The 72,089-nt window shown below is 38.0% G+C and overlaps 5 protein-coding genes across 5 annotated transcripts in view; 1 reads left to right on the top strand and 4 right to left on the bottom strand.

Moving 5' to 3' along the window:
• Positions 1-12,654: 12,654 nt before the first annotated feature.
• On the bottom strand, positions 12,655-15,222 carry myca (MYC proto-oncogene, bHLH transcription factor a). The gene is made up of 3 exons (XM_079260155.1): positions 15,028-15,222; positions 14,034-14,706; positions 12,655-13,664 (listed from the first exon to the last, which is right to left on the bottom strand). The coding sequence occupies exons 2-3, from the start codon at positions 14,671-14,673 to the stop codon at positions 13,036-13,038; spliced, it is 1,269 nt and encodes a 422-aa protein (XP_079116281.1). The 5' UTR covers positions 14,674-14,706; positions 15,028-15,222; the 3' UTR covers positions 12,655-13,035.
• Positions 15,223-26,181: 10,959 nt separating this feature from the next.
• On the top strand, positions 26,182-38,752 carry ankha (ANKH inorganic pyrophosphate transport regulator a; the record flags this gene model as incomplete). The annotated part of the gene is made up of 12 exons (XM_079259550.1): positions 26,182-26,309; positions 27,292-27,508; positions 27,746-27,864; positions 28,097-28,180; positions 28,315-28,485; positions 28,623-28,757; positions 29,408-29,500; positions 29,583-29,675; positions 34,816-34,945; positions 35,075-35,198; positions 35,342-35,441; positions 38,627-38,752. The coding sequence occupies exons 1-12, from the start codon at positions 26,214-26,216 to the stop codon at positions 38,750-38,752; spliced, it is 1,488 nt and encodes a 495-aa protein (XP_079115676.1). The 5' UTR covers positions 26,182-26,213.
• A 1,037-nt stretch (positions 38,753-39,789) lies between these two features.
• On the bottom strand, positions 39,790-50,714 carry LOC306770863 (uncharacterized protein). Its single transcript, XM_079259870.1, has 11 exons — positions 50,669-50,714; positions 49,542-49,815; positions 48,362-48,937; positions 47,113-47,310; positions 46,523-46,858; positions 45,984-46,030; positions 45,721-45,827; positions 45,492-45,635; positions 43,024-43,140; positions 41,885-42,154; positions 39,790-41,398 (listed from the first exon to the last, which is right to left on the bottom strand). Exons 2-11 carry the CDS (start codon positions 49,685-49,687, stop codon positions 41,189-41,191), a joined length of 2,151 nt encoding a protein of 716 aa, XP_079115996.1. The 5' UTR covers positions 49,688-49,815; positions 50,669-50,714; the 3' UTR covers positions 39,790-41,188.
• A 959-nt stretch (positions 50,715-51,673) lies between these two features.
• otulina (OTU deubiquitinase with linear linkage specificity a) lies at positions 51,674-53,353 on the bottom strand (the record flags this gene model as incomplete). The annotated part of the gene is made up of 3 exons (XM_079259915.1): positions 51,674-52,134; positions 52,954-53,075; positions 53,240-53,353. 3 exons carry the CDS (start codon positions 53,351-53,353, stop codon positions 51,702-51,704), a joined length of 669 nt encoding a protein of 222 aa, XP_079116041.1. The 3' UTR covers positions 51,674-51,701.
• Positions 53,354-70,625: 17,272 nt separating this feature from the next.
• Positions 70,626-72,089, bottom strand: part of pou6f2 (POU class 6 homeobox 2) — a gene marked incomplete at its 3' end in the record, with an annotated part of 71,173 nt that continues 69,709 nt past the window's right edge. Inside the window, exon 10 of the mRNA XM_079259430.1 lies at positions 70,626-71,133. Within this exon, the coding sequence (XP_079115556.1) occupies positions 70,626-71,133 (508 nt within the window). The remainder of the gene's footprint in view (positions 71,134-72,089) is intronic.

Here is a 72,089-nt window from a genome sequence, read left to right as displayed (position 1 = left end):
AAATACATTTATTCTACATTTATAATAATAATAAAAAAATAAAAAAAATAATAATAATAATAATCAGGGCTGTTAAAATTAAGTCAATGCAGAGATTATTCAGTGGCTTAATAGGTTATTTTTAATGCACAAACAATAACCCAAATTTGGCAATATCTCGACTAGAGAAGCTGAGTTTTGGCAAATGGGTTCTTTGTCACAACTGTGAAGATAATCTACCAAAACACCTTCATCCTCCTTTATTTCTGAATATACTGACAAATCTGCAGCCTTACATTTAGTAGAGAATGGCCCAAGCTAGACAAGTTGTGGTTTTCCCTTTTTCCTTTTTATAAGTGCTCCAAGCCTCGAGATTTGTGCACAAAAATGGGCACACGCAGAGGGGTTGAGGGGGGAGGCACAGATGGCAGTTGAGTTTGATATACATATTACCATCCTGTCATTTAAAACGGGCCGACTAAAGCGATTGGATGGTGTTTTTTCAGTTTTGTTTCACAGATGACTATTTTTTGTATTTTTGTGTCAGAGCATTGACTGTGATTAATAGAATGCAGTTGGAGTGTGAAGGGGACTTTAAGGAATATAGTAAAAAATGCTCGTGGAAAAAATCTCCCACCCTGCATTGATTCTTAGACAACACATTTAAAATTTGAGCGTGAATGAAAGCCCCTTAATTTGCTGTCAGATTATTCATCTTGTTTGGCATCACTGCAATGTATGTGGGCTTCACCTTTCTCTGGTTCGAGCAAACAAAAGGTGTCTCTCCATCTCTGACGCCTCCTCCAGTCTGTCAGCTCAACAATGGAATTTAGAAACTGGCTTTTTAAACATGTGGGCATGTTTCCTTTCAAACACGAGTCCTCGCTCTAACACAGTGGCAGGACACATAAACAGAGAATGTAGGTCAGTTAAACAGTTTGTGTCTGTTCTCTCCTTCCACGCCTGAACTAAACTGAGAGCAAATCAAACACATTGTTTGCCGTCGGTGACTCATCTCACCCGGATAAGCTGGAAAATGGAACAAGGTTCAACTTTACGCGCTTTGATGTTGCCCTCCTGCAGTTTTTGCGGGAATGTTTGGCGCATCCACCCAACAGTTATTGCCAACGCCTACCTGTCCGCTAGCGTGGCAACACCGTTGTCTGGCTGTTTAAGAGCAGCAGAGGTCCTGTTTCCCACAGACCTCCTGCGTGTGTTTAAAGCTGCATATCATTAAGTGGCATAAACCCTGTCAAGCTACTTGTAGTATGTGAAGAAAGAAGTGAGACAAAGTGTCAGGAAATTATATTAATTTAGTGAATTACAGGCAGTAAACACACAGGATCCTGCGTTTTTACATTTCATATAACACTACAGCTGGACAGTTCCAGGGTATTGAGCTTATGTGTGTGATATGTGTGTGAGTATATGGGACAAATGCCATCCAGTGTGGAAAACTGATTTTCTAACTACGAATGGTCTTGTAAAGGAAGCTGGGAGGGATTCCTGGTGGAGTTATACACGTTAAAGATATGGATATTGTTGACTTGCTCAAACTTTAAATTTACCATTGCAAACGTTTCTGCGAATGGAGAGTAAACATCAGTGATGGGAAGTAAATAGAAGTACAGGCAGGGGTAGGAAAAGCGTAAAACAAAGAACGATTGTTGATGAATAACAATAGCGATAAGAAGGTGAATATGATATATAAAAGGTGCACCTTCTTCCATTTCTAGCCTTTTAATGTCAGGACAAGTAAAAATGGGTGGGTGGGGTCTTTATTAGGTCTTAAAACTAATTCAGTTAAATAAATACTACTTCACATGAAATATTGCACACTATGCCATAGTTGAGTGAAGAAAAGTTTATCTTAAATCAAGTGGCAGGGTTTAGAAAACTAAGTGGCCTGCAGAAGCATTTTCAGCAGCAATAATGGTCATTTTATATGTGATGTTATCACCTTCTCACGTCGAACTTTGGCCTACTCTTCTTTACAACATTGCTTCAGATCATTGAGGCTTACAGACATGTTCTCTAAGTCCTGCTACAGCATTTGAATTAGGTTAAGGTCTGGACTTTGAGTCATTGCAACACTTTCGTTCTTTTTTTCTTTTCTTTTTCAGTTATTCTGTTGTAGATTTGCAGTGATGTTTGGGATCACTGTCCTGCTGCAAGACCCCTTTTCAGTCAAGCTTTAACCATCAAATGGCCTTGCATTTGACTCCACATTGCTTCTGTATACAGAGGAGTTCACAGTCAACTCAGTGACTTTCAGGTGTTTGATTTGCAGCAAAACACGCCTACGCCTCATGGATATATATACAATACTTTTTTACAGTCAAGTGGTGCGGCAGGTCAGAGATGAGCAAAGATATGATGGCTGTGTGAACGGCAGGCAGTCCAGCAGGCAGGCAGGTCAACAATGCAATGGGTGAACAAACAATCTGGCGATGACTGGAGGACCAAACAGATTTAAATACTGTTGCTGGTTGCAGATGGGAAAAAGGTAACATTTACAGTCGCCAAGGGAACAGGCACACCCATAGCAGCAGGGGCAATGGGTCTCATTCAGTTCAGGGCTTTGAGGTTTTATTATTATTATTATTTCATTATTTTATTACTGTCATTGTTTTCATGACAGAGAGGAGCAGAAAGTCTGGTTCTATATCTCATTTGTGAGAGTAAAAAATTTGATTATATTTTGTAAGGGGTGTTTTAAGTTATTTTTAAACAGGTCCCCCCAAAAAATTCAGATTTTCCAAGAAATTTAAAAAATACAAATTTTAACAATCATATATGTGTTTTTCATCTCAACAAAATAATACTATATTGTTTAAAACAAAACAAACAAAAAAACATTTTAGGACTTATTTTAGGGTGCACTGACCCTTTAAGTCAATGTCACTGGATCAGATCAGTAATATTTTGGTATACAGATAAAAACTCTCTCCCACATCAACCAGCTCTGGTGGAGAAGTCCATGTTTATTAACTAATGAATACAAGATTTCAGACAGTGCATCGTGAATCTGAATACAAAGTGTGGGGCAACAAATAACAATTTAAATAAATAGAATTAGCAAAAGCATAACACGTAGAAAAAATGTGGACAAAAACAATGAGTCTAAATATTTGTTAAAAGTTATATAAAGTGACATAAGAATATAACTGAAAAGATGAAATCAGTAAAAATGTATCATTCTTCCTTGATTTAAAAAAAAAAAAAAGACCTAAAATGATTTACGAATGTCATTTCATCATATCCTACTACCAGTGTTTTCTTTAATTGCCTTTAATTGCTCGTCATGGGAACACCTTATATAACTATGTCAACATATAAACATCCTTAAAAAAACATGTGTTTACTTGGTCTGCAAAGCAAGTACACTACAACATTCCTCTCTTGTACCAAGACTTGGCTTCAGATCTGCCCTTCTCTTGGCCTCCTTTGTGGACTTCTGAACATCCAGCTCTAGCTCTAATCCACCCATCTGTCCTGCTTTGATGAAGATTTTGGGACAATGTAGTGTGTGACAAAACACCCTGTAGTCCACCATAATATACATTCACATCCTCTTTATGCAGATATAAAAGAGACTGACCAGCTACAGTGTTCAGCAGTCTGTTCTCCCATCTGCATGCAAGTTGACCAGCTTGTTTTCTATGTTGAATACACTGACAAAGCTCTGAAAGCTGCGTAGCAGAAAGCTGGGACGTGTGAGGTGAAATGGGCGATTTGGAAATGCATACAAGTTTTTTTATTTTGCTTTCCATAATTATTTTTCCTTTTATTAAAATTTATATGTGATAAACACAACCAACAACATCACTCACCAGAAGGACTAATAATGTTACTCTACATAACAACCGCATCACTTAAAGTACCCACATTTTTAATGTGTAGTGTACATAGACTACACACTAAATGAGAAATGTTGATTACTTTAAAATATTTTAAAATATATACTTTTATGATGTAGTTTATTACAGCGGAGTTCTTTGTCTCTTTGAATGCCACTGTCTTGCAGGTTTTAGTTGTTTTCCTGCTTAAGCAAACCTGATTTATATTAAATGGATCTCCTCAAACCTGCTACTGAGGTATAAATTTGAGACAGGTGATATGGAAACATCTAAAACCTGGAAGACAATGGCTCTCAAGGACCAGATATGAGGAAACATGTATTTGATATTGGTATTATTGGGGTGGTAAAACGCAGTCTTCCAGCTGAAGCTTCAAAGCTGTTTGAGGGAAAAACTGAATAACAACTGAGTGACGATTTGAATCAAAGGAAAAAGGAGAGATTATGTGAAAGCAGCTGCAGTGAGTGTTCAGTCAGACCAGTTAAAAGTATGTGACTGTCACATACAGATAAGGACAGATAACTTCATTCAGACCTCCTTGTTTCTGTGAACCAAACTCTCACAACCACCGACAATCCAACTGCATTATAAAAATCCAAGTGGGCACACAAAAAAGGCTGAAACTTGAAAACAAACAAAAAAAACATTCTTGTCTGAGATGAAAGACTTTGTTCTGGTTAATAATTTAGTTTAGCTAATAATTGATAACTTAGGCACATACTCTAATGGCTCTTAAATAATTACATGCAACAAAGACCATATTTGTGTCATGTTCTCCCAGCATGTTTTTGTCCAGTTGTAGCTTGTTTTCTTTTGATTACCTCATGCAGTTATGCCCCCAATCTAATATGTTACCTAATTCATTCCTTTTGGGGCAGAACACAAAGTAAAACTTTAGCACAGAAATACTGCGCATTTAAAGTTGCAAGTGAGCCAATAAAATGGTTCAAAATAACAAGCTGGAGCTTTGCAATTCTCTCATTCTTGAAAGAATCATCACAAACTTATTAGCAGATGCTGCCAGTGGATGGTACAGTGGAAGCGTTACTGGAGAGTCACTTAATCATTTTTGAGTGTAAAGTCTCAGAGCATTCTTTAAGAAATTAAGCTGTGGAAGTAATAAAAAAAAAAAATGTATGCAACATGCATTAAGTGGATGACACCAAGCACCGTGATTTAGAACTAAATTTAACCATTTGGTGTGCAACTTTAATAAATGACCTGCAATAAGTGCCTGAGGTAATGTCCTGCTTACACACATTGCGGTGAGATCTTGAACCTGCGTGAGTAGTGCATAAGGTTGAGTATTCTAACCAGTTTGGACTTTATTGTATGTTTATTGATCTTCTTTCCTTGGTCACTATGTACAGTTTCTCATCATTTTCATCATCATCATCCAAAAAAAAATAAAAATAAAAAATAAAAAATTTTTTTATATATATATATATATATATATATATATATATATATATATATATATATATATATATATATATATAAGCAAACTTGAACCTCTTGTTAAGCAAACTACACCAAATCTAACAATGGTTGTGCTAACAGAAGTCTTTCTGTGTGGAGTTTGAATGTTCTACCCATGTATGTGTGCGTTCTCTCTGGGTATTCCGGCCTCCTCCACACATAAGACACAGCACAAAGACATAGGCCTTCACTGTAAATTCTCATTAGCAATGAGTATAAGTGCTTGTTGTCTCTGTTGGCCCTGAGATGGACTGGTAACCTGTCTAGGGTGTATCCTGCCTCTCAATTTCCAGACGTGGCAATTCCTGGTCCAGAAAGTAAAAGTCCTGTCTGGCAGCTGTTCCGACCAGTCACCAAATGAGCTGAATTTAATGAGCAGAGTTTATTTGCCAGGTAAACAAGTCTGTTGGTGAAAACACCTGTTCTAAATGTACAAGTAGATCCAAAAACATGGCAGGACTTTTACTTTCTGGACCAGGAATTGCCACCTCTGTTAATTGCTAATTGCTGGGACAGGCTCCAGCTTCCCTGTGACCCTGAATTGGACTAAACTGTATAAAATAAGACTAGATTCTTAGACAGATGTCAGATAGTGTAGTTTAGCAGCCTCTGCTTAGCCTAAACGACAAGCTTTAATCTTAATCATACTTCATGTAAATCCATATCCTCTGTTTTTTTGCATGGGGTTTGCATGGGGTGGTATAGACTTCAGGTAGCTGCTCCTTAAAACGATCCATTCATTGTTGAGCTTTTTGCACCAGCAAAAAAAACAAAAGCAGAAATGACAACTTTCAGCTTCCCGCTTTACTGCATTAATCACACCCACACCCGATTTCTGATGAACCACGAAAGGAAAAGTTATGCAAAGCTGATGTTTTAAGAACAATCTGGAAGAAATTCCAAACCAGAACTATGAGGGGAAAAAAATCATGTCATTCTTTTCCTGCAGCTCTGATCGTAAGAACAGCTTCCTCTTTTCCTGTGGCATATAGCCATTAAATCAAAAGTTATCTTAGCGTAGTATCTTTCTCTTTAGACAAGAAACTAGCTAACAGTGTGCCACTTTATGAGATGAAACAAATTAGCTCAGCTTTTTTTTCATCTCTACCTATATGGAAAGAAATCCGTAAGCTTATCTGTCTTGCAACTGTCAACGAAATAATGCTAATGATACATGACAAATATTACAAGAGATAGTTCAGAGTTTTTCTTGCAGCAACTCTTGTTCCTAGCTATACGTCAGTCATAATAACAAACATCCCAAAGTCTTAATTTCCATTAATAACACCAGACAGAGTTAAGGACTTTTTCTATAAAATGAAGAAACACTCACTGGAGTATAATTTATTAGTGTGGTAAGTGCTGCATCCATAGAACATGTCAGCCTTTCAGCGGCCTTTCCTGCACAATCTTCTAATATCTCACAGTAAAAACATTGTGCAGACATGAAGTTGGCAGTAAAAAAACAGGTTTATCTCAGCCTATCAAAACACACTGACAGCACAGAAACAGAATGCATAATGGTTATGAGACAGCACACTCCCAAAGAGGAACGTGATGTCATTTCATCAAAATTATAGTGTAAAATGGAAGAAAAGCAGAAACTGGCACACTACTAAAGTTTTCTGGGGATACTTTAATCTATTCCAGCTTCTAAGTTGGGAAAACACAGATTACATAAGAGCAGGCTGCATGTATTCCTGAGCCTCCGAGTGTGTGTGCAGCAGTTGAGGTGAGAAGTTGGTTAGTTGAACGTTTGACTGGGTTTATCACACAGGTCTCTAAGTTACACTCAGGTACACAGCTTTAGCTGAATAAATGCGGCAGTCAGGAGTAAAATGTCTCTGCGTATATAACAAGCTCACAGCTGATGTATTCGTAGCGACGCAGAAAATAAAAATTCCTGACAGTACTCGAGGAATAGAAAATGACTAGCTCTAATTACATTGCGACTCCATCCAAATGAAATTAATATCAAACAGCAAGTACATACTTTGTCAAGGGGTCCAACAATAATAAACTATCTCTTTCAGAACACTGTCAGCTGCTGTTTTTCTGTTTAACAGTCTTAAAAATGTATTTATGATCTTCAAACATAAAGAAAATCAAACAGGTTGTTGGACTTTAAGGTTTAGTGACTTGACCGATATCTTTAAGCAAAAATATTTTTTGTTTCTATGTTTTTTTTACACATGGATTTACTGGCTTTCTTGTTTATATGTTTTATTTATTCATATGGGTTTTTTAAAAAATAAATTTCAGTTTAAATCAAAATATGATTTGAAGTTTCACAGTTCAAATTTTTTTTCACAAATTTCACACATGGATTAAATGTATTAAGTTTGCGCCTGGCTGCACAGTGGTGCAGTGGTTAGCACTGTGGCCTCACAGCAAGAAGGTCGCTGGTTCGATCCTTGGCTGGTTTGGTCAGTGTGGAGTTTGCATGTTCTCCCCGTGTATGCGTGGGTTCTCTCCAGGTACTCCAGCTTCCTCCCACCATCCAAAGACATGCATGTTAGGTTAATTGGTCACTCTAAATTGCCCCTAGGAGTGAGTGTGAGCATGAGTGTGGTTGTTTGTCTCTCTGTGTGTGGCCCTGCAATGGACTGGCAAGCTGTCCAGGGTGTACCCTGCCTGTCGCCCAAAGCCAGCTGGGATAGGCTCCAGCTTCCCCGCGACCCTGAATTGGAATAAGCGGTTTGGAAAATGAATGAATGAATGAATGAAGTTTGCGCCTGTGTTAAATCAGAATTATGCAGATAATTCTTCTTTTGTCTAATGGTATCATTGATATCATTAGACAGAGGGGCCATTTGTTAAATCCAGAAGGTCGTTAACACTTTCAAGACCACCAAGAAGATGAAACTGAATCCGGTGCATAGTATAAAAGTTTCTTAATCCATTTTAGATCTGTAGCAGCTGTTTCTGAAACTTGGACAGCTGTAGCTATAGAAACAAAAGTTGCAGCTAATTAATTCTTTTATTCTAAAAAGGAAATGTTTCAGCATTCATTATGATGTGATTAGGTTTTACAAACATTTGAATGTAAATCCAAAGCTAGCTCTAGGAAGAATCTAGGCAGAAATGTGAAGAGGGCATCATGCGTTCATATCATGCTTCATCCTATTTTTTTTTTGTTTTGTTTTCTTAATGGGACTGTGTTGTTAGCAGAGAAATGGATCTTACTTTGTCAGGCTTCTGCCCAAATACCTGTCCAACTTGGATGTCCCACCTGAAACTAAAGCTCCTGCTGGTATACCTCTTAGGGCAGGGGTCGGCAGCTAGATTTGCCCTGGCCAAAATGTTTCTAACCCATTTGAACCAGACCAAAATTACCTCTTTGCAGCTAAAATCTGTTTTTTCCTCACTAAATTCTATTGCTTCATTGTGTTTATACATTTATTCACATATCACTATATATTAAATCATTATACTCAAGTGGAAACTAAAAAACAGATTTGTATTCTGGGTTTGTTATCTTTTTAATATTGCGTGGGCTCTAATGTCCTTTATTGCTCAGCAGAAGATGACAAAGTGGGTCAGGGAGATGTTAGAATTGATACCCTGATTGCGTGGAAAAAGCATTCAGCTCAAACAAAACCAGTTATTTCCCTCCTCTTTCTGTCTAGTATTATTTGTCCTGAAGTACAACATTTATTTGAGGATTTAGTAACCATACTGCTCTGGTCTGTTGCCTCCGGAAAACTGCACAAAACAGCTGTTCAACTTTCTGCCTCCAAACTGAGCTCGGGTAGCTGGAGAGAGGCGCACACGTCAGAATACATTAGGGGTCCACTTGAGTACTCCAGTGGAAACTAAAAAACAGATTTGTATTCTGGGTTTGTTATCTTTTTAATATTGTGTGGGCTCTAATGTCCTTTATTGTTCAGCAGAAGATGACAAAGTGGGTCAGGGAGATGTTAGAATTGACACCCTGATTGCGTGGGAAAAGCATTCAGCTCAAACAAAACCAGTTATTTCCCTCCTCTTTCTGTCTAGTATTATTTGTCCTGAAGTGCAACGTTTATTTGAGGATTTAATAACCGTGCTGCTCTGGTCTGTTGCCTCCTGAAAACTGCATGAAACAGCTTTTAAACTTTCTGCCTCCAAACCGAGCTCAGGTGACTGAGAGGAGGAGAAGCTGCAGCTAACTTCAAGGTAAAGTCCCCTCACTTTACCCAGCAGCGGTGAAGCAGCCGACACAGGACTCTGCTGGAACTACAAGAGCTGTGGGATTTTATTGCTAAAGCTCGTAAACATTCACAGCTAAACAAGCAGTTTGTCACAGCTAACGTCTTCTGACGTGTGCACCTCTCTCCAGCTCAACCATTCTTAAAGTGGCCACGCTGTTCTGATAATCAACATCATCATGGCTTCTTATTGACAAATAACTATTGCAATACCTCCTCAAAATAATCTGTAATCTGGTGGGCCAGATGTTATTGTCTGCAGAACCGAAGGTTGCCAGATGCTGACCACTGTAGTAGAAGTAGTAGGAAGCTTCTGCTTTTTCTGCAATTAGATTAGAATTGGATGTTGCCTTGTAGGGCAAGGTGTTTGTTTAAGGGAGCGTTCCCCCCTCTTACCTCTAGCACCTCTCTGTGTATATCTATTTAACTGTCACTTAGCCCAAACACAAGAAAGAAACTGTCTGTGACAGCTGAAACACTTAGTTAGGTTTACAAGACTAATTTAAGACAACCCACAACCTTCTGGGGTAATGTTGTAAGGACAGTTGGAACCATCATAGAGTTCATTTGGAGAGCACTGCATCAGTTTGTTTATAGGTGGAGAAAGAAAAGAAAACACTTCAAAAAGTAAAACATGGTGAACATATGATGTGAAGAACACAGGTTTTTCATAACAAAGGCCTGCAGCAAACATCTAAATAATGACTCAGGAGCATAAGACTGACTTTTAAACTGACCAGTCATAGCAAAGTGAAACCGATGTAGATCCCTTTAAAAAAGAACTAATACATTTCTGTTAAAAGGTACAAACTTAAAAGCAGCTTGAATACTGTTAAATTACCTGCAGATAGGTGTGAAATGCAAAACAGGAATCATTCACACGCTGTCACTGCAAACTTTGGATTTGCAGTTAATATTGTATCAATTATGTTATGAACTCAAAGTCAAGACCTGCCATTTATACTAATCATCAACCTTTTTCAGGTTAAAGGATGCTAAGATGTGAGGTGAAAATAAAACTGGGCTAACCACAGTGGGTGTGTCTCTGAGTAGCAGGTCCTGACTTTAGCCACAGAAATGTGGTTTAAAATGGCAGTTATATGGTACCGAAGCAGCGGAAATAAACAAAATAATGTAAACTTTTCCTTCATTTCTAAAACAGATTAGTACTTCCTTCCAAACTGTCATGGTCCTTTGGTTTGTACAAATACAAATTTGCTCGCTGCGTGTTTATCCGTAATACAAATTATACTTTTAGTACAACTGCATCAGAGCAAGTCCTCCAAACAGGGATTGGATGTTTTACTGGACAACACTTCAGCAGAATATATGCAGGTTATTTGAAAGCTTTGAACCAGCTGAAACCAGATGCAGCACGCTTTCCCTGATCACTATCCACTGCCTTGCCCACCATAATACAACAACCCATACAATAAATTCACATTAATCCCATCTTCTGTGGTCCAACTGCATCTTAGGGAGGCTGTTCTTCATCTTTCATGCATGCAGCTTTACAATTTATCCTTTAATATCTTTTATTTTTTTAATTCATAAAGACATTAAAGGCTAAATAAAAACATAAATAGAAGTATCTGTGTTTATAAGCTTTATGCAAACCATAATAGCCAAAGATTTCAGGACTCACAAACATTACCTGATGCTCTCACAGGCATCTTTTGTTACACCCCTGTTGATCATAACTGTAAAGGCGACTGCTACCCACAAACACTTGCAGCAGCAGGCATTCTCCATGGACAATTAGGGCTTATAAGTATACAAGCTGATATTCAATATACAACAGACAGAAAGCATGTGATCAGTGTGATCCCTTTAACAAACAATAGACCAGCAGCAGACGTGTTGTAAACATCCCCAGCTTCAAACTCTACTGTCTAACCAGGAGTTGGACAGACAATAGAGGAGCCAGACGCACATGAACACTTATCCTGAGGACAATAGTTTCTAACAGGTTGCGTTACATTTTCCTCTAATTAAATCTATCATTCCCATAATTATAATCACCCTTTCGTGTGAAGTTTTCATGAAACAGTCCAGAAGATCTTTTCAAAAGGAAAAAAAAAAGAAAAAAAAAAAGATTGAACTGTTTACATAAACAGGCTTATTTTTCTATTTAAGTAAAGGTTTGTGTTAAAAGGCGATAAATGCCGCACATGCAGAGCTCTTACCGGACTGCAAGCGATGCTGCCTCGTTCTGTTTACATCCCAGGAGTTTTGTTTTTGTCCTGATCGCTCGCGCGTCTCACAGACACAAATCTCGACCTCACTTCCATGTGCTCGCGACCAGGACCACGCGCTCAGGGGAGAGCTTTGGATATGGCGCATGACGTCACAGCGAGACTAGAGAGCCGCTTGAAAAATCGTCACAGAATGAGCTGTGATGCAGGTATGTTGAAATAATGAACTGTCTGTGGGATTTCCTAAGATAATGCTTATTATTTATGTTTTATGTTCATATCTTGAGATACATTTTTTTTTAAGAAACCTGACGTATCATCCAAATTGATCGAAGAAATGCACATTTTTGGCTAAAAACACACATTTTGACTATCATGTTGTCTGCAGGAGGAACTTTAATGAACGTGAGAACACATTTTAAGCAGATGGTTTAGTTTTCATGCACCTATAGTTAAATCCTGGCATGGTTTGCATCAGATTTCCCTGGACATCGTTTATCCACACAAGTAAACTACTGTCCAGGTTTATGATGTACTGACATGAGGCACCAAAAACAAAATACTCAGGAGGATAACTGTGATATGGTGTACCTACACGTGTGAAATGTGTCTATCTTTGCAGAAATGACCATTTATGTACATTACAGCATAGAAATGGTAAGACTTTATAACTTTACAGCTCAAGTTTATTAAAGGTTTCTTCATACATGATCTGCTTACCTTGTCTTCTTTACAAAACTTGTACTTGCATGCATACTAAAGAATTTCTCAACTTAAACCTTTGCATGCCTCATGTGAGCATCATTCCAGAAACTATTTATCCCTGAATATTTATTCAAATAATGTAGTTATGTGACTGTACGTCTCTTTGTGTGAATGTAGTTCATAGAGCTGTGTAGAAATGTTTGAGAAGTGTCTTTTCACGGTAAGAACAAGGACACACATTCAAGAAAACATTTTATATTTCAAAAGGAAACTAGGAACATAATGCAAAAAAAAAAAACAAAACAAATAAAAAAAAACTGGGGGTCTGAACATCCAGACATTTGAAAAATACATCTCTTTAGAAAATATTATGTACAAAACATAAAAACTTATTTTAGTTTGGGCCTCCAACAGGATAGCCACATTTTTAACATTTTATTAATAAAAATAAAATTTTAAATATCTAATTAACTTCAGCTGAGGCAGTTTTAACATTGAAATCAAACGAGATTCCAAAACAACTCAACCCATTTTGCATTTGCATGCAACAACTGTACAACAAGTCTTCAACTTGCATTGGAAAAAAAACAAAAAAAAAAACAAAACAGAAAAGTCTGATTCAAAATTTCAAGCACGAGTACTTTGCAGTTGTGCAAGCCTCTGCTTTAAAAGTTCACTTTTCCTTCTCAGCTGCTCTTTCATTGAGAGGAGTCTCTGCTCGTCCGACTGCATGCTGTAGATGCACTCTGTAGCTTTCTTCAGGATCACCACCTTGGCTGCCTTCTCGTTGTTGGCCACCTCTGGGATCTCATCCCGCAGGGCGAAGAAGCTCAGCTTGAGCTCATTCCTCCTTTGACGCTCCAAAACGTTATGAGTCCTTCTCTTGTCATAGTCCTCCGTGTCGGATGTCCGGGGGCTTGAACACTTACGGTTGCTGCTGATCTGTTTGAGGACCCTGCTGTGACTGCTGCTGCTTCCGCCGCCTCCTCCCCCCCCATTGCTGCTACTCTCCAGCTTCAGCCTCTTGACAGCCGGCTGCTCGTGCTTCATGGATGGATGGGCGGCATAATTATGCTGGTGGGTGGAGACGTGGCACCTCTTCAGCACAAGTGGGCTGGGATGTCTGGTCTCCAGTGGGCTGGGGTCACATCGCTTCACTGCCTGCCTCTTCTCCACCGTGACAACATCGATCTCCTCTTCCTCCTGGTCCTCTTCATCATCGTCGTCGTCGTCATCATCCTCTCCATCTTCATCTTCTACAAAAACAAATAAAGAACATTGTCAGAAGCAAAGTCCTTGCTTACATGTCACAGTAGCAAGAGTCCCTGCTGTCTACCTGCCCCTCTCCATCAATGAGCTGTTACTTAACATGCACAACGTGCCTACACCTTCAAGCTAATCACAGCAATCTTAACATGACACTGGTGGAAGCGGCTGTGTTTTGTTTTGTTTTTCCCTGCCTGACAATCTGACTGCAAATCACATTACATGAAGATTTTACACCATATTCTTCTCATCAGTGTAAAACAATCCATGCCCTTTACAACCCTTGTTCACTCAGCAAAGAGGGAAAGTCTTGTTTGCACAGAGGGGTGTGTCTGCAGACATATGCATGTTCAGCTTACCTGAGTCACTACAACTACTGCTGCTGCCGCTGTTGGGCGGCGTGTCGAGTCCCAAATCTTTACTGGGCAGCGTCCCTGTGCTGTGCTTGGGCGTCTCCGCAATGGGATATGGAAAAACCACAGATGGATCAATGCACTCTGACGCGGATGTGTTCAGGTCTTGCAGGTAGCTGGTGTTAAGCTTCCACGCGGCGGGGTCTGCAACGTCCGCCGCCGCTGTGTCCTTCCGCGCGGCATGCAGGGAGGCGAGCCGCTCGGACACTACTTTCTTCAGCTTGGCCGCCGCGGAGAAACCGCTCCACATACAGTCCTGGATGATGATAGACTTGAGGAAGGTTTGCGAGTAATCAGAGTCGCAGATGATGCTCTGGTTGACCACGTCGTCGCCCAGAAACTCGGTTACCATCTCCAGCTGATCCGCGGTGGAGGGGAAGAGACTGGACAGGGACGGCCGGCGGCTCGGGGAGAGGGGAGGGGTCGGTAGTAGTTCAAATTTCTTCCAGATGTCTTCGCTCGGTGCCGGAGGCTGAAGCTGTTGAGGGTAGAAATCCTCCTCCTCGTTGTCATAGTAGAAATAAGGCTGGAGAGAGTCGTAGTCGTAGTCGTAATTCTTACTCGTCAAACCTGAATTCAGCGGCATGTCGTCCTTGGTGACGCCCTCCTTATGGCGAAGCTGAATGAAGAGGGGAAAGAAGCTCATTAGAGGTTTCTAGAAGGTCTGGGAGTTTGAATCAGACAGCTGTTTGTCACGGATCCTGCAAACATTAAGTGTGAGCAAGATCACATGGTCGCTCCAAAACACCGACACTACGAGCACGCATTGCGTGCATGCACCGGTGCTGCTGCAGCAGGTGCTCTTACGAGCTGGGTACAGATAGTAAAAGAACTACAGGAGGGGGAAAACCCGCCTTTACTACTCAGCTCCTGACATTGCACTAATGCGTTTTTGACTAAATTACCGTGGGAAGCTGCAGAAACCCGCTCTCTCCCTTACCTTTGAAATTTTAGACTGTGGGTGAAAGAAGACGTAAACGCAGTGGCGGAATAAAGGGCAGCAAAGTTATTCCAGTGCGATAGCAACATTAAATCCTTCCACAGAGGCGTCGTATTGGCTTCCAGTCAGGCTCTGTGAAGCATGCATGCAGAGTTAAAAGGCTGCAGCAGCAATTCGTTGAAGACGACGCACAGTCTGTCATCAGCGGCGTGACACTCACAGCTGAGAGCCTAGTGGGCTGCAATAAAAACAGCCGCAGTACTCCGCACCGTGTATCCTTCCGCAAGATTTTTTTTTCCCGCGAAGCGGTCGCCGACGTTGATTAAGTAGCTCAACCCAAATATCTTTTTAAAATTTATTTGTATTATTTTTTAAACTCGTTTAAGACCTTAACATTTATAAAACTTCACGTTTAATCTCCTCTCTCGATATATTTGTCGGTTTTTTTTTTCATTAATATTACGCCAGGTCCATTTACAAAAGTGGGAGGGGTCATAGAGTATTGACGGCATGCAAAAAAAAAAAAAAAAAAAAAAAATGCAAGAAGTAAAGGACGTTATTTTACAACCCCGCCAAAAAGCACAAAGAACATTAAAGTGGCCCCTGTTATCTGTTAAAACAGTCTTCATTCCGCTCGTCAGGTTTGCAGCCTGAAGATGCATAAATCAATCACTTTTACATTAACCACATCGTTGCTGTTTGTGTGTGTTTTTGTTTTCTTCTAAATACCAAATGCATGGAAATAAAACTTACGTAAAATACGTCTGTTTTGTGCATCGATTTCGCAAATGCTTACAGGTGCAGAACCTTACCTCGGTCTGCCTGCAGCCCCTGACAGCTCTGAACCGGCTGAAACAGGTGATTTCAACAACATTAAATGACTGCGGTTTAGCGAGTTTCTGTAAATATACACATAGTTAAATGGTTGAAAACTTGCCTGCATCCAAATAATGAAACTCGCTCTGGAGTTGAACAGATTGGCACCAATTGACTACAGGAAGGAAGCAATTAAAGGAATCAGATGGGTACCGCGGTTGGATGGAAGATCCGCTGCTGCTGCTGCTGGAGAGTTGGGCGGGCTTACAGCGCTCTCTGCTGTTTGAAACACCGCAGGACTGAACAGCAGTCGGGTGGGTGGGTGTGTGGGTCACAGCTCAAGTGGGTGAGCGCTGCTCAAATGAGGCGTGAATTCAACTGAATAATATTATTTTTAGAGTAAACCAGGTAAAATATAGATGAATGAATAGCAGCAAAGAGCTAGTGGAGCCCTTTATCAAGGTTTTCATTAAGGATTTTGGATATAGCATCAAATAGTTAATTGAATTGCTCACACAACATCTTGACAGAGTCAACTGCTCAAATTGTTGTTTTTTTTTTATATTGAAGTGTTTTATTTTCTTTATAGTGTAAAGAAATCAAGTTTTACATCCTGCACGGTTTTAGTCTTTTCTCTATGTCCTCTCGTTTAAGAGGGAGAGCTATGGAAACCATAAATACAATATCCACAGCTTACTGAATAGGCATGTGGATAGGTGAGTTCGACAAATGCTAGAGATGCTTTGCAAACAGAGCAGTGAAAGAAGTTACAATACATTATATTGTTGTTTTTTTTCCCCTTTCTCTTTTTTAATTGCCAACCCTACAAACAATAAATGCCTCTTGGTTTAAATAGAATACACTTCTGTGTTTAATCCACTATATGGGGGACTATTGATATTTCGAACAATTGCTTGACTTAAAGGAATAAGTAATTGTGAAACTAAGAGTTTTAAAAGAGGAGACGCTGATATCGATGCTACAAATGAACTTCACAACTGTTGCTTACTCCATCATCCACACACGTTGCACATTAAACATCTTGGATCTATAGACCAATAGTATCCTTTGTAAAATGGTTGTTGAAACTTTATGATGCCACGGCTTACTAGCCATAGCATCATAAAGTCTCAAGCAACCCATTCTTTGCTATAATAAAAAATGAGTTATTTCTTAATCTTTCCTGTTAATTCAATTCCTCAAATATTTCAAAAACATATTTGATGCCGGATTTGACGAGAAATAGTAATAAGCTGCAAATGACTTGAGTAAAGGTAAGACCCTCTTGAGTCTGCCTGTGATTGCCTCAGCTTAGATAAATGATCATCAAACTTAACCAATCCCTCCAATGAAGGCAATAAATATAGGTCTGAGGGTGGTTTTAGCCACACATGGACAGAATATTTGACTTGCACACTTACGATGAGTGTATTACAGGAGATTTAAAAGTGGATGTGCTCATTGCAGACTTCACTTGTGTTCTTGAACTCTGCAACATGCTGTGAAATGTTTCCATCTAGAAAGAAGTGTTAAAGAGGAAAAGTGTTTTGTGCTCGTTGATGAAGTGAAATCCTGTCTAAAATAGATTACATTTACACACTAATGCAAGCTACTTAATGAAGCCCTATAGGGCCAAAGTCCTGTTTTCATTGTTCCCCTGCTCCAACACATCTGACTTGGTCATTGTGCAGACCTTCATAGGCTGTTGAATCCATCTGAGTATGGTGTGTTGGAGCGGGGACACACTGAAATCCTGCACTATGGCCCACGTAGGACCAAATTGAATAACCCTGCACTAATGCTTATGGATCATAAATACTTCAAAGCTGCAGCTTTGCATTTCCATTCTAACTCAATTCAACATCAATCTAATAAAAGAGTGTAATACCTAATATTCAAGCTTCTAATTTCATCAATCCTTTAGAATCCAACTAAAATGAGCAATGTGACAATAGAGACAGCACTAAACATTGGTTATTTAGAATATTAATGCTGGAGATAGCACTGACTGTTTCATTATTATAACCAAGTGCATTAGTGATCATAAAATATTAGAATTTCACTTGGGTTTTTTTTTTCAATGTTTTTTGGGTAGCATTGTGATAACTGTTTCACTCTACAAATTGTTTGCTTTTATCATTTAAATTCAAAACTACATCCTTTATCTTTTTATGCTCACTATTATAGATTGATTTGTGCTCTTGTTTTGCAAATGTTTCTATCTCTGCCTTAATTCAACTATTTGCATTTTCTCTTAGCCATTGAAGAAAATGTAGTGAAACACAAGTCACAATGCGCTGTATGATCTGTTTCTGTTTTATTCAGTCTTTTAATTTATAAAGAATCTCATCAATAAGAAGAGCAGTGGAAGAGAGCCAGGAGAAAGAGACCAGAGGAATGAAGGAGAGGGGAAGTAGCTGAGATGCATTTCACGAGTTTCTCTTGTTATCTGAAAGTGGAAAAGGAAATCCCTAAACTGAAATTACACCCTGTCTTTTTCTTCTATACTGGTTCCTTCTTCCTTTCTCTCACGCCTCTCCTTTCCTCACGTCGGGAGGCTGTGAGGAGGATATTGATCAGAACCACCAGATTCTGTGTTGTGGTCACGGTGCTTATCAGCTCCGGATGTTTCTTGTATTACTGTGTTTGAGAGCGCCTGGAGACACAGAGGGAAGCTTTGAGAGCAGCTGGCATCATTTGCTCTGATAGGTGGAGACTCAGGAGAGAATGGCTTGTGTCCCTCCACCCCCCTTTTCCTGCATTATGAGCATTGAGTGCAAAAGCTTCATTCTATGCTCCCTGAATTTTAAAACAAATCACCTCAATAACTTTATGTTACAAATTAATGTAATTTGTTGTATGGCTGTACAAAAATAGGATTATTTTATTACTTTTTTAAACAAATTTGGATGCTAAAGAAAAAAAGTATATTCATACATCTGCATGATAAAAGTGATAGGCCACCATTTATGTCAGGGGTGTCAAACTCCAGTCTTTGAGGGCTGATTTCCTGCAGGCTTTTATTGATGTCAATTTCAAGACATGAGAAAATAAAAACTATATTTGAGTTAGACAAAAAGAAATCATCACTTTCACAGAAAAATACTCATCATATTTATGAAGAAAGACAAAAATAAGAAAATTCACTGGAATTTCTGACCAGAGAGTTGAAAAAACTTGCACTGGCTTCATATATTCAGCAAAACGCATCCAAAGGATAAAAGAAAAATAGACGTGTTGAGTTCATGTCTCACTCATGTCTGAATATTTATCACAAAAAAAATCAATAAAGTGAGAATAAAAAAATTCTGAACATGGAATATAATATCTACTTTGAACTGTTCCAACAAACTGCAGCGTTTTTGCAGTGTATCAGAGATACTTTTGTACAGCATGTAACCGAGTATCATCACCAGCTGCAAGAGAGACATGAAAGCTGAAGAAAAGCCGATGGTTTGTGATCAGTGTTTGACAAGTATGTGCACACACTGCATTTAATGAACAGACAGGCTGAAACACAGTGATACAGAGGAAACCCAGCACATCAGCAAATGCATATTGATAAATTGAGGGTGTGCTCCTCCTCATACAGCCAGAACACGAGTCAGCATGATGCCTCAAGACGAACTAGAAAATCAATAGCTGCTCAGCTTCAGACAGTGAGCGGAGGCTGCCAGCCAGTCAACTATAAGAGAATGGCAGATCAATCAGACTGTGCTAGAGCTAATTGTGTCATTAATTATTTACGATAACCACGGACAGCTATTGACACAGCCTGGATCAGCTAACACACAGATTTCACTCTAACAGAGTGACAGTTTTGCTTTCGCTTCTTCAGGAATAACTTGCTTGTTCTTCACACTGTAAATATGACTCCATAAAGGAGTTGCAACAATAAAATGCTACTGAATTTTTTGCCACCTTTAGTACTAGTATTTAGAAACTTATTGTTTTTATTCCTTTAATTTTTTTTTTTTTTTTGGCCAAATCCTTTAAACATGCCTGCAGCATAACAGCATGCAGTAGCACAATTACCAGTATTGTAGAGTGACACTGTAAAGTACATCCCTATTCCTTTTTCTGCAGCATCACCTCCAGTGTTGGGTTGTATTTTACTAGTTACTTGTTAACAGTTACTAGTAATGCATTACTCTAATTCTGTTACTTTTGTCAGTAACTAATACTCAAATGTAATACTGTTCACATAAAGTAACTCGGTTACCATAACCCTGTGGTGCGTTTGACCATTACCAGCTAAATGATGCTTTTTTTTTTGTGAAGTTGTTCATAAATATTGTCAGTTGCTGGCTTTAGTGCTTGTTTCCTTAAGTGTAATTGGTTATTTCCGCTGCTCCTTTTGTGAAGCCTTCCTTTTGTGAAGACATGCTTAGCATTATGTGACACTGGCCTTGACTTTATTCATCCTTTTTAACTGTCTGGGATCTAAGGCTACACACACATTTATGTCAATGAAGATGTGCTTTATATAAATCATGCAGACTGAGGTCAAGTATCATCCCACTAAAACAACCACAGATCTTTTTTAGACCTTTATGGTAGCATTTATTTCTACAAAATCCCCACATTTACCCTACATCAGTAATACCTTCAGATAATTTAAATGGACCATGAACACTGATGCTGCCTTTATCATCATAGCTTTATATAACCACCTGGATGGTTTCAACTTCAGCTCACAGAGCCAGAAACCAGTTGTCTTGCTAAAAGCAGTCGGAGCATGAACTCATCTGACCTCAGAAAACACATCCACAGTCTGTCCAAAGAGTAGATATATGGATTCATCCTTGCATATTACAGGCTCAGGTTATATTTATGGCTGCAGAGGAAGGCTGTGTTTAGTGAAAGATGTTTTCCAAAGTACTCCCGAGACTGAAGGCTCTGAGGTTCCTGTGTCATTATGCACATGGTGGAGGACCCTGATGCAGGCTGACAGGTAGGAGTCAGGTTGATCTGACAATAAAGAGTTTAAACCTCATTGGCTAAAGCTTTACAAAGACTTAATGCAGGAATACTGGACAGGGTAGATGACAATCTAGCAAGGAATAAAATAAATACCCATGAATATTTATAATAAGCAGTATAATGACTAAATAAAGAGAAGGTGTGGTGATCAGCAAACAGAAAGCAGGTGTGAATCTAAAAAACACTATAGAAGAATAGAATAAAAGGACAAAAAAACTGAACAATAAAAAAAACCCAAAAAAACAAAACAGGAATAAATCAATGAAAAATTTCAATAACAAGAGGGAACATAACAACAAAAGTGTATTCCAGATTAGCCTGAGTTCAGTTAAAGAGGAGCAGATAAAAGTTTGTTTTTTTTTTGTCTCATTTTAAACACCTCTGCCTACTTTTTCCTCTGATGTTCTTGGTGGTCCTCTTCTTATTTTAACCACAAATTGCGGGACGTGATCGTGAATATCATCCATAATTACTCCTATAGTTTTGTTGACTGTGTTAATTTTGTCTCAATGAACCACAATCAATCTTGTGCATTTTCTTGAGAAGCAGCTATTTTTAGGATATTTTAAAGGGCTTTTCTTATTAATTTATGTAAGTTGTTCTGCAAAAATGTAGCGGTGTAAAATCATTAAGAAGGAAGTAAATCTGCCAGCTCAATAGCAGATGACCTGCTGCTGCCCTGCTTTAATTTGGGTAATGTAGGCACTTTTAAGAATATTGGAATGAAAAAGGACAGTAAATGTTTCAGCTCGACGGCTCCTACGGTTGGAGAAAAGTTAATTAAATTTATGAAATATCTTCATGCATGTTTTCGTTAACTAAGCCTTCAACAAATTCAGCCTCTTCAGTCAAACTACAGTCATTTTGATGCATGAAACACTGATAACAATCAACTGTGATTTGCAACTCCCTCTCTCTTATTCACTTGTTTTGTCAAGAGCACTCTTGTGCAATCTGAGCATGAAACCATATTATGCAAATTACACTTGAACATCATTCATGCAAATTACTGGATCAGTTAGCTCTTTGATCTGCAGGAATTTTAAAAGCTTCATAATGAGTTCTCATGTCGACTTGCAGCATATAGGAGGAAAATTAGTGGCTATAGTGATGCTCTGTAGAAGGATTGCTTACGAGTTCATTTGTTTTTATGTCTCTGTTTCCATATATAAGAAGTTGTGCAATGGTGGGCTTAAAAAACTAAGGATAGAGAAAGAGGAAAATGCCGTTTTTTATGTTTTTCTTCATTCATTCAACTGCTTTTGTTTATACTTTATGTCTGTGATATATTGGGGGAAGCTGTAGAAAAAAAATTTTTTTCCACTGCCTGAAATGGATTTTATCAAAGTTTTAAAAGCTATTTCTTTTTAAGTGTATGGACGAATGCAGACCTAAGGGCAGGTAGAAGCAGTTTTTTGGAAACTTTCAGTTTATTAAATAGTTTGTGTAAGTTCGTTCAGGGATCTTGAAGACTTTGCTGCAGCTTCTCTGGTCCCAGGTTTTCTAGTGGTGTCCTGTTTCTGCAGGTAGATGTTGATTTCAGGGTGTGAGATCAGCTGCTGTAACACTTTTATATAGTGCATAATGTATGCAGTGAGAAACATGCAGCATAATTTTATTAAAACTTAAGAGTATTCAGTCAAGACGATGTATTCCCTCACGTTCCATCTGTGTTCTGCTGTGGATAAATAGTTAATGTTTTTTTTTGTGTTTTTTTTCAGGCACTTTGGCTTTTTTAAAACTATAGTTTGAATTTTATTCTCAGAGTAATAGTTAAATCTCTTAGTCTAATGGTTGTTATTTCAAATTATCTTTCTTATTTGGAGTCACACTGGAAGTAAATTAATGGTATACACATGAATAGGCTATCACAAGCAACGCCATCAAGCTTAGTTTTTGAAACACCAAAAAGATTTCATTGAATGTGTAGAAGTTTGTGAAAATTTCATGTGTTTTAGATGGTTGAGATGCAACAGCTACCAAAGATGCAGAACACCATCTCTGAATATGCAACACACTGAACCTTGACGCTGATGGGTTACACTGGTTGGCACTCATGTCAGCCCAGAACAGGATACTGAGTCTACAATCCACACATTCATTCATTCATTTTCTGAACCGCTTAATCCAATTCAGGGTCGCAGGGAAGCTGGAGCCTATCCCAGCTGGCTTTGGCCGACAGGCAGGGTACACCCTGGACAGCTCGCCAGTACATCACAGGGCCACATACAGAGACAAACAACCACTCATGCTCACACTCATTCCTAGGGGCAATTTAGCGTAACCAATTAACCTAACATGCATGACGTTTGGATGGTGGGAGGAAGCCGGAGTACCCGGACAGAACCCACGCATACACAGGAAGAACATGCAACCTCCACACAGAAAGGCCACTGACCAATCCCCTCCCCAGCCAAGGATCAAACCAGTGACCTTCTTGCTGTGAGGCCACAGTGCTAACCACTGTTCCACCGTGCAGCCCACAAGTTCATAAAATAAGACAAAAGCTGATTAGAAAATTGTTATTTTGTCTGATAATTCTCAATCTCAGCTGCTACTTTCAGATTACAGGGATCATTTGTGTTTCACCGTGTTATACATGTGGAAATCCAGATTAGTTTAGATTTTCTTAATGTGATAAATAAAGATGCACTTTAGATTCTAAATCTGTCTTTGCAAAAAAGTTGTTGCAAAATTAACAAACAGGCGGCTAAAAGTAATCCCCAGTATGGATTTGTTTCACTTCAAGTACGTTAATAGGACAATAAATTATCAACTTTAGAAAATATCTACAACAGACATCTGTTGTACATGATCAAGTCTTTTTCTTGATACACAATCCTGCAACTTTTAGATACGTCTCTTCTACAACACATCAGAATTGCATGGCTGAATTCCCTCATGTTTATGTCATTTCGCTCTGCAGAGGCCTGGTAATGAGCTGATGTGATTCAGGTGTGTTGGACAAGGGTCGTACTTAAAGGTTGCAGGATAATAGATTTCAAGGGCCGGACTTAGAGACCCAGATGTACAATAAATTGAGGGAGAGATGTTGTAGATACCCTCTATGTCCACTAGAGGGCAAAGTATGTCAGCAGTTCTCAATATATATAAAAATGTACATTTACCTCTCACATGAGTGTTAATTAAAAAATCTCACTTTATAATCAACTTTAATTATTTTCCTTTTGGATTATGTTCAATTCTGAAAGTGCTTTTAAAACTTTTTCTCTTGGGACCCTCTTGTTTATAAATTGTTTTCTTGCAACATCCCGCCTACTATTAACACTCATGTTATGCAGCAGCAACTGCCCAAAGAATTAACTTTATAGAATCACAAAAAATGCCAAACCACAAGCTCTTAACAACATAGTCATAAACATAAAAACTGCTGAAGGCATGTGGATGTGTGATTGGACACATCCAATAGTAAAACAAACAAAAGAATGGCTTTTCACTCAGGAATTACGTTTTAAAAATAAATGAGTTAATGTTTTAGGGGGATTAATGATCTGGGAAAGTTGTGGGCATCGAAGCTGTGTAAAATAAATAACAGACTGGGAAAGGGAAAATGCAGAAGGTGCCAACACATGCATTATTACAGAAATTAAATAAAACCACGTTCCAACATGAACATTTACCAAATCCATTTTAAAATGCAAATTTACCCTCTGACTTGATTAGAATTCCTTATTGTTTACCTTTAAATGAAAACTACAAGACTCCTATGAACACCTGTTGCTAGCTGAAAGAAAAAGTCATGAGAAAATCCTGACATTATGGCAAAATTAAAGAAGCAACTCAATTGAAAGTAAGCGTTCCTCTGAAAACATCTGATTTGAGTTACAGCTGCTAAGGAAAGGCATGTGGACTTGTAAATATCTGTGTCAACTATTAAAACCACCACAGATCCTCCCTCAGGAACCCACTTTGTGTTTTCGGCTGAAGATTGCACATTAAAGCTTTACTTGCAGTTCTCACTGAGGTCAAAATGGGCAACAACAAGGGAAGCGAAGGAATTTAGGAATTTGAAAAAAACAAAACAAAACAACAACACCACCAAAAATAAATAAAAGAATTTGTCTTAACAGTAGGTTACTATAATTGAGTAAAACTAGTAAGTTAAGGCTTTTTAAAACACATTATATAAGTATATATGTGTATATGTAAATTCCTAGTCAAAGTATGCTGTGTAAATGTGTGTGTGTGTGTGTATCTATCTACCTATCTATCTATCTATCTATCTATCTATCTATTATTTAGCTGTATATATATATATATATATATATATATATATATATATATATATATATATATATATATATATATACACACACACACACACACACACACTAACAGCTAAATAATTCCCTAGCAGTATAACGTGAAGAAAATAAAATAATTTAAGTAGTAGTCGTATCTGTTCATGGAAATTAATATTTTCTTGGTTATTTTGTTGAAAAGCATTAACCCTCTTGTCCACTAGATGTCAGGATTGATCCACTCAATCTCTAAATCAGGACTCAGATTTTGCTCCATATACTGACAGAAGTACAGCTTATCTTTACATTTATCGGGTCAGAATTAAATTTCAGCTAAAAAAATAAATTCATGTTATGTTGTTTTGTACGTCGCTGACCCATTGTTTGGTTTCCTCAGACGACCCCTCGTGCCAGGGTCCAGTGACATTTAGTCTGTTTTTGTTGGTTTGAACATACAGAGGTAGAGGTAACATTCCAGAAATGCGTATGTTTATTCAGCATGGCGACCTCGCTAGTCACAACAGCAGTGTTTATGTGTCCCCGTCGCCTCCGCTGTAATTTAAACACATGCTTTCCTGTCCTGTACGTCGCGTGCTGCTATAATAGAAGCCAGGTTTAGACTGGGTGATGATGTCACGACCGGGATGCCAGGCACACGTGCGGGCAACAGCGGGTTCCAGCCTCTGGGAGGGTCGACAGCTTCAGCCCAGCTCATGCGCGGAGCTAGGCAACTAATCTAACCAGTCTTGGATGATCGCTTTAATTTATATCACTACCGGTGACACCCCCAGGAAGCCTCCTCATTTGAAACATCTTGCGTCCCCCCCGCCCCGCCCCGCCCCGCCCGCCCGCCCGCCCCCTTAACTAGACAATGATTCGCTCGGAAGATGCGCCGGTCTGACCTTCGGATCTTCTGAGCTGCACCGAGGCATTGTGACGCTCCGCCGCCGCCACAGGAGCGCTCCGGCTCTTGCCGCTGCCCGACTTAGACCGCCCCCCCCCCCCCCCTCAGATCTCGGAAACACAGGTGCTCTGACTGCCTTCTCGCCACTAATCTTTGGTTTTTCCTTCTAATCAATTAAGAACGAGGCAGATGCCCCGAGCTCTGTCATCCCGGCTCGTACTATGGTGGAGTTTCCATCTCTCAGTCCTTACTGGCCTCTCATCCGCTTTCTGGTGCCTTTGGCGATCACCAATGTTGCCATCGATCTCGGCGAACAGGTAAACGTCTCCGCTTTGCTTTGGTGTAAAAAAAAAAAAAAAAAAAAAAAAAAATAATCACCGTGAGAAGCTGGTTTGTCTTTGCTAGCAGCTGCTAACGGTTTTCAGTTGTCATTATTAAAGCGTGGAAGAAAAGTCTTGTTTTCCTGCAGCAGCCGAGCATCATTTTTAAAGCTCCTAAAAACACAGAAGCCGTCTCTTAGAACTGACACCGTCCATTCCACTCCCTGTTTTCTGTTTTCTTGCTCGCTAAGGCTAGCTTAGCCGGCAGGGTGCTTCCATTAGGGTTTTATATACATTATTTAGACGGAGAAGAGGCGTGTGGAGCCATCACACAGAGGAGGGCCCTTGTTTATTCTGCTTTCACAAACAACACCACCGTCATTGCTGTTAGAAAATGCAGTGAGTTCTGTTAACACTAAACTCCCAGCCTGTCATTTGTCAGTAAAATCTTAATCAGGGAACATCTGTGGATGGGGAAAAGCACGGATACATTCCTTTTTCCTGTTGTAGACATTTTAAAGGTTGGACATTTCCTGCCCTATCTTAGCCAGATGACTGATCTGATGTCTGATGTCAGCAGAGGGGCCCTGAGCAGATAGTGAGAGTATTTAAAACACACACACACACACACACTGAAGCTTGGAGTTGTCAGGATTAAGCTTATGTAATGGTTCTGTTAGCTGGTATAAATAGCACACAGTCCTGCAAAGAAGAAGGGCAGCTGTAGTACTGCTCTCGAAAGAAAAAAGTGAATGAAAGTAATTCTGTTTTAAGATGTTGTGGATGTTTCCTGTCTCCATCTCGTGATAGAAAATGTTTAGTTTTTAATCTTTATGTGAGTCATTCATCTTTCTGCAGCACAGTTTAAAGCGTGGTGGAGATGTGCTGCCATTAGGCCAAGTCATGTCTCTACCAAACTTGTGTTTTTGCTGTCTCACCTCTTCTTTCTTTCTTTCCCACCCTATAACATGTGATCCAGGCCCTCAACAGGGGCATAGCCACAGTCAAGGAGGATGCGGTTGAAATGCTGGCCAGCTACGGCCTGGCCTATTCTCTGATGAAATTCTTCACCGGTCCCATGAGTGACTTCAAGAATGTTGGCTTAGTGTTTGTCAACAGCAAGCGTGACCGGAGGAAGGCTGTGCTATGCATGGTGTCGGCCGGAGCCATTGCATTCATCCTACACATCTTGATAGGTGTGTGTTTAACCTTTGTTTGTGCGCACTTGATGACATGCTGCGCTTAAACCGCATCCTGTAAATATGATGTTGATTTGTGGTGAACCTGAAGTTCTTGTTGTGACAACTTTTTTCTCTGGGAAAAATGTTTAGAATTTTGGAGGTTCAAATAAGAAAAAAGAAAAGGAAGAGAGAAGTTACTTCTGTAATCCTTTCTCACCTGTTTGTTCTCCTCTTTCTGTTTTTTCTTTTTAGCTTACACAGATTTAGGATACTACATCATTAATAAGCTCCACCATGTGGATGAATCGGTGGGGCACAAGACGAGAAAGGCGTTCTTATATCTGGCTGCATTCCCTTTGCTGGATGCAATGGTGAGTGTACAGAAACAGCAGCAATAATCCACACGAGACGACACAGCTTTGATCGCACCTGACCTAGAAATGAGTGGTTTTTAATCCTCCGGCCATGCTAGTTTCAAGCCTAGTGCATCTCCTTTATATATCCTACCTTCCAGCAGTTGAGAAAACAGGCAAAATCCAGCTTTTGTTTTTGACTTCAGCCTGCATTTCTGATTAACCTCTCTGTCAATTGTTCTGTGTCAAGGCCTGGATTCATGCAGGGATACTTCTCAAGCACAAGTACAGCGTCATTGTAGGATCAGCCTCCATCTCTGATGTTGTTGCCCAGGTAATGAGGGGCTTTTTTATTTATTTATTTTTTTTTTAAATTTTGAGGGGTTATCATTCACTAACCCTAACCTTCATTGGAAGAATGTACTGCTGTTTCTGCTGTGTGCTTATTGTCACCGTTTTGTCTTGCAGATTGTGTTCGTGGCCATTCTCCTGCATAGTAAGCTAGAATGTGTGGAGCCTCTGCTCATCCCAATCCTCTCCTTGTATATGGGTGCCTTGGTGCGGTTCAGTATCGTCGGGCTGGGTTATTACTGTAACATTCATGACAACATCCCAGAATCCAGTGGGCTTGATGTGGGGGTAAATGCCTTTCTCTTGCATACCAAGACGACAAATAAGACATAGATGCAGGAGTTTTATTGTATTTTTTTAACTTATTTTATTAATAAAAAGTGTTTATCTTTTCTCTAATGGTATGAATTTATTGCTTCTCGCAGGGTGATGCCACAATTAAAAAGATGCTGAGTTTCTGGTGGCCTCTGGCCCTCATCCTGGCTACTCAGCGCATCAGTCGACCCATCGTCAACCTCTTTGTGTCCCGCGACCTGAAGGGGACCACTGACGCCACAGAGGTGGGTGTACCAGAAAAGTAATTCCACTTGTCAAATCTGTACTTCATCATGTGTGAAGGTTTTATTTTCACATCTAATCTGACTTTTATTATTCAAGATGCCATAAATTGCTTCCTACTGGATGTAAAAGATAATAAAGACTAAATTTTTTTTTTTTTTTTTTTTTACTACCATGTGAAGCCAGTTGACTAATTTTCCCTTCAAGTTAGTGCCGATGAAACGCCAGATGCTCACAAACTCCCTCTGGAGCTTTCTGGCTTTCAGAGACCCCTAACTACTAGAGACAATACAAAGCTGTTTACCAGAATGAACTGGAAATCATTGACAACACTGGCTGCCAGTGGTTTGGGTGATTCATCATGTACATGTGAAACTCAGGGCATGATTACACTGAGTGAAAACATTCCTACGTGTCTCTACTGTTCCTGATGCTGCCTATTGTTGGACGGGACACAATAACAAGCTCAAGGCTGTTATCCAGTGATACACTTTGAAAAACACGGGGGAAAGTAAGAGGGACACACGCTGCTTTCTTGGTGGCTATTGTTAGGCTACTGTTATTAATTTAGATGTGTGGTGTGGGTGGTATTTTCCAAGTTTAAGTGGCAGCGCGCTGATGACTTGTCGCTGTCGTGTCTTTGTCATTCCAGGCCGTGGCTGTGCTCACAGCCACATACCCGGTAGGTCACATGCCCTATGGGTGGTTAACTGAACTGAGAGCAGTGTACCCAGCCTTTGACAAGGTAAACCAGACACCACCCCACATTAAGAAGCTGTAACAGATGTTTTCTGTCAGTGTCACTAATGAGCTCGTCTTACCAATAGAACAACCCCAGTAACAAGCTGAATGCAGGAAGCCCTGTCACCAAGTTGCACATCAAAAAGTTTACATTCTGCTGTCTGGCGCTGTCACTTACGGTAAGCTGAGTCTCTTTTTGTTTTCAGGCAGCTGTTTTATTTGTTTTATTTGTTGAAACACCGCAGAACTGCTGGCTGATGTTGCGGGGATTCTGCGCTCTGTTTCAGTTATTTGATGCACCAATTGAAGGCTGGACAGACTGAAATGCTTAGGTCACATAAATTGACTTGGTATTTAAGAGTTTTGCTCACAGTTTTTAAGTTGTAACTTCTTTTAGAGAGATATCCAAAAGGTGCAGAAAGGTTAGGAGTAAATTATTGATAAATCAGCAGAGTATTAACAAGTTTGGAAAAAAAAAAAAGCTACGAAAGATTTCACTTCCACTTTCTTCATTGTGAAGAGTTGCATCTTATTACCCTACTAAAGAATGAATTTATTCACAAGTTTTGAATAATATTAGATTGACTCCAGATTTGCAGGCTCAAGGCCATTACATACCTACTCCCACTATTTTGTCTGAATAATTCGTGCAGAGATATTTGTTATCAAATTGATAACGTTCACATCAGTAACAAAAGTTCGTCCAGTGATTTTTATTTCTTTTCAAGCTGAGGTAAATTTTTCTTAAAATGGCTAGCTATGCAAGTGTCACTTTTTTTTTTTTTTTTTTTTGCTGCTGCTTCATTCAAACTTTGTATCACCATGGCCATTGGTCTTATCTTATAATTTCTTGTCTGCTGCTTCAAGAACTACTGAAGCAGATCTTCAAATTGTCCCACATACATCCTAAAGTCTGTCCTGAAGCAGCTGTAACACAGCTTCAGCTCCGAGACTAAAGTAAACGCCCCAAGTTCTCCTTTCTTCCAGAATAGGATGCACCTCATACACTCTTTTTGTTCTTTTGCCACAGTTGCCATTTAATGTGAAATCAATGTTTGTATTTGCCACCCTGTGAAGTTTTTTTTTTTTTTTTTTGTAATCAAAATTTATTTGCAATTTTGCATTATGCTTAGTGTGCATAAACAAACATTATCCAGTTTCATGTTGTTTATTTGCATCGGTCCTGGTTTAAGACTTCCTGTTCTGTGCACTGGTCATTATCTAAATGCACATCTTGAATGATTGCATTTCTGCCCGTTTCTTCATATGCTGTCTTCACTGACTGCAACCAAAGCCTGATCCAAAATGATCTATCAGCACGGTGATAAAACTAGAAAGCTCTTCCCTTGCCTTCAGCTATTTGCACATGTATAAACATATGTTTATATAATTTATGTATACATACCACACCTTTTTTGTTTTGGGACAACAAGTTTAAATGATTGCTATCATAAGCAAACCTTTTATCTTCTCATTGGTTCTTCTTTTATGTGTGTAGTTCCAGTTGTCATCTCCCGAAGCCGCAGCTCCAGTCTAGTAGTATTTCTGAGACTTTTTTCTTACTGCTATGCCCTAAAAAAAGACTTCTCATCATTTAGAAATGTGCCTGCAGAAACTTTTATCAATGCAGTTGTAGTTTTCTTTTAAATGCTTTTTTTTTATATCTGTCCTTTTTCATGATTATTTTATTGAATTCCAGAGTTTGGGGAAAAGGAAAAACTCCCTGACATTTAAAATATTTTCCTTGAACATCAAAGCCAGACTGTTGCTTGCAGTGTTTATAGCTTTTCTTGCCCCACTGCATTGCTGATCGGAAGGCTTCTCCGCCAGCGTCTGGTTCCAGTACTGACCCAACCGGTCCAGCCTTGTGTAGAAACATTTCACATAGTTCTCGCAATGTGCGGAAACTCATCTCTAAATCTGAGTGCTTTCTCCAAAACAAATGCTACGAATTCTGAAAAATGGTGAAGAAACTTACAGAAGCGTACAACTGATGGGGGTCCACGGCTTAATTGCAGGCAGACCCAATGTACTTTTTTCTTCCATACCGTGGTTTCAAGTTGCAGGGACAGAGAGGAAGGCACATTACAGTGGAATTTGTGAAGAAGCGAAGGGGCCTTTGTATCCCACTACAGTCCCACCTAAGCCGTCAAGCCTAATAAAGTGGGCATTCACATAAAACATATGTTAACACATTCTTAAAAAAAAAAAAAAAAAAAAAGTTTGCTTTTCTGTTGAGCAATGAGCGCTGCGGTTGCAGTACATGCTATGCTGCAGAGTGTTTTTCAGCTATACCAAAAATGCTTTCAAGGTGAAATACTGCGAACAGTCCTTTCCCCCAGTTTACAGTCTGAATAGCTCGGATAAGAAAAACAGGAAGAGTGTGGCAGAGGTTGGGTCATGGAGGAGGAGGAGAATGGCACACCAGATGTGGAATCCCTGAGCTGTAAACATGTATGTGAGGGTGTGTGCTGGGCTCTGTAGGTACGGCCTGTTTTCATGCTGAAAACAAGCCCTCATGCCGGGACTTGTTTGATTACGGTGACACGAAAGGAAGCACAGTGGAGCTGTGCAGCAGATGTCGTGTATTTGAGAGCGGAGATGAGTAATGTTGTATAATGAATAATTTTTACCTGTTTTTTACGAAAACAGATTTTATCTATGATGTCGTAACAGTGAGTGTGGATGTGTCACCGTGTTTAGAGGCCGCAGTTGAGTCAAGGGAGACGGTTGTTTCACTTGATTCATTCCAATTAGTCATACATGTCTCCAGGTTAAAGTAATGATAGCTGGTAAGGTGATGCTGAAAAACATCATCACCAAGACCCATGTTTTTATTCAAAGGATCGAAAGTCAAACCATCTTAAAGGCCTTTCGAGATCTCCTCCTGATAGAGACACTAAAGATATTACAGAGTTTGTGTCTGTCTGGTGTGTCATTAAATCTCTTTTCTTTCTGTTTAAGTTTATTTTATTTTAAATTGCATTTTACTTATTGTTGGCTGGCTACAGTTAGTTCCACCTGAAAGCAACCATATACGATAAGTTTTTTTTTTTTTTTTTTTAGATTTCAGTGACAGTAGGACTCTGTGATTGGCAAGTCATGCCTATAAGTTTGAAAAACAGGTAAGTGGGATTCTTCCTGTGGTGATTCAGTTTGAACAGGAACAGAAACGGGTAGCTGAAGGAGATCCGGGGTTTGATTTAGGGTGCAAAATTGAATTCCTGGAAAAAAAAAAAGGTAATAATATTTTTGACTTTTGTGGCTTGTCAGTTTTTAACTCTGAAGTGCGTCCTTTATCCACAGTGGTTTTTCTGAGATTAAAACCTGAATCTGATGAAACTTGTTGGTATCATGGTTGGTATGGTTGCTGGCACGGAGAGGATGACTGAAGGAATTTCCATTTGTTGCAAATTAGAAACCCCGTCTCGCCAAGTCATGTGCGGAAAGGCCTGAAGGGTTTAGGGCGCAGCTTAAGTTGACAGCGTTTCTGGATGTTTTCAGGTTTTAGGGAGAGGCAGGAGATCAAAATTTGACATTAAGCACTCACACAGACGGACTGAAAGGCAGGTAGACGAGAACGTAGGCTGGTGGGAAGTCTGGAAACCATTAAGATTTGGTTGCTGTTTCACATGAGGTGGAGGCTTGTGTTTGAAGGACAGGGTTATTGCGGAAACATATTGTCCTGTGGATTGTGGCACAACACGGAGATTGTTCAGTGGTACTCGTTATGGGGGAAAAAAGCGAGTACACCCAATGGAAAGCCCTTTTTAAGAACTCACCCTGTTTAAAATGGTACAAGCAGATTGAGCTTGTAAACTTTGTAAAACACATTGTGGAAAATTTACCTTCTCAACCAATAGATTACTTGGAATTCACCCTTTGGGGAAATAAGTTTTTTTGTGGGCGGTTTGCATACTTTTCCACCTGTCTCCGACACTGGTATGCTACAATTTAAATCAGCTTTGCTGAAGAAGATCCTGAGCTGTAAGATATGGCATGATGTTTTACCCCATTCCATGAGTCATTCGTTTTGAGTCTTAACTTTTGTTGAAGAGTTGCTAATTTTATAATGATTATCTTTTTGAAACTGAACTGGAAGTGGACTTTTTTTTTTTTTTTTTTTTTTTAACTTTTGAGGAAATATCCTCACATTGTCTTTCAACATTATGAAGTAATGTTAAGTTTCAGTCAGGCAAACCCGAACCATAACACCTCTACCTCCGTGTTTTTATAGCTGATGTGAGATGTTTCTTCTGCAAAGATTTCTTGTGGCCAATAAACCTTATCACTTTTATTTCCACAAGACAATAGGCCCAGATTTGTCTGTCACCCATGCATGAAAGGGAAATCCTCTGGATTGTAGAGACTTGTCTGTATATCTTGCGATGAAATTGTGGTTTTGACTAACTGAAAATATGTGTGACAGTTTACAGCTTCAATTATTTCAAATAATCTAAAGACTTTATTCGGTCTTGGATGTTTTTTTTTTTAAAGGTTTTTCTGTCTTTCAGTGAGTAGATTGAATCATTAAGTAATGAGTACAAACGTTTTGGACTTCAGTGTGCCAACAATGTTAGTTTTTTTTTTCATGTCTTATTTTTTATTCAGATTCTAAAAATAACTAAAATTACTCAATTTTGACATCTTTAATGTTTGAGCAGATAACTTTTTAAGCAACAGGATCAAAGGAGATGGTTTGTTTGCATGTTCAGATGTGTTTTGAAAATGTCAACAATTTTAATGGGATATTCATTTGTATTCAACATGACTGAGAAGTAAATAAAGTCAAAAACACTTTACAAGTCAGTGAGTCACCCAAAACGACAAGGTATTTTTGTGTTTTTACCTGTTATTTCATGTTTAACGTGACCAGTTAACTGTGAGTTGCTAATTCAATCAACCCTACCTTGTAAATAAAGCCGTACTTTGGGTTAGAAAAACATCTGGTATTAGTTGCATGGCTGCCCAGTCCTCAATCCAAGTCTGGAGTACAAACAAATTGACAAAAGGGCGGTTTTATTTGTCAATTTCAAACACAGTAATGTTTTATTCATGATGACATCAGACAATTTGTACCTCTGTTCAGCCTCCTCTAATGTTGGGACTGCACGGTAATTGTTTTGAGATGTTATGGTAATTCAGCACGTGGCTTGCGACTGCCGCCAGAAACATTGTCATGAGTTCCCTCGCTTGTCTGTTTTTATGTGAGCTTCAAAAGCCCACATTCAGCCCAAAACACCCAAATGAACAAATGAAATCTAATGAGGTGTGCCGGACGACTCAATTGTGGTAAAATTAATTTCTTTGTTTTTCCAGTTTTGCTTTGTGCTGTTCTGGACCCCTCATGTGTCGGAGAAGATCCTGGTTGATGTCATTGGAGTGGAGTATGCTTTCGCTGAGCTGTGTGTGGTCCCACTCAGGATTTTCTCCTTCTTTCCTCTGCCAGGTGAGACTCATCATTTGCACTCTTTTTGTCATCAGCTTTAGCTTTTAACTGAGCCATCACTCAGATCAGTGGGGTGATGTTTTCATTTTGTGTGTGTATATGTGTGTATGCACACTTGTGTGTTTACAGTGACTGTTCGGGCTCATTTGACCGGATGGCTCATGACCCTGAAAAAGACCTTTGTGCTGGCTCCCAGCTCGGTTCTCCGTATCATTGTCCTCATCGCAAGTCTGGTTGTGCTGCCTTACATGGGGTAAGAGCACAGAGAGGGTCACACAGATCAGCACTGTGACTCAGGGCTGCTGTTGCTTCTTCCAGAATTCACCTTCATTCTGCTAAAGCTGTTAAGTAATAAGTTAGGAAGGCATGAGATTAGCATACCGCTTTGTGTTTCAGGGTTCACGGGGCGACACTCGGCGTCGGATCCCTCTTAGCTGGCTTCATTGGGGAATCAACAATGGTTGCCATAGCAGCCTGCTATGTTTATCGACAACAGGTGAGAACACCTGGGTTGACATAATTGCAAACATGAAAACACTCCTTATTTATCATAGATTTGTTGAACCAGGTGTTTCCTTTACTAATTATAATGGCTGGGTTTGGCTTGAATTGGGACGTAGCAGGGTGGAAATCATCCCTAAATGCAGGCAGGAACAAAGAGCTTTTATTTAGCACAGCTGTCTGTCTGTACAGCCAGTTTGTGTTTGTTTTTATCACCACTGTTAGTATTGAAATGATAAACAGAACATTTGTGCTCACTGCGCAGGGAGTCTTATGTCTCTGTTTGTTGATGTGTGTTGATGGACACGACTGTCCGTTTTAAAAAGATAAAGAGCTTGTTCCTGCAAGCAAACTTAGTTTCACGCATTAAGGATTTTTCCTTATATTTATATTCTATTTAATCAAATTAATTTACCGTTCAGTTAGTCATTCTGAAATGAAAAGCAGAAACTTCTTGTATATTGCCCAAATGACAATATAATCTAGTAGTTTCCTGCATGTAGGAGCTTAGTAGGCATTTTGATATATGGTCTTGATTTGATTTCTACCATATTTGTCTTTTCATATTTAAAGTTATGTTGATAGTTGGATCTTTTAAAATGCTAAATTAATGCTAAATTAAGGACCTGAGGAATCTCAGCTGAAGTTTGAGATCTGAAAAAATTTATATATCTGTAGCGCTGGACAATTCAATGGTGGTTTTGCACCGTTTCCATAGTGACCAACTATAAATCTTTCTGGATTTATAGCAGAGATCCCCAACTTCAGTCCTGAGGACGACTGAACTGATGTTTCCCTGCTGCAACACGCTTGATTTATTTTAAATGCGTCTCAAACAGCTTGTCTTCAAGTTCTTCATAAGCCTCTTAATGACATATTTGAATCAGGTGCGTTGCAGCAGGGAAACCTACAGGACAGTTTCTCTTGACAGGAGCTGGCGATCCCTGTCATAAATCCTTAAGAATTACCCTTAAATGTTGGACCTTGCCTTGAGAATCATGGGATGCAAAGGTCAGCCATCTCTACCGCCTGTCTGTAATAAAACAGACACATAAACATTAAAAAACCCAACATGCAGCCTTCAACCAAAAACATGAGTTTTTCATCAGGTAAACGGGTTCATCGCTGGAATATGTAAAAGTAATCTTTGAAGCGTTGTCCCCTTTTTTTTTTTTTTTTTTTTTTTTTTTTTTTTTTTTTTTTAATCCATATCATTTTCCATATCTCTTCTATCATTCTAATGGGGGATAAAAGAGATGATTAGACTATATTTTAAATATACTTTATCTTTTTAGGATTCTAAAAAGATAAAAAGATGTGCTGTGACATAGGGTTGGGTAATATGTACATGTTGCCCTGCAGCTATGCCACTGTTCAGGTCAAGGTTGAATGTTGTAATGTAGTTGCACCAGCACTTTTTGGCTAAAGACATATTTCCTTTGGTACAATAAAGTTAATCTAATCTTACCTTATTTTTATCTTATCTGATACAGTCTTGCACAGTAGGTGGCATGTTGCACAACACTGATAATACTATGTAAAAACTTTAATACTAAGACTTTATAGATACTTTATTCAATGGAAGCTTTAAAGTGATGGTGTTTATCAGACACTGACATTCAACAGCCAAGCTGGAAAAATTAAGCATTGCGGTGCCACCCACAACAGATTTTGTGTATCAGAACACTAAATTATGGGTTGAGGAGTAAAACTTGGCACGTCTTTGAACTTTCCACTACTTTTTGTTTTCTTGTCTCCTGGATTTTTCTTTCATTTATTTGACACTATAATTTCACATGTTGCTACATATGTACAATATTTCATTTCTAACATGCTTACCATAAAATATACAGATAATAATATAATTCTTCTTTATTCTCCAAGACTAAATTTCTTCTACACGCTTTTTTATTGGCAAAATAGTTGTCTTTTGTCTTCAAAGTCCGACACAAATAGATTATTCATTCTTAGCTCACGAAAACATAATTAATCAGAAAATCAATTTAATTTTAATAGCAACAAAGGTTTAGATTTTTTTTTTCCTTCCAAAGCTTTGTCTTTTATTCAAATTATAACTTCAGGCAACAGCCTGTTTGTGTAGCTAAGCACAAAGACTGGCAACAATTACAACAGCTGGGCTGATTCTGTCTAAATGAAAAGTCAACACACTGCACCCGAATCTCTTCAGATCAGTACTGTAACACACTGCCTAGTTTGTTTAATTTGTACATGAAACACTCTGAAGGGACAATTTGCTAATTGCCGTTTTAACCAGTATTAAACGAATAAAACAATATATTTTCCAAACCTTGTTTTCCATAGTAGCTAGATTATAGACTGTGAAGTTGATGTTGCACTTATTTGGTCCCTGTATTATGTTGCTTGCTCTCAGGCTGCTTTTCATATCCTGTTATAATTCCAGTCAGTTCGGCGTTTCCACACTTAAACTTTAGGATCAGACTGTAAAATCTCATCCACGGTCATATACAATACTTAAAGCCAATGTTAAACATGCACACTGCATCGTTACTATCAATCGTAATATCTGCTACAAATAACTTCATAAAGTAAACTAAATATATTTAGAAATATTATTTAATCTTGTGTTTAGCAGTGGAAATGAGGTATTACTGTTAAGATCCATCTTCTTTCTTTTTCTTTTTTCTCCATCACTCCCTTTCACTAAATTTGACCCTTTTTAGCCAAATAGAACAAAATGAAAGCAGACAATTTTCTTCATTCTCTACATATAATGAATAAAAAATTTCATAAAGCTTTTCATCAAAGACTAATATGAATCATTTAATCTCAAAGATTGAGACCATTACCAGTTTTAATTGTTTGTTTTTAAGACACAAAAGTCCCATATTAGCCTGTGACATCTTATAGCAGGGCTGGGCAACTCCAGTCCTCAAGAGCAGCAGTCCTGCATGTGTTCAGTTTCCCTGTTGCAACACACCAAACCTAACTAGCAGACTTGACATTAAACTCTGCACTAGTCTGCTTGCTTTGAGTCAAGTGTGTTGCAGCAGGGAAACTCCTAACACTTACAACCGCAGCCCTCAAGGATCAGAGTTGCCCACCTGTCTTGTACCATTCAGGGACAAAAAGTACTTTTTTTCCTGTGTGACTTGCTGTTTTGGCCGAAAAGTTAATGTGTTTTTTCTCGTTTACTCATAGAGAAACAGTGAGATGTCAAATGAGCTGGTAGTGGAGGCCGAAGACACGGCCCCAATGAGTGAGGTGTGCCCCAGGACTCAGATGGATGCAATCGAAGAGCTCCAAGAGGATGAAGAACAGGAGTGAGGAGTGACGGAAGAGAAGTCCACCTCAGTGTGGAGTTTACTCAAAGAAGGGACTGCTGGGTGTTTTGGTGCTGGAAAAGGGAGAAGACCCCAGTATGGTTTGATTTCAGAGGGTCTTAATCACATTGACCTACGCACCATTAAAACGCACACTGTAAAGAAAGCCATGCACCTCCAAACGTTCATCTGTGTAAATACCATCACGTCTTCCGACTTTTTCAACATTTCTCTCTAGTTTTTGGTTTTTTGTTTTTTTTTTTTGCATTATCACTCCGGCGGATGTACTAAGCATTTTCATGTGTTTACCGGGTAACAAGGGAAATCGACACGGGAGAACTCTCCTCCTCAGTGGCAAGAAAGATGTCTGTCGAGTGGTAGTGGAGATGCCAAAATACTGAGTTCATTATTTTCTGTTAACTATGATTAAGTGGCAAGGCCTTGCTTGGATTTAAATATAGACACATTGTGGGACTTGTTGGGTTGTGCAATCGTATTTTACATACAACTGTGTACAGATTATTGTTTTCTATAGGTAATGCATTGTGTATATTTAAATGCCCGGAGGGGTCAGGAATCCCTCCATAATATCACTGCGTGTTAAAGTATACAGTAATGATTGTTCACTTTCCATGCAGTCTGGGAGTCAGATCTACTTCTGTTCTTGCCAAGCATTTTCCTGGTAGTATTCAGACTGTCCTATGTACTGTATATACTGTATAGGCATTCTTTTTTTGGCTAATAAAAGTGCTTTATTATTCATGCTTGTTCCTGCCTGACATCACTAAAGCATAATGTCCTGCTTTTTATTTAGGCGAGTTTGGTAGTAGGAAAGTCCAACCTTTACACAATTTAGTCATTTTAAAATACCAGTAATTAGGAAAAGTATCCAACAAGTAAAATAGTCTGGACCTATAGACATGTAGCATGAATATTTTGTAGCTTCTGATCTCAGACATTTAAGACAAAAACGCTCCATCTTTCAAAATGTCCAATTTTATTTAAATACCATTCAAAACTTACAGTGCAAGAACATTCCTACAATTGGCATAATCAATATTTTCCCCAGCACCTGCTCAGAAATTTGGTTAAGGAATAGCCTCTTTCACAAATGACCAACATTCAGTCGTATTGTGCATTATGTCTAAGGCAGCATGGAGGACCAAGCAAGCTTTTTTTTTTTCTCTATTGAATCCAGTGGCTGGTGGTTGAAGTTTTTGCCAGTTTTCTGCAGCAAAGTTGGCACCTTCTTCCGAACAGCTTAGTTGAAGGCAACATGTTACTTGAGTCTGACACACCTGTAAACACGCATTCATACACGTTAACAAAAAAAATAAATAAAAATAAAATAAAATAAAAATCGCACCTTTGACGCAGAGGCTGCTATTAATCTGTCAAGTCTCCTGATGCTCATCTGGCATTTAACCCGATAAACCCTTCATTGACTAATTGAACCATTTCACTGATGATCACACTTAATTTCTGACAATAACAAAAAGCAATAAATATACAAAAGTGCCCGAATTCCAGTGTAAACATATTTTTGTTGCTGTTGTCAGCTGAACTGCAATCTGAGCAGAGAAATGTCAAAAAGGTCTTTGAGGAAATTTCAGCTTTTTTTTTTATTTTCCCTTCTAAAATCCAAAATTACACTCAGCAAACTTATCTGGATCTAACTTATATGTACACATAACCAAGTAGAAAACTATACAATACAGTGTGTACAAGAGCACATCTTGTACAGGTCTCAAATCAGCATATTTTCAAAGGAATATGTTGGCATTTTGGGACATATGCTTATTTAGCCACATGTTAGATCAGTGATTAGATATTAGCATGGTTGACCATATAAAGTAGAAACAGGGAAAATGAGTTTTATTAGTAAATGGCTTTTGTTGCATTCTATGCAAATGAACTGACTTTTCCCAAAAAATAGGGAAAACATCAAGATTTTTTGTTTTATTTGTTACCTGCTCAACCCATGCACAACTAAAGGAAACAGTTTGATGAAAAGGACAGGATAAAGTTACAATAGATCCTGATTTAAACATAGTAATTACAAAACCAGTTTGACACCACCTCCAGCATCCACATATGGCCAATCCTTCAGACCACAGAGGCTGTAAATAAAGGAGAACCACCACCAATAATTTAAGAAATAGGTATTAACCAATGAAGACAAGGTTTAACTTGATCCTCAAGTTTTGGAAGTGGTGACAGCTGGGTTTTCTACCTGAGAACAAGGCCTGCTATGCTGCTCTCTTTTAGGTTTCATAGCAACGCTAACTGGTTACAAAGCTTTAATTTGATCTGAAATAAGCTTTAATTCAAAAGGATGCTAACAAGCATATTTCCCAAAACTATTCCTTTAATTGGCATAAATCTGTCTTCATCAACCTGAGGAGCGTTTGTGTGGCAAGAGGTTTTCCTGCAGCCACAATCAGCTGGAGGTGAGCAATTTTTGTGGCTCTGCAGCTTCCATAACTGGCACATTGTAGTGGCGGTCATCTTCTGTGACGAGACTCACGGACGGCCAGTCGTCCTTATGGTCGTCTGGGTAGTAGGTGACAAACTCCTCCGTGTCCGCCTTGTATAATCTGTAAACTTGAATGGTGCACTGCAGAGCATAGCCTAGCAGGAACATCTCCACCTATGCAGAAAGACACAATATGTGGACATCATTTTACAGTCTTGGAGAAACTTCTGCAATCTTCACAAACACTGAACAAACATAATTATGGGTGAGGTGTTTTTACAGAAGCATTGCCTGTAAAAGCTTTAATATCCTGAGAATAACAAATCAGCCAACAGCTCATTCTTCCTGTAACCTCCTTTACCTAGAGGCTGATGATGACAAAGAGGTACAACTTGAAAAAACATCACAAGCATCAGCATGTTTTGCGTTTCAGGTTGAAGACTATTTATAAAAAAAAAAAAAAAAAAAAAAGTTACACACCCATCTCATGACATCTCGAATTAACTATTATGTTTGCGGTTCAGTGCAACAGATGGTTACTCAAGAATAAAATACTGCTGGATCCATCGAAGCAAAGAAAATCCTACCAGGTACTGTCCAATCACTCATTTACCACGAAGCAAATAGGTAAACAGAAAGAAAGTGCTCAGTTTCCACTACCTGCTCCAGCCCAGCGCTGAGACCAACATGCCTGAGGTGGTTGGAGAGGAAGGAACGTGGACAGTCAGACGAATCGCGAGCAAACAGCAGCCAGCAGAAGAGAGGGACATCTTCACCTCCCTGCATGCGGCTGTGCAGCTCCACCGCTCTGTCCAGCATCAGCAGTTTGAGCGCCTCCAGCAGCCCGAGCTCTTCTTCTCCACCCTGGAAAACTCGCTCACACAGCTGCTGCCGCTCTGCAGCACAGGAACAGTCTGCTGCGGCCCGCCACTGGAGACAAATCAGACGAACACAGGTCGTACAAAAAGCACAAACTAAGGTGACAGCAGATTAAAAGTGTAATAAATATCCACAGTGGATTTTAAAGATGTTAAGTAAACTGTTTATACTAAAAGGAGAATATAATGTATTTATAAGTGACAAAACAGTATTTGTCTATATTACAGTATTTTGTAACCCAACAAAAGCAACATATTTGATTCTGGCGCTGCCATTTGTCTTTCCTCACAATGAAGCATTATTTCTTTATCTGTCATCAGTTACTGATTTGTTTCCACATACAGGACAAGTATCTAGTCAAGAAACTAAGCTTTCTTTGTGACTATGCATATTTCATCTTCAGTCAACACAGTTTAATTTATAAAAGAGTCATTTTATTAGAGGCTTTTTTTTTCCCCATGCAAACATGCACATAACAAGCACAGCACAGGCCAGTTACACTTCATCATCCTAACAGCCATGCACACAACCAGCTAATAAAACAGAGGTCTGACTTTTAAGAACCAAGTCTGCAGTAAACACCAGAAATCCTCAGAATACCAGTGGAAGTGATGGACAATAAACTCTGCTCTCGGCCTCAGACTGTTACAGTAAAGAGCTACTGCTCTTTTATCCGTTCAAACAGCTCTTTTGAGGGTCCTTCCCTCCAAATCCTTTGAGATTTACCAGGCCGAGTTAATGACTCAAAAGAAAAAGGAAACAAGTCCAGCAGCCTTTAGCAAACTACCTCCCTTTGACATATGGTAACAATCACAGCCAAAAATCGCTGTTGAGGAATATCAATACCCTGCTGTGGTTAACTTTGTCCTCTCTTGAAAGTATTTTCCCACCCTACATCTCGGCAGATCTGCAGCAATTACCGTATTTCGAAGAAGCTCCATGTAGCCTTTCAGCTGCTGGGTGGCATCTCCTGTGCCATCTCCAGGAAATCTCCACTGGCTTATCAGCCCTTCCTGTGCCTCCAGTTGCTCTGGCAACTGTTAACACAGAAAACAGCAATTGTACAAAAAAAGTCACTTAAGACTGCAGTAAAGTCAGTAATGGAACTAATTACTCTGTGTTTTTATTTTTCATGAGCATGCTTGTATAAAATACAAACATCAAATTTGCATATTCAAGATTTGTACAACAGTTTTGCAGTCTGAACGTCTGCAAATGACTGATCTCCAAAGTCGGGGTTGTTACGCAAGATCCAGTAGGGCACGGTGGCAGGTAGCGCACAAAGATAACAGAGAAAAAGAGTTTAGCTTTTCCTCAACCATGCACTTGCAGTAATGTTCAGTCATATATCCGCATGTATATTAACATTAATATGTTCAATCATATCGTCTTCAGCTATATAATCTGTTCATGTTGCCATTCATGTTCATGTTGCCAAACTAAACATCAGGAAAACAGCCAATCCTTTACTCGATTGTTTTTTTCTCTTATCTAATTATTCTAAAAGGATGTATCATGCTACCAATCACTGACACTGACAAGGGTGTTTTCAGTAGCTAGAGAAGCCAGCTCTGTTAAAATAGTCTGTCTGTACATTTGTCATTTTACTGTTAGTCCTTTTAATACAGTACTTGTTTAATATATGTAAAAATATCAGCTATAAAGAACTGTTTCTAAGGTTTTTCCTCAACATCTCTGATTTAACTCAACATAGACTGGATTAGACAAACGGCAGTGATTGAGCGAACGTGTAAATGTAACATCAACTTCTATCTAATTGTAAAAAAAAATTGTAAAAATAAAACAAACAAAACAGTAAAAGCAGGCAAAGCCTTGCCAATATAAACCCCAGCTTGTAACATAAGCCTTTACAATGTTAACAAAACAGAGAAGCAGTGGACAAACCGTGTAGACCAGAGTCTACAGAGCTTTTATGCAACACAAGAATTTCACTAACAACGATTCTGACTTTTCTTGTGATCTAATTTGCTGTTTTCTGTGGCATGCTCCTTCATAGACAACTTATCAAAGACCTTAGGGTAAGGTCACACACTGGAGGACTTCTGGCATGTATTTAGTTTATCAAAATGATTAACGTCAAAACAATGCTGAATGAAAATGACTGGTGGTATTTTACCAACGGAAGTGACAGGAAGAACTGTTAAAAGATGTAAGTCCTGTGTAGCATGCACAAATGAAGACATACTACAGGCAAACGGTGGTTCCACCACCTGTACCAGTGGGTTTTTAACATTTCACTGGAACTGCATAAGAGCCTGGAATACATAAGATAACTCAGGAACACTTTCTTCTATGAGAGAGAACAACTCCCTTTAATGTGATCTTTGGGGTGGGGAAAAAAAAACATTTAACAGAAGTGAAAAGTTTGAGACCATCAGCTGTCTCATGACAAAACAGCTCAATGGTATTTTCACTATAGATGATGGCCTGAACCAAACAGACCTGTAATTACTTTAAATCCAGATGAGAGTTAACACCCCAGGAGTGTGGGACACACCCTGAACGCTTGACTGAGGCATGCAGCTAAAGTTGTGGCATGAAGCTTTAATCACATTACCATGTATAAACGTTCCACTGCGTGCACATTTAAGCCTTCAGTTTTAGAACAAATGACCTTGAAGCTGATGTTGAGCAGAGACAGCTTTCTACTTGGGCAGCAAATCTTTGCTTTAGTAGCTGGCTTAGAAAAGAAAAAAAGAAACTAATTAATGACCCTTAAATCAGGCATTGATATTCACCGGTAAAACAGTTAAACAAAAGAGCACAAACACTAAACATTAGCAGGAAAAAAATACCTGTGTGTGCATTTAAATTTTTTTTTTCTGCGTTAAGTGAGTATGCTAAAAACAATCAAAATTGCCACCTTCTCTTGGCCTCCTTATAATCCAGAGTTTAGGATATAACTCAGAATAATCAACATATTTTTGGAAGACCAAACTTGACTTTTACTAATAAGATCCAATCTGCTAACTGGGTCATTCTAAATCAGATTGTTTTTCCAGTAACCTCAGTATAAACATGTCACATATCAGATGTTATACTAAAGTTGGAGGAACAACTTTTACGTCACTGAAGTGAAAAATGTCACAATCTGCTTGGAGGAGGCAGGAATCAGTAAAATGTCAACAATGAATAAAACAATATCATATTGTGACATTGTCAGCTCTGATTGCACAACTGCTTCAAAGCTGATATAAACCCTACATTTTAAAGCTGGTTGGATAGGAGACCTAGATTTTAAATAGGGGGGCAACAGCTCAATAAAGGTTGAGAAGCGCTGGTTTGAACAAAACATTTACAGTCACTACAATGGTAACTCATGTACACCAGGTTTTACTGTTAGATACATCTCTGAGTAAACACTTGCCATAGTGACACCATCCTCTTGCAACCACGCAGGCAGCTGGGTACTTTGGGACAACACCTGGAACAACGTGGCTCTGAGGGCACAGTAGTTGTCCCCCCTCACTCGCCTCACACTGCTGAAGCTCTGCGACATCTCTTTATAACCCTGGACAAACACCACAGGAAGAATTTAGTGCCACATTCAAAAACAACTGGTTTTAATCTGACGCACTTCTTCTGCAGACACCAACCTTTTTAATGAGAGCACTTTTGGCAGTGTTTCCTTTCCACTCTCTCTCACTGTAAAACAGAATATCCACCGCCGGGGACAAACTGCATCTGTCCTCCACTTTTAGACCTGGGAGGAGAGAAGGTAGACGCAATCAACAAAAGGACTACTGTCCACACGTGAAAAAGCAAACTGATCCTGTAGTAGCTTGGTGTGTGTGGGGTGCAGTTTGACTATAAATGTAAAGGATGCACCAATTAGTTTCGGAGTCTGATGGTTCATTACTTTGAGACGCAGACAACTCCTCGGCTCCTCTGTACAGATCTTCTTCACTAAGATCAAACACAAACACACATATAATGCATGAAACTGGGACACATTGAGCTTTTTTGTGTTTATAAACAAAGATCCCATTACTGAGCATCCAAAATGACCATTTAATAAATATCCACCTACTTGTGTGTGTTGTATTGATTGAAACAGATAAAACTACTTTATTTCTATGAATCAGTCTGGGTCAATCTTGTCATGACATTGCTAATAAGAAAACACTATATAACAGAAATACTATGTTTTCAACACAGTTTATAGAAAATGTGTATTTTAGTGTGTTTTAGTACATTCTAGTTCTATAAACCTACCAACTTTGTTTTTCTGTGCTTGCTTAAAATTATCCCTGGAAAATGATTACTTCATCACAAACTAAATATCGGTCTTTTATTGTCTCTTATATGTTTACAAGAAAGCTTTAATACTTTCTCTCGCTCATGCCATACAGGAATCCTTTCCAGGACTATAAAGCAACTTAAATGACCTTTACAAACCTGTCTCCCAGATCATCTTCCTCCTCCTCAGTTGCAGGTCCAGCATCAGCTGTTACATCTGTGCTGCCTGTCCGCTGATCCTGTTTGCCAACCACCTCCTGAATCTTGGCATCTTTCTCAACCTGAGGACTTTCTTTCTCAGTTACAGCGCCCTCCATCTTTTCCTCCTCTATCAATCCAACATCCTCTTCTGTTTTGGGCACATCTTCACCTTTCAGTTTCTGCATGGTTTCCTCCACAGCATCCTGTTTCAGTTCCTCCAAAGAAGTTACCTCATGCAGCCTCTCAGGACTTGAATACTGAGAGTCTGGCTTTGCATCCTGATCTGATTTTAACCTGTGGAGAAAATGAATATTTGTCTGTTTATATACATAGTCAAAGAATATTATTACCACATTTAATTTAATAAAACTATTACAGGAAAATTGCATTTTAAAGAATCTTTTATATTAAAGATATCAAGTTGCATCAGCAGTCCAGCAGTAAGTTCCCCCTCTAGTGGCACAATAGCAGTATAAAAAACACCACAAGAATGCAGTTTATGTAAACAAGGTCCTTATTTTGATGTAACAAACACCCAGATCTCTGACCTGTCTTCTGTATCTGCTGAATCTGTGGCCTCTGGCTCCCTGACAGAACTGGCAGAGTCCTGTTTCTGCACACTGTGGTCGAGTCCATTAGGCTCCAACCCAGAGGAAGACTGAGAGACATCCTGGCTGTTAAGACCTTCAGATTCATCATGTCTGCACAATGGAGAGCCTCTGTTGACTGAATCCACTGACAAAGTACTGCAAAGCGACCAGAAAGACAAACATTTCTAGCTGATGTGCAACAGGTACAGCTGAAGAATAGAGGATCACAAGAATTTTATGCAGAAACATTATAATTCAATAAATCTGTAGATTTCAGACTGGATTTCATACCTAACCAATCAAGTAAAAAAAATCAATAGCAGTAATATAAAGAAGTAGTAATTCCAGTTTTAATACTTTATGAGATCGTCTGAGAATAAACAAAATACACAAGCAGCTTAAGTTTGGTCTTAAGAGCACATCATTTTGCAGAAATCACCTGTTCCTTACTGTTCAACAAACCTAACTCTTCAGACTGATTTCTATTTTCTTTTCCTTTCATCTTTTTTCATGAATAAAATATTTCAAACCCTTTAACTTGTTTACCAAAGCATGTGTCCATTTGTTATCAGACCAAGCCTGATGATTTTGGACAGCATTTGACATACATGTCATATGATGAAGAACCAACACCAGGTCTTAAATTGAGGTAAATACAACTTTAGATGAAACTGCCTAACTGCAGAAGTGGTGTGTGAGACTCAGTAGTATCAATAGAATCATATTAGCTGTAATAACTTGTTTTATATCAAATGTTTCTCACATCTTTTAGGAGAAAATCTGGCTCAATTTTCAGGTTGAGGTCTGGACTTTGACTGGGTTATTAGAACACAACTATTTTCTTTTTCAGCCAATCAGCTGAGGATTTGCTGCAGTGTTTGTGAATCTCTGTCCTGTTGCATAATCCAATGTAAACCTATCTTTGGCTGTCAGAAAGATAGCTTCATAATTTGCAAGGGATCTTCGGACTGTATTAAAAGAGGTTCACACACACACTGATGATCAATTAATCAATTGTGTTTGATTATCAGGAATTCTCTAAATTCTGCCTAGTTTTTCCACACACTGCTTTCTGGCTTCATTTTCATTAAATAAATGATGACAGTGTGCAATATGTCATCTGTTGTTGCTCAGCTGAGGCTGTTCTTTTTCCCACGGCTGTATAACCATTCAGCCTCATGGAATAAGCCGTTCCCATGTTACTTACCAGCTCACAGCCTGTGTGTTTGTCTCCTGACTGACCGCAGAGATGGACGCCTCCTGACCTGCTTCTGCAGAAAGCTGCGTGTTTGGCACAGATAACACTTCATTATTTTGAGCCAACTCCCCTGATGGTTTGGCTACTGTGCTGATAGCATCTTTGGAGCATTTTTCTTCAGCATCATTACACACTGTTGAGTGCTCTGTTGTGTTTGTCTTAGGATGGGAAACATTTTCGGAGCTGACGGCTTCAGATGTTTGTGGGACATCTTCAGGGACTTCGTCCTGCAGTGAGGCTGGAGGTTCGTCTGCTGGTTCTGCAGTTGATGCTACAAGCTCACCATCAGCTGCAGAGTTTAAAGTGCATTCAAGATGTTCAGCTGGTTCACTGTCTACAGAAATGTCCTTTCTGTCTTTGATTTGTGGTTCAATGGAGTTGTCTTTATCAGATGCTTTATTTGGAGAAGGCGTTGCTGGATCACTATTCCTCGTCTGCAAGGGTCCATTTCCCTGAGTGTTGCTAGGCTCTGCTTCTCTATTATCAGGGCTCTGCACATCCACAGCATTCTTGTCAGTAGCTTTCCTAAATGACATAACACAGCATGAGCAATGTCACAGAACTACAAGTAGCCTCTCAAATTACATTTGAACATAAACAGATATGATTTAGAAAAATGTTTCTTGATTGTTTCTCTTCTGTTGGTGAAGAGGAAGCAAGAAACCTTTAATCATAAGTCACATTAATTTTCAATTTATGTCTCATTACCCATTAGTAAACAGGATGACGCATATGTTTCTCTTCCACACAATGTAATGAATGCACTGAAGTCCGTAGAAGTAAGCTCAGAATTAGTCAAAATGTGAATTTGCCATACAACATATTCCAACAACTCAAAGAGGGACAGTTTGATCGTTTATTTACTTGAAGGTATTTCAATGATTTACCGTAATTTTTTGTACTTTAATAAAATAAATGTTTAAGATCAACTTTGCTTCATAAAATATTGGTCAAAAAGATTTAAGAAGCACTTAAAAAACACTCACCAAGATGTATATGTCATTCTTTTGTGGGGTATAACATCAGAAAAGTACACACAGTCCAACGACAAGCTGATACTTTATGTTATTATACTTATTTTACTCAAGTTATATATATTTTTTCTCATCGATCTTTCCCAGTATCATACCTCATGTTGTCATCTCTTTCAGGACCACATGTGCCAACCACTTCTTTTTCACCAGCGCCTGTGACCTTTGACTCATCTTTCAGCAAAACACTTCTTTCCTCTGCACTACCACAGGGGTTTTCAGGGCGACAGCAACAGTTCCCCATCTGCTTGCTCCCTCTGTCCGGGAGGTCAGACAGGCTTGATGGTGGACTCTGGTCCAAAACAACCAAAAGCGACCTGATGAGTCGCTGAAACCTGAAACTTTTAGGGGTCCATGATGAAGAAGGTCAAGCTGTAAACAAGAAAACAATAAGTTACTTTTGACAAAACTTTAGACAGCTAAAAGAGGTAAAAGTAACTCACTGAGTCAATTTTTAAAGAATTTGCTTTGACAAACAAGTTATTTGACATCATAATGCACTTCCTGACTTGAAACTGAGATAGGTAAAAATGTATCGATTTACAAAAAAATCAAATGGGTTATTAGTAGTATATCAGTATTGGTAAAGGTTGTGAAACAGAGCTTAAATTTAATCAAAAGAATATAATGTTTACTAAATATAATAGCCTTATGTTTATCTAAAGATATCTGAATACTACAGGCTCAGTTGTTTATTTTGATCCCAGTACTTTAGACACCAGTTTTACAACACAACACAATATCCCTTCATTAATTTATGAAAAATAATGAATTTGCAGGACAGAATAAACTTTTCTTTCTAAAATAATAGTAGTAATAATGATTTCGATTTTATCATGCGTTTTTACCAAATGAAAACAGGTCTGTCAAAACAGAAAGCAACGCCCCATTGTGTATATATCTGCACAAAAAAAGGAAGTAACATTAACGATGGCAGCCACAAACTTAACTGTCAAATCAATCAGAAATGATTGCAATGATACCCAAACAAACCTTGTTTTAGTTGAACTGAAGTCAACTATCAAAGCTTTCAATCGTGAAGCTCTTGTGTCACTTTTGGTGAGCTGCTTAGCTAGCTAGCTGCCGTAAACTTAAAATACAAAAAAACACCTCTGCAGAGTGACCGCCGCTCAGTAAACTCGCCGCTGCCGTATTTCTTATTTCTGCTTAATATTGCACACGTTTCATTTGATAACATAATATTTAAGAAAAGATGGGTATTTACTGTGTTTGCTGCGGAACATCTGTTCGCATAGACCCCTAGCTTAGCCGGAGCAGCAGGTCATGGCTCGGTCCGAGCGCATGACGTCATACCCGAGTGCGACGACGGTGGTGAAATGTTCAGGTACCCCTCGGAAATTTCACATTCATGTAAGCGGGTGATGGTTTATAACTGCTCAGTCTGTCATTTAAACTAAATTTTATTCTGTAATCATTAATGTACAGTCATAAAAAAAAATTCACAAAAAAAAACTTTTTTCCTGTCATAAATATAATTAGTTGATCTTATCTTAAATTGTTTAAGAGGGACTTGATCAATATGAAGTAACCTTCACTGGCTGCTGGAAATTTAATAAAGAGCAATAATTACAAATTTAGTCAGCAAAAGAAGGAAAACAGCTGAAGCACAGAAGAAAGTTTAATTTACAGCTTAATTATTTTCTTTTTATCTACCAATGCAATATAACAAACAGGTTACAGTACATTTAAATAAATTCTATTTTATGCCATGTTTGATAAATGAATAATTTGAAGAGAACAATTTTAAACAGTTTTATCACACAGTCATCTGAGCAGTAGATCATGAAAGGATGGATCAAAGGTTTTTTTTACTTTCAAATTATTTTCACATCTTATTTTCTATTGTGTCATGTGAAAATAGTCCCTATATAAAATTAATACTCCAAGTTTAAACTCATGTTTTGATCATTTTAGTTTATTCAGTAAAACGACTGTCAGACATTTTTTCTCCAAATCTTTGGAGTTAAACTCGTCTAAATAGAGTGAATGTGTCTGTTGCCATTTTAAAAAGTCAACTGTATAATTATGTGGTAAGAATTCGCATTTAGTAGAAAACCTTTTCAAAATATAATAGGAAAACCCATATATACAAAATATTTTGTTATATACACATCAAATACACACATTTTATATATATATATATATATAAATATATATATATATATATATATATAAAATCATCAAAAGCTGCTTTGTGTTACAGTTCAAGTCTCATGGTTTCAAATCTTGCTGCCTGATCACTTCATGTTCCTCAGCTCCCTCAGCTCCTCCAAGTGTCCGATTAGCTCCTTTGGTAGCCCCAGTTCTGACACAACATCCATACAGTGGTGCAGGAGAAGGTTTAGACCTTCATTTAAACTGGAGGAGCAGTCAGTAGACTCAGAACAAAAATATTGTGGCTGGTGAGGGTCATCAAAGTCCATTTTTTCAGCGCTGTTGCAGCAGTTCGACTCTTTGCATCCTTCTGAACAGTGGCCTGGTGCTTGCTCCACTTCCAGGTCCTCCATGCTCTCCGAGATGTCAGTCACACTCGGAGGAGGATTCTCTAAAGCCTTCCTGATGCCTTCCATGATATTTTCCTCATGTTGTGTCACCCGCTGCAAGAGGTCAGTCACTGAGGGTGGGATGGGGTTTTCTGGATGCTGGATTCGGCACCAGCACCATATAGCACTGTGACGGGAGACACAAAGAGGCAACAGTGTTGCATACAATGGCACAGAGAAGTGACTGGGACAACCATCTACATGAGGGCAAAAAAAGACTTCAATAATTGTCCAAACAAAAGACACTCAGGATGTTTCTTTTATAAGAAATCAGCTTTAAATTCTTTTGATTGTACACAAAGCAATTTTGAAACCTTGTAGATTGATATGGGGAAAACAAATCTTAAAAATCACCAAAAAACATCTGAAAACTATCTGACAATGGTCAAAATAAAAGCAACATTGTTATGAGTAAATGTTTCATACAATAAAAACCACGTTAAAGACTGTTTCTCCCTCTACAGTTTTACTGTAAACACTTGTGGTGATTTAGGACTAAACTGAGTGGTGTTTGTATTAAACTTTATAAAGGACTATCAGTATTTATTTAAGCAGATTATTTTTTAAACGTAAATACAAAAAGTTAAGCATTTCTACATTTACAAGCAGCTAAAACAGAACAGGATGAATGAATGACAGGAATGTGTTAAAAGTGAGACAAATAGATCAACTGATCAGCTTTTTCATTCCTATGTTTTTAATATAAATATAGACACAAATTCTAAAAAATTATTATGTCATATTTTAACAAGCAAATGCATAATGTATAGCTGGTCAAGGGGGCTACCTTATTTTCCCTTTGTAACTTGTGGAAGAAGGCTGATAGATATACTATTGTCACATCATTTTTAATCTGTTGTCTGGCTGCAATTATTTGCGTTGATCTTTTATTGTGAGATAAATCTACCCCCGAGCCCTCTTATGTATGTATTTATTTTATCTTTACCTTACTATTCCCTTGAGGCGACTCACAGCTTGGGTCTGAGCGGCTCCTTCTCTGAAGCCCTGGTTAAATCCGACCTGAAGGGAGGCCTCCTGCCCGGCATCAATTCCGTCTACATAACCATCCTATTCACAACACCAACAGATAAACAAACACGTGTTGTTAAAGATGCCACACACAAATATGAGCAAAAAACTGCATACTGTGAGTCACTGACCGAATAAATCCACATTTAAACAAAACAAAACACATTTCAGCCCAGCACGAGACACACTTGTTCTAATTTTACCTTGATTCGTTTCTTCATGTTGGATGTCCACTCTTTAGTTTGTAAATTAAGGTCGTCTGCGTTTTCGTCGAACACATCTTCAGCAGTGGACGACGCAGCTTTGAGCCAAGACATCCCGGACTTAAAATAATACTCTATTTCTGAGACTCTTGGTGTTTTTTAAGGCATCTAAATAGTCACAGAAGCAATGGTCAGATTTGCTGCCTCAGCAACGGCTTCCAGCGAACAGCGAAACGTCATCAATAAGCGACTGCAAAGTAAACGCCAACTAAAATAGAAAAATTGGATAGACTAGACAATAGAATTCAGACATGTTCTGCTTTTTTTTTTTAGAGGGGTTAAACTACAAAATGTCTGTTTCATACATTTTATTTTTTGAGGCATGTTTAAATAATTTAATCTAACAGTGTGACAGTGGTCCACATCATTTTAAAATAACGGGTTTTATTAAATGCACTATCTATCTATCTATCTATCTATCTATCTATGAATGCCCATGCTGTGTTCTCTCTATACAATCAGGCCATAAATCTGTTATTTCACAGAATTTCAAAAGCGAAGCCAAATCTCTAATTTTAGTGTGGAATTTTTCACTTTCATTCAGACCACTTCTTCTGTGGTAACTATTGTTCAGTCTATGGTTCCTACTGCCATCTACAGGCAAAATGTAGCAGAAGATGACAGATAAAACCTGCAGGTGGCGCTGAAGCCTAACTATAAAACTGTATGGTTCAAGCAAAAAGTCGTCATCTTCATAATTGTGGTCGATGAAACCATTTAATCTTTCTCATTTGCTGTTTTGTTCTTATTTTTCTACTAAATTTGGGTTAGATATTTTTTTTTAAGCAACAGAGGCCATGATGTTTTAGAAATTGATTTTCATAATTTCAGTAAAACTGGAGTAAACGTAATTTAAACTAATTAAACCTTAATTATTCATTCACCCATTATACTTTACAGGTGTCCTTCCGTAAACGCATGCACAAAAGTTTGAGATTTACAAGGAATAGAACATTTAATTATTATTGTTAATGCAAGTAATTTTTCCTCACCTTTCAAATGAGTCTTTCTGAAATAAAATGAAATGGTAAAATATAGATTTGGAAAAATAAACAGACCTTGTGATGTTAGGAATTAGAAATGCATATAACTAATGATGAAATAAAAAAAAATTAAAATATGCCTATCCACTGAGAAGACAATGAGAAATGTTTTTGTGAGCACCTCAGATAAATGATTTTTTGGATGTTTATCATATAGATTAAATCAAATCAGACATTTATCATGTTCCTATGTTTAGTCAATTAATTGTGTGTCTGTGAAAATAACGCAAAGTGCATCATAATGGTTTGTTGAATACATCTTATTGATAGTGTTGGCAAGAAAGAAGAAAAGATGTTTCATAATGTTACAAAATGGGAACCTTCAGGTGATAAGAAAAACCTGAAAGACAAATGAATGACAACAAAAACAAACAAAAGAACCTCCAAATGATTTCATTAGAAATATTATTAAAGTGTCAGAAATGGCTGAAATACTTAAAGAGTTATAGGCATGTTTTTATCAGGCTGTTCAAACTACTGTCCAGTACTTTTTTTTTTTTTTTACAGGTTTTTATTTAAGTGTTCAACCCAGGAAATGTCATCTGTCATGACAAACACATTATTCGCTCATCAATAATGCATCTTGCCAACCTTTTTCTCACTGTTGAGTAGAGGGGAAAAACACTCCCCCTTGTTTTATTTTCAGATTCTCTCATTCTTCATGCCATGCTTTATGGAAAACACAGGAGAGAGTGGACAGTGGGTAAATGCATTTCACCTTGGTGGAGTGCACTTGCAGCCGTTGGACAACAATGGCCTTGAGAATACTCGGAGGCCACAGTGGAGTTGTCTCTGTTCTGGAAATGGAGTCGGACTGGAGGCCTGTTTCGTGGCAGCCACACCTTCAGTCCCCTTGCTTGAAGACTCAAAACAACCAGTCAGGGCAATCACCTGACACATTTCCATCCAATTTCCACTGCAGAATGTGTTCATTTTCAGGCTAATGGCATGTCATTTTGCAGGAGCCTTTGGTCAAGAATTAATCCTGGAATCAAAACAGATTTTCCGGGGAGCAATCTTCCATCAAGTATTGATTTTTTTACACTCACGGAGCCTGTACTCCCTAATTTAACCTGACAGCCAGAAGCACAATGGACTGGGAGCACCTTGGCGTCTCACAGAGGGAGCTCTCCTCCTCCTTCTTCTTTCCATGAAATGAAAGAGAGATTGGGAAACAGGAAAAAGGGACTCCCAGATGTATAAAACAAAGAGCATTGCTTACAGAAACCAGAAAGATAAAGCTTCCGTCTTTCTGTTTTACCTCTAATTATCTTTTCGAGGATAGTGCAACTTGAACAGGTGAGGCTGAGAGGGAAGAGGGGAGAGTATTCTGAGGCCATCAGCTATCATTATGTGCCTGTTGACATCTCCCTGTCTTTGAGTGATTCTCATCTGTGATTTCCCCTGACCATTTTCTGCAGATGCACCAAGAGGGGTTTCATCATGGTCCCATAAAAAGGGCCAAAAGTGTCCGTACAGGCCCTCACTAATAAGAAAGCAAAGATGTGTCTGACCATGTCACTCCTCTCCCATCCATATCTGCTCTTGATGCCTTCAGATATGCAATCACTCTCTTTTCTCTCCTTCTTCCTCTCTGTATGTGCTGTAAGTATACTATACCCTATGTAGAGGTCAGCAGGATGAGAGGATGATGGAGGGCAGGACTGGTTATTTTCCTCTAGCTCTTAAAGCTGCGATGACCCATGTGCAGGAGAGTTGCACTTTGCCAAAAGGTTTTTCATGCACTGCTTACAAACTACCTAACAGGAGGGAAACTATTTCAAGTTTTTATCTGCTGCTTTTAACCCTTAAACATCCATTTCAGACCAGAATGTCCCGTGATGCTTCTGTTCAGTCATTTTGCGAGGCACTAAGAAAAAGCAAATCTTCACATGCCAGACATGATCTTAATTCATATCTCTAATTATACTTGTGCAATTAAAAAACTACAACTTTCAGCAAAGATTTTTAAAAGTGTACTTGTATTTTTTCCCCGCATTTATTGATTTCCTAACATTTGTGGTCTTTAGATTAACTAAAGTTCCCTTTGCTGCAAGACCACAAAGACACCGTCCTATTTGTGGTTAATTGTTTTTAGCAGTCTTGTGTCATGAGATTGATTTTTAGTCTCATAGTCCTAATTTCAGACTTGTTTAATAAATCTTTATAACTGAAAGAGACTATGAATATACTGAGGTGACATTATTAAGTGTATTTAAACAACAATCAATTGAAAAATGCTTAATTTTTCATCACCAAATTAGCATTTTATTCAGTATTTGTGCTATTTTTATGTGAAGATTGCACTTTTTAGCAATGTCCTTTATTCAATTTATTTAATACTCAGCAAAACAGATTAAGTCATTTTGTGATTTTCATGAATAATAACAATATTTTTGTCTGTCCACTTAGAATTGACCCAATTTGTTTCTATTATCAAGATCACAACAGTGTCAAAGTCATTTGCACTCCACTTTCTTGTGCCTGCTGTAGATAAACACCACACAGAGGCAGAGGTCAGGGAATAGTTTTGAAAATGTCACATCAAAATATTTAACTTGTGTGAGCACGTATCATATTTCAAGTGACTTGAAGAGCGACATTAAATCGGACAAAATGAGTTGCACCTTGCAAAAGGTTTGTATTTGTTTAGTTAACCAATCTGCATCAGCTTGGTTCACTCTTGCTGTGAGCTGACCTGCACTGATATCCGTTACAGAATGACTTTTATACTGAAGAAAAACCAAAGCATTCTCAGACTGGTTCTAAAGCATCCAGTAGTATCTGTAACGGGATAATCATAGTAGCAGTATCTTTTGTCAGGATATGAGATGGTAAGAGGCAGCGCAGGAGTGCAGTGGTTTACGTCTAACAGCATAAAGTTTTCTGATCTGAATTTCTACTGAAGTGTTTGTTAAGTTGTTTTTCCCTGTGTATTGTGTGGTTTCTCTCTAGATACTTCAAAATCCCAAACCACCCCTAACAGCATGCTAGATGGATCTGTGATGGGCCTGCTGGCAACTTGTCCAATGACAGGTGGATTGAGACAAGATGAAAATGGATGATTACATAATATTGTGAGGACAAGATTTTCAATCACAATTAAGGACAAAGTGTTAACAGAAGCCTAAAATGTGATACTATTTAAATATTTTTTTGTGGCAGAGAGCAAAGTTTCTGCATTTGTGTGTGTAAGTCAGGTGAAAGACTAAGGCCTGCAGTTCTACATACCACCTTCTGAGTCGGCTGTGCATTTACATTACCATGAGCACTGAACTGGATAAAAGGACAATGTAGATGTGTGGACAAGAGAGTTTTCTTGCAATTTATCTTCTCAAAACAATCATCTGCATGGTTCCTCTGAGCTTCATCTTTTTGGACATTGATCCTGATGCAGTTATAGTTGCCATTTTTATAGTTTTTATGGCTTTTTTTTTTTTTTTTTTGTCTGCACAGTTACGAGTATTTGGGTACACAAGACCTCATGGACTTTTGAAGATTAGTGCAGATTATGAAATTCACATCACACAGTTGTTGCACAAGAGCAAACAAAAAAAAATATGAATTTATACAAATTTCTGCCAGACTCTAAACATGGGCAGATGCAGGAGTGAAGCTAAGGGAAGACTGGCTCCTTTGAAATATGATTGACCCCTTCGGTGCCCCTGTCCAGTCATTACAGCTAGAGTCTTTACAGCTAAGTTAAAGTGTGGCACTGTAAACTATAAGGATGACTTGTTTCTACTTTACGGAAACTAAGACAATAAGGGAAAGTACATAGATTACACATGGTGGACTTCTGCTAAAAACCTAGCACTTTGGCGCTATAGTTAACAAATTTTCAGACCCCTCTAGAGACTTTATGTCAAGAAAAAGTGAATATTAACAAGTCTAGTGATTTTTCCGGTCATATTAGAAACTTTTGGTGCTTTTTTGGTGAAAGCAAGTATTGTTTACTCTTGTAAACCACACACAGGCCGCATTAGGCTGCATGAGCCCCCCCCCCCCCCCCCCCCTTCAGAAGAAAATACCAGAAGTTTGGTTCTCCAGCATCCAACTTCAAGCTGCAGTCAGAGTAGAAGATGATCACCTCTGCTGACTGACCAGATAGAAGTTGCCACTGAGTGATCCCACCCTGGATACAAATGTCTATTAACAGGAATTTTCGCATGTGGACAAAAATATTTAAAAAGTAAAAATTACTGGAACATGTCAACTGGAGCTGTTACTTTGACTTTCGGTCTGTTCAGTTTAGCTCAGGGATATTTTTTGTATTTCTTTTTCTACTGTTTTGAATCTAAATGCAATTAAATGTATTTTTTTCCAGACATTAATAGAGCCTGAGTTTTTTTTTTTTTTCTTAATTAGTATATATACTTAAATATACATACTAATTAAGAAACAAAAAATCACTAATATTAATATTTGTGATTATTATTATTTTCTTAATTAGTTTAAATATGTAAGTATATACATGTGTATATGTACATATGTATGTATAGGTATGTACATATATTTTTTCTTTTCTTATTTTCTTTCATTTGTTTGAAATAAATAAACTCACAAACTCACAATATCAATATCAGTGCCTATTACTTGATTTAGTCATCCACTATTTTTTATTTAAATGAAAAAAATGTGGCTTTTTGAGCCAATATTGTTGAGCAATTAAAATTAGAATAATTATTTACAAAACTGGAAATAATTTAGATGATTTCTTAAAAAATTCAGTCCCACCCTAATTTGAATTAATCATGTTTGACTTACTAATACGTTTGTGTAAAATATTTTGACTTGCATTTGTGTTTGAAAGGTGCTACATAAGTAAATTGTTTCTTCATTTACGTATGTTGGACAAATACTTAACTTTTTGTCACGGACATGTCTGAAATAAAAAAGTATTGTTTGATGAATATGACCTAGCAACTGATAATAATTTATATTACAGTCATTTTATCAATTCTTAGTTTATTCAATATATTTTGGACACAAAACAAAGTGATATTTCACATGACTAAATGAATGACAGCATACTGATTGCCAACAATTTGTAGTTTATTAGTAATAATCACTTTCTGTGTGTATTACAGTTAAACTATTAAAACTATGCACATCATGACTTAAATTAACCTTTTTTTTGTAAGATGATGGATGTTTTGCGTATGTTCCCTGCACTCAGAGGAAATGCATTTGTACATCTAAAAGGCCGTTTGAAAAAGCTGCATGTGAACTTTTAAATAAAGCACTATTGATCGTTTTCTTTATTGACTGTGTTTGTGTGCGGCAGGTGTGCAGCTTCAGCCTCTCACCCATTTTGCTGATACTTTGGTGGAAAAAAAAAAAATTCCTGTGCAGGCTTTTAGAAAACAGAGACGTCAGAGCCTAAAGATGTGCATAAAAAACAACAACAAAAAAAGACACAAAAAAAACTGGGCTGCTACAAAGTTAAATGGACTATGGACAAACGCAATCAGCTGCTCAAGTCAGACAGATGTCTCAGTACAGGCCTGTGCTATTAGCACTTCTACCTGCAAATACCTAACAGTGTGACATTGCTAATAATGCTGAAAAAAGACAGAAAAACAGAAACAGCAGTGAAAGCAAAAGGGATCATATGCATGGCCAACCTCGATTGCATGTGAGGATTGGTAATTGCACCCCTTGAGGCATCTGGGTGTGCAGAGCAGCAAAGTGGGAGACGCCTGAGCAGCTTGGGCTTCACAGTCAGTGTACCAACATCTCAACCCTGAGGAGGAAGTGAAAACAACAAGGCGGAGGAGCGGAGGGTGAGGGATGTACAGACAGTTCATTTACCCAGAACATCAGCCCACCGCACATTGTCTGAAAGATAAGGAAAGTGAATGCTTCATGCCTGATGGAAAACAAAGGCAGCAATTTAAAACCATCTGCATTCAACACATGCACTCTTTCTCTCCACCTTTCCCTTTCTGTGTCCTGACTGATATTGAAACATAATCCATTTGGAGCGCCGACATGTCATTATATTTCTATTCGGTTTTCCTCTCCCCATTCAGGACAATTTCAGGTGGTTGCAAGTTGAACAGGAATGTTTTATTTCAACAAGTCAGCCGCTCTGAGTCTTCATAAAAAAACATTGAAGATGGAGGGACAAAAAAAAAGGAGAGTTTACTTTAAATCTATCTTAAGGAGACCTTAGCTGCTCCTGTTAGCCGCTGCAGGTTGAGGAAGAAAAAGAAGAAAAAAAACAGAAAGAAGATGAGAAAAAAAAACTGAACAATGAATCACAAAGATACAGAGATCAAAACTCATCTTTACTGCTCGGCTGTCTTTACTAGAAACATCATACATCACACAGGCTTGGGTGTAGCCCTCAGAATACTGTAGACTGCTCTCAGATCTCCAGTAAGTAAAGAAAATAAGAAGAAGAATGTAGGTTTTCCAAGAGACAGTTTTCTAAGAGTCTAGATTTTAAGGGCAAACTTTGTGCGTAAGAGTCTCTCTTTATTTTATTGATATATTTAATATTTTATATGTGATTCTGTACGATTACAGTTTGTGAGTACAACTTTACTTATTGCACTTAATTTGAACACATCATTAGCGCTTGATTTGTTCATTTTAAGGGAAACTCATGGCTGTTTCTAAGCTATATAAATTTGCAGTTGAATTACTCCTCTTTGAATCAAGTGCACGCATGGTGTGTTATGTTAGAAAATATATGGAAACATGACATGTTAAAATTTGAAGTAACTGCTGCTTGGCTGACTAGTTGGTTAAAGTTGGTTAAAATGAATTCCTTCATTGTCATAGATTGCTATAAAACAAACAACCACAGGGAGACCTTGAAGTATCTTCTTTTGTTCTGATTCAAATAAAAAACTTTACTAATAAATATGAGAAGAATCAGTGAAAAGTGGATGACAGGTCTGAACTGCTGGCTAATTCAGCAATCAGACTGATTAAATATGAAGCAGTCCTGCTGTAAGTTGTAAGTTTGTCATTATGTTGCTGGAAAAAGCAGCAACACAGAGCGAGAACATGAATTACAGGTGTACCTTTCAGTGGGTTTGGGATTTGTAGGATTTTCCCTTGCCTAGTTTCTGTCCTGGTTTAGAATTATTACGTTCATTCTGTACTAGTCTGTTCCTTTGTTTCTCTTCTTGTTTGTCTCTGGGTCTAATGTCCTGTTTTTATTTTGTAGATCATCCCCCCCTTGCGTATTGCATTCTGTTTTTACTTCCAGCTCATTATCAGACCTTTATTTTGTAACGCCAGATACTTCTGACCAACCAGTGAGTCAAGGTAGGTTTTATTACAAAAAGGTTCAAATAAACTAGTTAAGATGGGGGAATGTCTTAAAGTGCAGGTGTGCTATTAGCCAAGCTGGGGAGAGCCAGTGGAGGAGATTGGGTCTATTATTTCTCTCCTGTTCGAGTGGAAAAGCCCCACAGCAGGCCAGGCAACGCTGGAGCCTGTGTGAGTTTTGGTCAGACTGCTGTGGACCACTGACTCAGACCTCTACTGCTGCTCCTCCCGGGCAAAGCCTGCAGGTCTCCTTCCAAGCACACCTGGACACAGTTCACCAAGTCATAGAGCGCGCTAATGTTCAGTCAAAGTATTTTGGTACAAACAAGGCATAAGGTAAATACAAGAGTAAAGTACATTACACCATGTGTGCCGTTACCTAGACACAGTTCACCAAGCCACAGAGAGCCAGAGCATTGTGTCTCTGTTGCTTAAATAGAGCAGTGTTTTCCCTAAGCAGACTGAAAGCACCTGGTTCACCACACGCACAGAAAACCACACAACAGCAAACAGTCTGGTCTTCAAGGTCTACCATTCTGCAACTTCCTGCATCCTTCTCCAAAACACCTGACCCAAACAGCTGAATTTCTTCTTCTGCATGTCATCCAGCCCTGCAGAGGCCTGATAACATCTCAGAAATGTTACAACTGAGATGTCAATAACTTTTAATGGAAGTTGCGTTTTTTTTGACGCATTTGTCAACCTCATTCAGGTTGGCCTTGTTTGTTCTTGAAGAAGACATTAAAACTCGGGCTTTACAAAGCTACGCGAGCGCCTTATTATCATGACCACTCAGTTTTTTTTCTTATTTTCAAGTTCAGACTTTGGATGTTACTGTGTTCACCGTAAATCCACCTCGATTCCTTGTAATTATTCATCAAAAAATTATATTCTTAAAAAGAAGAACCAGTTAATGTTGCTATCTCACTTTTTCTAAAAAAAAAAAAAAAAAAAAAAAAAGATGCTTGCTGCCCACAAATCCAGCTTGTTTAAATATGTAGCTGGCAACAAGTACAAATTGAGATTTTATTTTACAAAGGAAAGCAACATCGGTTCCAGCGTTTTAAATGCTATCTGTGTTTTTGTTTAGAGGTCAGAAGCTTTGCAAGTCACTGCATCTTGTTTTATTTCATATTACCTTTTTACAAAGTGCCCAACCTTTACCTAAAAACTGGGTTGAGTTTCTATGTTTTCTTTATATTTTATATACACAAGGTACTTCAGAACAAAAGCATTATTATTACAATAAAATCAAATATAAAGAAAACAAGACTGTCAGAAATGGCACTGTTAGTGCTTTGACTTCTGTTTCCTCTGCTCTAACGGCTTTCTATATTTTTGTCATGTCCATGTCATCCCAATTTCAAATTTTGTCCTTGATATAGTAATGACAAAGAAAAACAAAAACAAACAAAAAATGTTCAATTTAGACTCACTTTTCACTTAACTTTTTGAAAGATGCTACACATTCCACAATTATTCAGTGATCAATATGTGTGCAGATCATCCATGGTGAGTCTTGATTATTTTATATTCTGAAATATTTTGTCAGTTTGAGGAAATTCCTTTTAGAAATTGCTTTGATCAATTAATAAAAACATTTCTGTGTGTAAAATCTCTTGACATAGTTTGAGTCTGGCACATTTGCACAAGTGAAAGTGTGAAGAACAATTCATAAAAGGCGTAATCGGGATTCAACTTTCTGGATTCAACACACCGTGTCTTTGGATGACTACTATAAAACTTTAAATTGGACTCAAATAAGAACAAAACTTTCCAGCATGACTTTTGTTTGTTTGTTTGTTTGTTTAAAACCAGATTCATCTCCACAAATGACTGATAAAAAGCTCCAACCTCCAACATTTACTCAATAGTATCTGCATGGGAACTCCTTTCAACTGAGCTGTTACTCTTCATTGAAAGGCTCTGCTGTGCTGCTGCAGAGAGAGAATGAAAAGTAAACCGTTATCAGCAGCAGAATACAAACAGTTTCACAAAACAGACATGGGCCAAAAGCTGCGTCTGCACAATTACATTGTTAATGGCAAAGACAATGAAAATGGCACGGATAGAAAACAAAAGAATATCAAATAACTCACTGGAGCTGCATATACCTCAGCCATCACTGCTCAAAAGTACATCCAGTGTTTTGAAATGAAGGGAGAAAAAAGCTGAAAGGAAGACGAAAAAGCATCTTGAACATCAGTTTTCAGTCTAATGTTAATAATTTATGTCGTCTGTGCTTTTCATTATTATCATTTATTTATTTACTACTTTCTTTTCAGCAGTCTGCCCGTTTTTCAAAGGCATCATGGACAGGGAAGCTGGATCAAACTTTTGAGTTTAGTTTCAAAAGCCTTTCTCCTCGTTTATTTATATATATCTTCTTCTTTACACTTGTCTTGTTGTTATTTGGTGAGGCAAACACATGAAGCTTTGATGAGAAGCAAACCTGACATGTATTCTTTTCTCCTGACCCAGAGGAAATCTGAATAAATGACCAAGATTCTTTTATATAAAAAAAAAAAGCTTGTAGTCTCATTAAAATACTTCAAATGGACAATTAAAGCCATTCCCTCGTCTTTCCGCTGAGATTCTGTCAAACAAGTCAAATTGTGCAGCACAGTGTTTAACATGGGGACTGGAGATGCACTTGACCATGACCTCGCAAAGATAGAAAGCCAGAGAACTTTGTGTTATTTTGCACTTTCAATAACTCCTTTTGTGTGTTCATTTTGAAAAGATGAAAAGAAAAACTGATGTTTTAAAAGCGTTTGTATCGTGCTGAAAACTCTGAACTCTGTATCCTGCACATGTGCAACTTATGTATTACATTTTTATCTGAAACTTATCAAAAGGGAAGTTAGAACTCATTTTGTTTGAACAATTTTCTGGAGAATATATAGTATCACAAATGTCTTTGAAAAATAAAAAAAAAAAGCCTTTATTCCAACAATTTAAAGCAGGTTAAAAGGAGAAAATGTCTTAAGGTTAACGGAAAAGGCTGCAAGCGTTCATAGGGTTTCCAAAAAGATCTGTTAGAAAATGCTGTCTGCAGGTAAAAGGTAACTTTTTCATGTATTCAATCATTTTTTCATGGGATTATTAAGAGGTGGTGATGCGATCTTTTCAAAACAATTTAAGAATTTCCAAATGTGAACAGTAAAGTAAACCATGAACATGCATTTTAAAATGACAGTTACTCGTGATATACTTGTTTCATGAGCAGATCTGATATTTTGAGCAAATCTCTATGAATTTTCATGATACAGACTGTTCTTTGTACATTTAATAGTCTGATGCATCAGTTGTGACAATACTTGACAAATGCTGCCTTAAAATGCAGCTAATAAGTTTATAACTGATACAAAAGGCCTTGCAAACCACTCCTTATGAGCATTTTAACATGACTTCCTTTGACGTACCAAACGTTCCACTCAAGAGGTAGGAGGGGTGGTAGTGGATGACAGTGGTTGTTTTTGGAGACCTGTGGGAAATTATGGGAGTAAAGTTGGATAACAAAATTATTTATGTTGGTTTAATTACAAAATATAGATGTACAATCATGTACACACCATTTCATTGTGTAACGGTGTGTACATGATTGTGCACATTTATGTTTTTCTTCTTCAATTATTAATTTAATCAACTAAACAAATCAATACTTGTAAAGTGTTACCAATCTTAATAATGAATGATTTTAGCTGTTTTTGCATGTGGTGGAGTATTTAAGATTTTCAATATTTTCAAAATAAATTAACTAAAAAAATAACTACAATCATAATTAGATAGATTTTTTTTTAAAAACATGTAGGTTCCAGTCTGCCCATATTTGGTGCGTTATTAAATTACAAGTTTAATTAATGACAAATGACAAAAAGCACTTTTTTTTTACTGGTAGGCAAACTTTTAATATGGGCCTTTGTCATTAATTAAACTGGTAATTTAATAACGCATCAAATATGGACAGACTGGAACCTACATGTTAAAAAAAATGCAATTGTTATTTTTTTTAGTTATTTTATTTTGAAAATATTGAAAATCTTACAAACTCCACCTTTAATGTGTTTGTTAAATTGACTTACAGATTATGGTTTAAATGGGCTTAGACTGACCCTTTCACACTGTTTTGGACAACATAATGAAACCAAAGTCGACAAAATTTGAGTCAAATTCCCTATTAGCAGTCATTTCTTTTTTACAAGCCTTTTTTGCTCATGTTTATGTGGTCTGAGATGCCCATCTGCAAGTGCTTAAATCTTGTAGCTGGCAGCAGAAAATATTATGTAATTTATTTTCAACACTGGAGGTAGCTGCTGAATCATTTAGCTCTGTGGATTAAGAAACAGGATTACTGAGATTAAAATCAATATTTAATACACTACATATAACAATTCTTATATCTAATTATGTTATTAAAATAAATTAAATTCCGCTACAGAGAATGTGAAATTGACATCTCGCTGTGTTGAATTTTGAGTTACTGAATTTGTAATAGTCTGTGAGAAATATTGGAGGAATCCTGCTGTATACAGGAAATTAAAAAAAAAATGGTTTTGGCAAGTTCTCAGATTTTATTAAATGTGATTGTTAATAGCCACTGACTGGCTAAATATTTTAAAAAGTTGAATGTATAACAGTGCTAAAAATGTTTTACTTTACAAAATGGCCAAACAGTGAAATTTCGCAGGCAAACCAATTTTTATAGAACTCTGTCTTTTTAATTTGCAGATTTTACACACAGTCAGGGAAAATTGTGAGATTTACTGTGCAGCTTTTAAACCAATGCATCCACTCAGGTCAAAAAGTTTGCAAGTGCACAACTCTTTTGGGTCTTTTAGGGTCAGTAATTTAGTCCGGCATTTGGATCTACTGCCTGCTTACTTTCCCTTTTTTATTGTCAGAGCAATTAAATCTTTTTCTGTCTTTCCCCATCTCTAGCACTCCACACAAAGCAAAACTTCTACTAAGCTAACCTAGTTACTATAAGCAAAAAGTTGTCCCTTTTCTTTCTTTGTATTACATCCATGAGTTAGTTTAACTATGGAATCAATAACATGCCCACTTATAACAATGAATGATTATGTTATTTACAGAGGCTAAATGAAACCACACAAGAACTGTATGTCATGCTATAATGCTGTACTATTACTTTGATTTATAAACATTTGTGCCTGATTAGATTTTATCTTGCTTGACAAAAATGTTCAAATCTAGTGAAGAAGGGAAGAGATGGACAAACAAAAAGAAAAAAAATTACATTACCAGAAAATATTTTGTTGCATAGCTGCATGAAAAATATCTTCCTGAACATATACGTTTAACACTTGCTTATGAAGATTAGGAATGAACCAAAAAATGACATCAGGTAATCTAATAGATTGACTAGGAACACTAGCCAGAAGTTAGAAATTAGTGTCTGCATATAGAAAAGACAGGCCCAGAGGAGGTCTTAGTATGACGGCTTTCCTACCTTAAATTAAATGGATTTTACACTGAATAAAGAGATATCAGTTAAATGTAACTTGCTGTTTAATTGTAATGAAACAATACAGTTTTAATTAAAAGTGAAGTTAACTACAACGATGCAGCTTTCACTTGACATATCTCTCAGGCTTCAGGTCTAATCTGTGGTGTAGTGTAAGGGGAGTTTGTGAGCTCATGACGAAGAAATGTTCAAGGTTGTGTCGAAAGTTATCAGTCTTATTGTCTCCTCTGAAGAATCCTGCTTGTGTGCTTCTTTTATAACCTGTAAAGATTACAGAAATTAGTTTCTTGGTAAAAAAAATAAATAAATAAATAAATAAAAAGAGGTAAATTGTGGTTTTGGTTTTATCGAATTGAAACCATCATAAAAAGTATTTTCAATGGGAAAGTCAACACAATTTTCATGTCAAACAATTGTTTATTACTAATTATGGTACAAATCAATGTGACAGACTTGATGCTCTTTTCCTTCTTTCATTTGAAATTTTTTCTAGAAATACACAAAGTGCTGCTTAATTGACCAAACAGATATTGCTCTATAGATAAAGTACAGTTTTCAGTCATTAAAAAAAACAACAACAACAAAAAAACAAAAAACAAAAACAACCTCTGCAGGCTTTTCAGCTTTGGTTTTTAGTTTTTCTACTATCAACAAAACTTCAAACCCAGTTTGTCTGTATTGTTAAAATTTTTACAATTTTACTTTTTGCACAGGCGATAAACATATAATTCCTAATTATGTTAAGCGACTTTGCTGATATATCCTTTTCTTCTACACAGAACTACAGGGCTGTGAGAACCAAGAAGCAAACTTACATTACATGGCACGAGAAAGAAATCTACCGTACATGAAAACAAAAGAGTCACATGTGGCTTTGAGAAACCGCCTTACAAATCTAAAACAACAGTGTGTCACGAAATAAAAAAAACCTAAAAGAAAACACAAGCCTGTCCGTCCATGTTGAAAGTGAATATGGACACAGTGCAGAGTAAGCCACTTCTCCTCCGGCCTGCAGCTGCATCTATGCCATTTGTATAATTCTCACAAGAAGAGGTAAACCTTGAATGATCTCCTGTAAATTTCTACTTTTGTTTTTTTTCCTCTGACTTTAAAGATTGTCAACATCATGAATCTATTTCTCTGTACAATGTGCATAACTATAGAGCTTTGGTCCAGCATTGAAAAGTTGAGCGAAGGCATAACTCTTCTGTGTCTTTTTCAGTGTTTTGTTTTGGTTACAGCTTTGTTTTGTTAAGCCTTAGATCTATCCACTGCTATGTGTTCTTTTTTTTTTAAAATATATGTTTCTCTGCAGACATGTAGTATTTTCTTTTTTAAAGTTCTGGCTGAAATATGGTGATTTTTTTTTTTTTTTAAATTTATTTCCCCTCGGAAGCGAAATGAAAACTCAAAAAATCACTACGTTGGGTGAAAATAAGTTTGAGAACGTGGATGAAAATGGAAGTAAAATCACAATGACTTTTGACTGTCTTTTTTTTTTTGGCCTTGTTTAAAACACAGAAATGTAAGGCTTTGTTTAAAAAGTGTTTTCTAAAAATTTACAGTGTGCGTTCATGGTTTCCAGGCATTGGAAAATACAGCAGTGTGCAGGGGACTAAAAAAAAAAAAAAACAGATAACCAAACTGACATGGAAGGACATGTATCAAGCAGACACTTGATTCTAAATAAATTGCATCAAATTTCACCTCACTTCAAACTGAGTTCACTCATTCTGACATGTGACACTTATTCTCAGCATTCACTTCTTTCTCTTTCCTGTGAGGGGTTTTGTAAGAGCCCAATATTTGTGGTGACGGTCTGAGAGTTTGTCGTGAAGAGTGACATTTCTGACAAGAAAATACTGTATAAAACTAAAATTGCAGTGCTCGAACGTTAAAGAGTAAATTAAGTGAAATATCTCCAGTAATGAAAATTATCCTAAAAAATAACCAAAAAAAAAAAAAAAAAAAAAAAAAACCACACAAAAGATTGAAGATAAATATATAAATAAAATGTAAGAAGATAAAAATAATACAGAGCTAAATAAAAATCTGACTAACATCTGTGAGTTTCATTTGGCTGAAATATAAACACAGAATATACTAATTTTAATAACTTAGATTTGCAGAAATGCACATCTGCTTTGGAATTGTCTGGTTACAAAGAGCAGCTAAAGTAAAATGAGCTCAGTAGTTTGGTCAGTGGCAACAAAAATCCTTCACCATAATCACTAAGACAGTTCAGGACATAATTAAAATATTTATCATGGTTTATGTCATGTGTTTATTTTTGGTCATATCGTAAAAATTCCGGTTACTGTGTTCATTTTGGGATGTCAAGTGAAAATCCACTAACGAACACTTCTCAGTGTGGTTGGAGTTGAAACATGCAGAGGCAAATCTGGCGAAAAGAAAACACTTTTTACATTTTGCCGTGATAAGAAATTACAAAAGACACTGTTGTAGCTGTTTGACATGATTTTTTTTCTTTTTTCAACACAGAGTAAAACACTTTAGAAAAAGGGGGAGAAAGCCATGTGAACAAAGAAATAAAAAAGTTAAATCTTCCCCAGTCCTTGAGCTGAAGTTTGTGTGTTCTTTGGCTATCAGGCTTTGGCAACAGAATGACACAGTAGCTCGAAACAAAGCTGTAGTACACTTCGACACCGAAACCTCTCGTGAGCATCATTATTAAGTGACAGTCCTTGGTTTTCCGTCCTGTTTGTCCATCCTCTGTAACAATCTCATGAAATAATTAATAAATACCTGTAAAAGTTGTACAAAGTTACACTGTGACTGAAAATATTTGCAAATGAAACACAAATCAGAGGCAAATAACATTATAATGTGGTAGTTAAACAGCAAAGGTTAACTTTTTTGTTCAAAAAAGAACTTTATCAGTGTGATTCAATCTGTAGACAGCATTTTTTTTTCTTAAATATTTACATACAAACAATGAAGAAAAAAAGTAATTGGGACAAAGATAAAATGTACACTCAACCTCACACATATAGCTTAGATTTTGCCAGTACAAATGTAAAAATTTAGATCACATTTACATTACAAAATTATTCTTAGTACTCAGATGCAACAGACTTTGGTAAATAGTGTTTTGATTTGGTATGATCGCTAAATCCCTCCCCATGGGAACCAAAATTTGGGCGACAATCTGGTCCTTAAGGCCAGAATCTAAAACTCTGAAACAGCACGCCGTATGTTTTTTTTTTTTGTTTTTTTTACATAATTCTCAGATATTAATCTCTTTTTTTTGTTGTTGTTCTTTTTTTTTTGGTTTCGCCAAGGTCATTTACACAACTGTGATAATCACACTGACAACACAAAGTTTTTGTTTGCAAACTCATGACTGTCCATCCGGGTGACTTGGGAACATTTTCAGTTCTCATTTCAAGAGGGCTTTTGTCCATCTTTGTTGTTTTTAATGGCGACAATCTGGTCCTTAAGGCCAGCTTTTCACTTTTCCACTCCACTGTTTTGTCGGAGAGCTCGTTCATTTTGGGAGCTCCTCTAGAGAATCGGTGAGAGGGTCCATTGGTGCCGCCACGCCGAGGTCGGGCTGTTTCAAGCGCTTTATTGTGTTTTTCAGTGCTTGCCTCTTGTTGCAGAACCAGACACGCACCACCTCCCTGTCATAGTTCAGTTTCTCCGCTATTTCCGTCATTTCCTGTCCGGAGGGGTGTGTGTTCTTCTCAAAGTGGCTGTTGAGGATCTCGAGCGCCTGTGGGGTGAAAGAGGTCCTTCGCTTGCGTTTTTTCGAAGGTTCGCTGCCGATAAACTCAGTCAGGTTCTGCATGCCGGATCGGTGGCGGGCTTCAGCCTCGGCCATCCAGCGCTCCAGAACGGGCTTAATCTTCTGGGCGCTTTTAGGGGTGATGTCCAACTTCTCAAACCTGGCAGGATATAAAAGGCCAGGGTTCAGTTTGCCTGTCAGACTGCTACCTATAGTGTTCTCTTGGGCTTCCTGTGGTAGGAAAAAGTGGCTTCTCAGGATGGTGTGTCTGGGGAGAATTGAGAAAAAAGAATCTTACTTAGGTGCCCTGCCAGAACAAGGGATAAGCTGCCTGTGTTTTTAATCTCCTCAACCAGAATGCCACAGGGACTGAGACTAACATCCAGATGCTCATCGGAGACGAACACCACTGTGTCCTGCACCTGGAAACACCTCAGCTGCAGCAGCTGGAGGTTTCGCTGCAAGTAGTATGCTCAGATATTGTTAGCATCATTATTATTATTTATTTCTTTTGAATGAGGCTGTGGTTCTCTGTCCCAATTTGGCAATAGTGGAACAAGGAGATATTGCCAATGGCTACAAATCAGGGGCAGCTGAACCAAAAACATACCAAAAAAAAAAAAAAAAAAGAGTAACTAAATGGTTTAAAGACCGTACTTGAAAGGTCTCATAAAGCAGCAAGAAAACAAACAGGAATTACTCCATATATCCCATTTCTTTCTGTCAGGTGTTAAGAACTAAAATACCCACTAATGCATGCAGTTAAATATGGCACCATCATTTATTTACAAAAACAGCCTGAATTATTCATCAAAATGTACATTTTTTCACACTTTCTTTCAACTTTTAACAACCTCTGATTTTATATTTAACAAGAATTCATTTACAAACTCTATTACTGGAAATACCTGCATTTTGACACATAATGTCCACTTCACATGGACAATTTTACACACAGAAACTGCTGCAAGGCAGCCCAATGACTGTCAGGTGCTTTTTGTGTGCGAGATGAAATGAAGTATAAAATGGGATGAAGGTTTTGAAAAGACTCCTCTAACTCCTGTAATGTTTCTTAGCATTATGGACTATGCTTTTACTTTGTACTGATAGTATTTGTGGGGAAAAAAAGGGAGAAAAAGTGTTTGAAAGTCTATCATTTTGTTTAGATGATTTTATGGTAACAAACTACATAGCACTGCAGGCTTGTTTTGGACACCTTGTGAT

This window comes from Telmatherina bonti, assembly GCF_933228915.1.
Source record: "Telmatherina bonti genome assembly, chromosome: 20".
Lineage (NCBI taxonomy): Eukaryota > Metazoa > Chordata > Actinopteri > Atheriniformes > Telmatherinidae > Telmatherina > Telmatherina bonti.
The sequence above is the reverse complement of the archived record's forward strand: the minus strand, read 5'-3'. Positions and strand labels throughout refer to the sequence as shown.

What these genes read in the sequence shown, in the direction of transcription:
- myca (XM_079260155.1), bottom strand. Translation starts at nt 14,673, where the DNA reads ATGCCGCTGAATTCAGGTTTGACGAGTAAGAATTACGACTACGACTAC. An exon ending in CAGTAGTTGTAGTGACTCAG is followed by an intron (nt 13,665 to 14,033) that starts GTAAGCTGAACA and finishes TTGTTTTTGTAG; the next exon opens with AAGATGAAGATGGAGAGGAT.
- LOC306770863 (XM_079259870.1), bottom strand. Translation starts at nt 49,687, where the DNA reads ATGGGGAACTGTTGCTGTCGCCCTGAAAACCCCTGTGGTAGTGCAGAG. An exon ending in GGAGTTGTCTGCGTCTCAAA is followed by an intron (nt 45,828 to 45,983) that starts GTAATGAACCAT and finishes CTCTCCTCCCAG; the next exon opens with GTCTAAAAGTGGAGGACAGA. An exon ending in TCAGCGCTGGGCTGGAGCAG is followed by an intron (nt 41,399 to 41,884) that starts GTAGTGGAAACT and finishes CTTTCTGCATAG; the next exon opens with GTGGAGATGTTCCTGCTAGG.